Genomic DNA, 72,089 nt, shown 5'->3' with positions numbered 1-72,089 from the left:
AGAAATTGCATCCGAATTTAGTACAAAAGGCACAATGCCGTCATAAGTATAAGAGGACTGACACTCTAACTTTCTATGATTTGAACCGCTCCTGTGAGTCCAGTTTTAGATTCCGATGCTTCATTTCAAGTTTACTGTATACCTTGTACTTTCTTCTTGACGATGAAACACAGAAATTGCATCCGAATGTAATACAAAAGGCACAATGCCGACTTAAGTACAAGAGGACTGACACTCTAACTTTCAACGATTTCAACCTCTCCTGTGAGTCCAGTTTTAGATTCCGATGCCTAACTTCAGGTTTACTGTATCCCTTATACCTTCTTATTGACGATGAAACACAGAAATTGCATCCGAATTTAATACAAAAGGCACAATGCCGACTTAAGTACAAGTGGACTGACACTTTAACTTTCGGTGATTTGAACCCCTCCAGTGAGTCCAGTTTTGGATTCCGATGTTTCCCTTCAGGTTTACTGTATACCTTGGACCTTCATATTGACGATGAAACACAGAAATTGCATCCGAATTTAATATAAAAGGCACAATGCTGACTTAAGTACAAGAGGACTAACACTCTAACTCTCTATGATTTGATCCTCTAATGTGAGTCCAGTCTTAGATTCCGGTGCCTCACTTCAGGTTTACAGTATACCTTGGACCTTCTTATTGACGATGAAACGCAGAAATTGCATCCGAATTTAATACAAAAGGCACAATGCTGACTTAAGCACAAGAGGACTGACACTAAAACTTTCTATGATTTGAACCTCTGCTGTGGGTCCAGTCTTAGATTCCGATGCTTCACTTCAGGTTTACAGTATTCCTTGGACCTTCTTATTGACGATGAAACACAGAAATTGCATCCGAATTTAATACAAAAGGCACAATGCCGACTTAAGTACAAGAGGACTGACACTCTAGCTTTCTGTGATTGAACCTCTCCTGTGAGTCCAGTTTTATATTCCGATGCTTCACTTCAGGTTTACTGTATCCCTTGGGCCTTCTTATTGACGATGAAACACAAAAATTGCATCCGAATTTAATACAAAAGGCACAATGCCGACTTAAGTACAAGAGTACTGACACGCTAACTTTCTATGATTTGAACCTCTGCTGTGAGTCCTGTTTTAGATTCCGATGCTCTACTTCAGGTTTACTGTATCCCTTGGACCATCTTATTGACGACGAAACACAGAAATTGCATCCGAATTTAATACAAAAGGCACAATGCCGACTTAAGTACAAGAGGACTGACACTCTAGCTTTCTGTGATTTGAACCTCTCCTGTGAGTCCAGTTTTAGATTCCGATGTTTCCCTTCAGGCTTACTGTATACCTTGGACCTTCTTATTGACGATGAAACACAGAAATTGCAACCAAATTTAACACAAAAGGCACAAAGCCGACTTAAGCACAAGAGGACTGACACTCTAACTTTCTATGATTTGAACCTCTCCTGTGAGTCCAGTTTTAGATTCCGATGCTTCACTTCAGGTTTACTGTATCCCTTGGTACTTCTTATTGACGATGAAACACAGAAATTGCATCCGAATTTAATACAAAAGGCACAATGTCGACTTATGGACAAGAGGACTGACACTCTACCTTTCTATGATTTGAACCACTCCTGTGAGTCCAGTTTCAGATTACGATGCTTCACTTCAGGTTTACTGTATACCTTGGACCTTCTTATTGACGATGAAACACAGAAATTGGATCCGAATGTAATACAAAAGGCACAACGCCGACTTAAGTACAAGATGACTGACACTCTAACTTTCTGTGATTTGAACCTCTCCTGTGAGTTCAGTTTCAGATTCCGATGCTTCACTTCAGGTTTACTGTATCCCTTGGACCTTCTTATTGACGATGAAACATTAAAATTGCATCCGAAATTAATACAAAAGACACAATGCCAACTTAAGTACAAGAGGACAGACACTCTAACTTTCTATGATTTGAACCTCTGCTGTGAGTCCAGTTTTAAAATCCGATGCTTCACTTCAGGTCTACTGTATCCCTTGGACCTTCTTATTGACGATGAAACACAGAAATTGCGTCCGAATTTGATACAATTGGCACAATGCCGACTTAAGTACAAGAGGACTGACACACTAACATTCTATGATTTGAACCTCTCCTGTGAGTCCAGTCTTGGATTTCGATGCTTCACTCCAGGTTTACAGTATACCTTGGACCTTCTTATTGACGATGAAACACAGAAATTGCATCCGAATTAATACAAAAGGCAAAATGCCGACTTAAGTACAAGAGGACTGACACTCTCACTTTCTATGCTTTGAACCTCTCCTGTGAGTCCAGTTTTAGATTCAAATGCTTCACTTCAGGTTTACAGTATACCTTGGACCTTCGTATTGACGATGAAACACAATTACATTCGAATTTAATACAAAAGGCACAATGCCGACTTAAGTACAAGAGCACTAATAATATAACTTTCTATGATTTCAACCTCTCCTGTGACTCCAGTTTTAGATTCCGATGCTTCACTTCAGGCTTACTGTATCCCTTGGACCTTCTTATTGACGATGAAACATTAAAATTGCATCCGAAATTAATACAAAAGACACAATGCAAACTTAAGTACAAGAGGACTGACACTCTAACATTCTATGATTTGAACCTCTCCTGTGAGTCCAGTCTTGGATTTCGATGCTTCACTCCAGGTTTACAGTATACCTTGGACCTTCTTATTGACGATGAAACACAGAAATTGCATCCGAATTTAATACAAAAGGCACAATGCCGACTTAAGTACAAGAGGACTGACACTCTAGCTTTCTGTGATTGAACCTCTCCTGTGAGTCCAGTTTTATATTCCGATGGTTCACTTCAGGTTTACTGTATCCGTTGGACCTTCTTATTGACGATGAAACACAGGAATTGCATCCGAATTTAATACAAAAGATACAATGCCGACTTAAGTACAAGAGGATTGACACTCTAAATTTCTGTGATTTGAACCTTTCCTGTGAGTCCAGTCTTAGAGTCCGATGCTTCACTTCAGGTTTACAGTATATTTTGGACCTTCGTATTGACGATGAAACACAATTACATTCGAATTTAATACAAAAGGCACAATGCCGACTTAAGTACAAGAGGACTAATAATATAACTTTCTATGATTTCAACCTCTCCTGTGACTCCAGTTTTAGATTCCGATGTTTCCCTTCAGGTTTACTGTATACCTTGGACCTTCTTATTGACGATGAAACACAGAAATTGCAACCAAATTTAACACAAAAGGCACAAAGCCGACTTAAGCACAAGAGAACTGACACTCTACCTTTCTATGATTTGAACCACTCCTGTGAGTCCAGTTTCAGATTACGATGCTTCACTTCAGGTTTACTGTATACCTTGGACCTTCTTATTAACGATGAAACACAGAAATTGGATCCGAATGTAATACAAAAGGCACAATGCCGACTTAAGTACAAGAGGACTGACACTCTAACTCTCTATGATTTGAAGCTCTCCTGTGAGTCCAGTTTTAGATTCCGATGCTTCACTTCAGGTTTACTGTATCCCTTGGACCTTCTTATTGATGATGAAACACAGAAATTGCATCCGAATTTAATACAAAAGGCACAATGCCGACTTAAGTACAAGATGACCGACATTCTAACTTTCTATGATTTGAACCTCTCCTGTGAGTTCAGTTTCAGATTCCGATGCTTCACTTCAGGTTTACTGTATCCCTTGGACCTTCTTATTGACGATGAAACATTAAAATTGCATCCGAAATTAATACAAAAGACACAATGCCAACTTAAGTACAAGAGGACAGACACTCTAACTTTCTATGATTTGAACCTCTGCTGTGAGTCCAGTTTTAAATTCCGATGCTTCACTTCAGGTCTACTGTATCCCTCGGACCTTCTTATTGACGATGAAACACAGAAATTGCGTCCGAATTTAATACAATTGGCACAATGCCGAATTAAGTACAAGAGGACTGACACTCTAACATTCTATGATTGGAACCTCTCCTGTGAGTCCAGTCTTAGATTTCGATGCTCCACTCCAGGTTTACAGTATACCTTGGACCTTCTTACTGACGATGAAACACAGAAATTGCATCCGAATTAATACAAAAGGCAAAATGCCGACTTAAGTACAAGAGGACTGACACTCTCACTTTCTATGCTTTGAACCTCTCCTGTGAGTCCAGTTTTAGATTCAAATGCTTCACTTCAGGTTTACAGTATACCTTGGACCTTCGTATTGACGATGAAACACAATTACATTCGAATTTAATACAAAAGGCACAATGCCGACTTAAGTACAAGAGCACTAATAATATAACTTCCTATGATTTCAACCTCTCCTGTGACTCCAGTTTTAGATTCCGATGCTTCACTTCAGGTTTACTGTATCCCTTGGGCATTCTTATTGACGATGAAACACAAAAATTGCATCCGAATGTAATATAAAGCCACAATGCCGCCTTAAGTACAAGAGTACTGACACGCTAACTTTCTATGATTTGAACCTCTGCTGTGAGTCCTGTTTTAGATTCCGATGCTTCACTTCAGGTTTACTGTATCCCTTGGACCATCTTATTGACGACGAAACACAGAAATTGCATCCGAATTTAATACAAAAGGCACAATGCCGACTTAAGTAAAAGAGGACTGACACTCTAGCTTTCTGTGATTTGAACCTCTCCTGTGTGTCCAGTTTTAGATTCCGATGTTTCCCTTCAGGTTTACTGTATACCTTGGACCTTCTTATTGACGATGAAACACAGAAATTGCAACCAAATTTAACACAAAAGGCACAAAGCCGACTTAAGTACAAGAGGACTGACACTCTAACTTTCTATGATTTGAACCTCTCCTGTGAGTCCAGTTTTAGATTCCGATGCTTCACTTCAGGTTTACTGTATCCCTTGGACCTTCTTATTGACGATGAAACACAGAAATTGCATCCGAATTTAATACAAAAGGCACAATGTCGACTTATCGACAAGAGGACTGACACTCTAACTTTCTATGATTTGAACCACTCCTGTGAGTCCAGTTTTAGATTACGATGCTTCACTTCAGATTTACTGTATACCTTGGACCTTCTTATTGACGATGAAACACAGAAATTGCATCCGAATGTAATACAAAAGGCACAATGCCGACTTAAGTACAAGAGGACTGACACTCTAACGTTCTATGATTTGAACCTCTCCTGTGAATCCAGTTTTAGATTCCGATGCTTCACTTCAGGTTTACTGTATCCCTTGGACCTTCTTATTGACGATGAAACACAGAAATTGCATCCGAATTTAATACAAAAGGCACAATGCCGACTTAAGTACAAGATGACTGACACTCTAACTTTCTATGATCTGAACCTCTCCTGTGAGTTCAGTTTTAGATTCCGATGCTTCACTTCAGGTTTACTGTATCCCTTGGACCTTCTTATTGACGATGAAACACAGAAATTGCATCCGAATTTAATACAAAAGGCACAATGCCGACTTAAGTACAAGAGGACTGACACTCTCACTTTCTAAGCTTTGAACCTCTCCTGTGAGTCCAGTTTTAGATTCAGATGTTTCACTTCAGGTTTACTGTATCCCTTGGACCTTCTTATTGACGATGAAACACAGAAATTGCATCAGAATTTAATACAAAGGCACAATGCCGACCTAAGTACAAGACAACTGACACTCTAACTTTCTATGATTTGAACCTCTGCTGTGAGTCCAGTTTTAGACTCAGATGCTTCACTTCAGGTTTACTGTATCCCTTGGAATTCTTCTTGACGATGAAACACAGAAATTGAATCCGAATTTAATACAAAAGGCACAATGCCGACTTAAGTACAAGAGGACTGACACTCTAGCTTTCTGTGATTTGAACCTCTCCTGTGAGTCCAGTTTTAGATTCCGATGTTTCCCTTCAGGTTTACTGTATACCTTGGACCTTCATATTGACGATGAAACATTAAAATTGCATCCGAAATTAATACAAAAGACACAGTGCCAACTTAAGTACAAGAGGACAGACACTCTAACTTTCTATGATTTGAACCTCTCCTGTGAGTCCAGTTTTAAATTCCGATGCTTCACATCAGGTCTACTGTATCCATTGGACCTTCTTATTGACGATGAAACACAGAAATTGCGTCCGAATTTAATACAATAGGCACAATGCCGACTTAAGTACAAGAGGACTGACACTCTAACATTCTATGATTTGAACCTCTCCTGTGAGTCCAGTCTTAGATTTCGATGCTTCACTCCAGGTTTACAGTATACCTTGGACCTTCTTATTGACGATGAAACACAGAAATTGCATCCGAATTTAATACAAAAGGCAAAATGCCGACTTAAGTACAAGAGGACAGACACTCTCACTTTCTATGCTTTGAACCACTCCTGTGAGTCCAGTTTTAGATTCAAATGCTTCACTTCAGGTTTACAGTATACCTTGGACCTTCGTATTGACGATGAAACACAATTACATTCGAATTTAATACAAAAGGCACAAGGCCGACTTAAGTACAAGAGGACTAATAATATAACTTTCTATGATTTCAACCTCTCCTGTGACTCCAGTTTTAGATTCCGATGCTTCACTTCAGGTTTACTGTATCCCTTGGGCATTCTTATTGACGATGAAACACAAAAATTGCATCCGAATGTAATATAAAGGCACAATGCCGACTTAAGTACAAGAGTACTGACACGCTAACTTTCTATGATTTGAACCTCTGCTGTGAGTCCTGTTTTAGATTCCGATGCTTCACTTCAGGTTTACTGTATCCCTTGGACCATCTTATTGACGACGAAACACAGAAATTGCATCCGAATTTAATACAAAAGGCACAATGTCGACTTATGGACAAGAGGACTGACACTCTAACTTTCTATGATTTGAACCACTCCTGTGAGTCCAGTTTTAGATTACGATGCTTCACTTCAGGTTTACTGTATCCCTTGGACTATCTTATTGACGATGAAACACACATATAGTATCCGAATTTAATACAAAAGGCACAATGCCGACTTAAGTACAAGATAACTGACACTCTAACTTTCTATGATTTGAACCTCTCCTGTGAGTTCAGTTTTAAATTCCGATGTTTCACTTCAGGTTTACTGTATCCCTTGGACCTTCTTATTGACGATGAAACATTAAAATTGCATCCGAAATTAATACAAAAGACACAATGCCAACTTAAGTACAAGAGGACTGACACTCTAACTTTCTATGATTTGAGCCTCTGCTGTGAGTCCAGTTTTAAATTCCGATGCTTCACTTCAGGTCTACTGTATCCCTTGGACCTTCTTATTGACGATGAAACACAGAAATTGCATCCGAATTTAATACAATTGGCACAATGCCGACTTAAGTACAAGAGGATTGACACTCTAACATTCTATGATTTGAACCTCTCCTGTGAGTCCAGTCTTAGATTTCGATGCTTCACTCCAGGTTTACAGTATACCTTGGACCTTCTTATTGACGATGAAACACAGAAATTGCATCCGAATTTAATACAAAAGGCCCAATGCCGAATTAAGTACAAGAATACTGACACTCTAACTTTCTATGCTTTGAACCTCTCCTCTGAGTCCAGTTTTAGACTCAGATGCTTCACTTCAGGTTTACTGTATCCCTTGGAATTCTTCTTGACGATGAAACACAGAAATTGAATCCGAATTTAATACAAAAGGCACAATGCTGACTTAAGTACAAGAATACTGACACTCTAACTTTCTATGCTTTGAACCTCTCCTGTAAGTCCAGTTTTAGATTCAGTTGCTTCACTTCAGGTTTACTGTATCCCTTGGCCCTTCCTATTGACGATGAAACACAGAAATTGCATCCGAATTTAATACAAATGGCACAATGCCGACTTATGTACAAGATGACTGACACTCTAACTTTCTATGATTTGAACCTCTCCTGTGAGTTCAGTTTTATATTCCGATGCTTCACTTCAGGTTTACTGTATCCCTTGGACCATCTTATTGACGACGAAACACAGAAATTGCATCCGAATTTAATACAAAAGGCACAATGCCGACTTAAGTACAAGAGGACTGACACTCTAGCTTTCTGTGATTTGAACCTCTCCTGTGAGTCCAGTTTTAGATTCCGATGTTTCCCTTCAGGTTTACTGTATACCTTGGACCTTCTTATTGACGATGAAACACAGACATTGCATCCGAATGTAATACAAAAGGTACAATTTCGACTTAAGTACAAGAGGACTGACACTCTAACTTTCTATTTTTTGAACCTCTCCTGTGAGTCCAGTTTTAGATTCCGATGCTTCACTTCAGGTTTATTGTATCCCTTGGACCTTCTTATTGACGATGAAACATTGAAATTGCATCCGAATTTAATACAAAAGACACAATGCCAACTTAAGTAAAAGAGGACAGACACTCTAACTTTCTATGATTTGAACCTCTGCTGTGAGTCCAGTTTTAGATTCCGATGCTTCACTTCAGGTTTACTGTATCCCTTAGACCTTCTTATTGACGATGAAACACAGGAATTGCATCCGAATTGAATACAAAAGATACAATGCCGACTTAAGTACAAGAGGATTGACACTCATAATTTCTATGATTTGAACCTCTCCTGTGAGTCCAGTCTTAGAGTCCGATGCTTCACTTCAGGTTTACAGTATACCTTGGACCTTCGTATTGACGATGAAACACAATTACATTCGAATTTAATACAAAAGGCACAATGCCGACTTAAGTACAAGATGACTGACACTCTAACTTTCTCAGATTTGAACCTCTCCTGTGAGTTCAGTTTTGGATTCCGATGCTTCTCTTCAGGTTTACTGTATCCCTTGGACCTTCTTATTGACGATGCAACATTAAAATTGCATCCGAAATTAATACAAAAGACACAATGCCGACTTAAGAACAAGACAACTGACACTCTAACTTTCTATGATCTGAACCTCTGCTGTGAGTCCAGTTTTAGATTCCGATGCTTCACTTCAGGTTTACTGTATCCCTTGGACCTTCTTATTGACGATGAAACACATAAATTGCATCCGAAATTAATACAAAAGACACAATGCCGACTTATGTACAAGAGGACTGACACTTTAACTTTCTATGATTTGAACCGCTCCTGTGAGTCCAGTTTTGGATTCCGATGCTTCACTTCAGGTTTACTGTATCCCTTGGACCTTCTTATTGACAATGAAACACACATATTGCATCCGAATTTAATACAATTGGCACAATGCCGACTTAAGTACAAGAGGACTGACACTCTAACTTTCTATGATTTGAACCTCTCCTGTGAGTCCAGTCTTAGATTCCGATGCTTCACTCCAGGTTTACAGTACACCTTGGAACTTCTTATTGACGATGAAACACAGAAATTGCATCCGAATTTAATACAAAAGGCACAATGCCGACTTAAGTACAAGAATACTGAAACTCTTTCTATGTTTTGAACCTCTCCTGTGAGTCCAGTTTTAGACTCATATGCTTCACTTCAGGTTTACTGTATCCCTTGGGCCTTCTTATTGACGATGAAACACAGAAATTGAATCCGAATTTAATACAAAAGGCACAATGCCGACTTAAGTACAAGAATACTGACACTCTAACTTTCTATGCTTTGAACCTCTCCTGTAAGTCCAGTTTTAGATTCAGATGCTTCACTTCAGGTTTACTGTATCCCTTGGACCTTCTTGTTGACGATGAAACATTAAAATTGCATCCGAAATTAATACAAAAGACACAATGCCAACTTAAGTACAAGAGGACAGACACTAACTTTCTATGATTTGAACCTCTGCTGTGAGTCCACTTTTAAATTCCGATGCTTCATTTCAGGTTTACTGTATACCTTGGACCTTCTTAATGACGATGAATAACAGAAATTGCATCCGAATGTAATACAAATGGCACAATGGCGACTTAAGTACAAGAGGACTCACACTCTAACTGTCTATGATTTGAACCTCTCCTGTGAGTCCAGTTTTAGATTTCGATGCTTCACTTCAGGTTTACTGTATCCCTAGGACCTTCTTATTGACGATGAAACACAGAAATTGCATCCGAATTTAATACAAAAGGCACAATGCCGACTTAAGTACAAGAGGACTGACACTCTAACTTTCTATGATTTTAACCGCTCCAGTGAGTCCAGTTTTAGATTCCGATGCTTCACTTCAAGTTTACTGTTTACCTTGGACTTTCTTATTGACGATGAAACACAGAAATTGCATCCGAATGTAATACAAAGGGCACAATGCCGACTTAAGTACAAGAGGACTGACACTCTAACTTTCTAATATTTGAACCTCTCCTGTGAGTCCAGTTTTAGATTCCGATGCTTCACTTCAGGTTTACTGTATCCCTTGGACCTTCTTATTGACGATGAAACACAGAAATTGCATCCGAATTTAATACAAAAGGCACAATACCGACTACAGTACAAATGGACTGACACTCTAACTTTCTGTGATTTGAACCTCTCCTGTGAGTTCAGTTTTAGATTCCGATGCTTCACTTCAGGTTTACTGTATCCCTAGGACCTTCTTATTGACGATGAAACACAGAAATTGCATCCGAATTTAATACAAAAGGCACAATGCCGACATAAGTACAAGAGGACTGACACTCTAACTTTCTAATATTTGAAACTCTCCTGTGAGTCCAGTTTTGGATTCCGATGCTTCACTTCAGGTTTACAGTATACCTTGGACCTTCGTATTGACGATGAAACACAATTACATTCGAATTTAATACAAAAGGCACAATGCCGACTTAAGTACAAGAGGACTAATAATATAACTTTCTATGATTTCAACCTCTCCTGTGACTCCAGTTTTAGATTCCGATGCTTCACTTCAGGTTTACTGTATCCCTTGGGCCTTCTTATTGACGATGAAACACAAAAATTGCATTCGAATTTAATACAAAAGGCACAATGCCGACTTAAGTACAAGAGTACTGACACGCTAACTTTCTATGATTTGAACCTCTGCTGTGAGTCCTGTTTTAGATTCCGATGCTTCACTTCAGGTTTACTGTATCCCTTGGACCATCTTATTGACGACGAAACACAGAAATTGCATCCGAATTTAAAACAAAAGGCACAATGCGGACTTAAGTACAAGAGGACTGACACTTTAGCTTTCTGTGATTTGAACCTCTCCTGTGAGTCCAGTTTTAGATTCCGATGCTTCACTTCAGGTTTACTGTATCCCTTGGACCTTCTTATTGACGATGAAACACAGAAATTGCATCCGAATTTAATACAAAAGGCACAATGTCGACTTATGGACAAGAGGACTGACACTCTAACTTTCTTTGATTTGAACCACTCCTGTGAGTCCAGTTTTAGATTACGATGCTTCACTGCAGGTTTACTGTATACCTTGGACGTTCTTATTGACGATGAAACACAGAAATTGCATCCGAATGTAATACAAAAGGCACAATGCCGACTTAAGTACAAGAGGACTGACACTCTAACTTTCTATGATTTGAACCTCTCCTGTGAGTCCAGTTTTAGATTCCGATGCTTCACTTCAGGTTTACTGTATCCCTTGGACCTTCTTATTGACGATGAAACACAGAAATTGCATCCGAATTTAATACAAAAGGCACAATGCCGACTTAAGTACAAGATGACTGACACTCTAACTTTCTATGATTTGAACCTCTCCTGTGAGTACAGTTTTAGATTCCGATGTTTCCCTTCAGGTTTACTGTATACCTTGGACCTTCTTATTGACGATGAAACACAGAAATTGCAACCAAATTTAACACAAAAGGCACAAAGCCGACTTAAGTACAAGAGGACTGACACTCTAACCTTCTATGATTTGAACCTCTCCTGTGAGTCCAGTTTTAGATTCCGATGCTTCACTTCAGGTTTTCTGCATCCCTTGGACCTTCTTATTGACGATGAAACACAGAAATTGCATCCGAATTTAATACAAAAGGCACAATATCGACTTATGGACAAGAGGACTGACACTCTAACTTTCTATGATTTGAACCACTCCTGTGAGTCCAGTTTTAGATTACGATGATTCACTTAAGGTTTACTGTATACCTTGGACCTTCTTATTGACGATGAAACACAGAAATTGCATCCGAATGTAATACAAAAGGCACAATGCCGACTTAAGTACACGAGGACTGACACTCTAACTTTCTATGATTTGAACCTCTCCTGTGAGTCCAGTTTTAGATTCCGATGCTTCACTTCAGGTTTACTGTATCCCTTGGACCTTCTTATTGACGATGAAACACAGAAATTGCATCCGACTTTAATACAAAAGGCACAATGCCGACTTAAGTACAAGATGACTGACACTCTAACTTTCTATGATTTGAACCTCTCCTGTGAGTTCAGTTTTAGATTCCGATGCTTCACTTCAGGTTTACTGTATCCCTTGGACCATCTTATTGACGATGAAACATTAAATGTGCACCCGAAATTAATACAAAAGACACAATGCCAACTTAAGTACAAGAGGACAGACACTCTAACTTTCTATGATTTGAACCTCTGCTGTGAGTCCAGTTTTAAATTCCGATGCTTCACTTCAGGTCTACTGTATCCCTTGGACCTTCTTATTGACGATGAAACACAGAAATTGCATCCGAATTTAATACAATTTGCACAATGCCGACTTAAGTACAAGAGGACTGACACTCTAACATTCTATGATTTGAACCTCTACTGTGAGTCCAGTCTTAGATTTCGATGCTTCACTCCAGGTTTACAGTATACCTTGGACCTTCTTATTGACGATGAAGCACAGAAATTGCATCCGAATTTAATACAAAAGGCACAATGCCGACTTAAGTACAAGAGGACTGACACTCTCACTTTCTATGCTTTGAACCTCTCCTGTGAGTCCAGTTTTAGATTCAGATGCTTCACTTCAGGTTTACAGTATACCTTGGACCTTCGTATTGACGATGAAACACAATTACATTCGAATTTAATACAAAAGGCACAATGCCGACTTAAGTACAAGAGGACTAATAATATAACTTTCTATGATTTCAACCTCTCCTGTGACTCCAGTTTTAGATTCCGATGCTTCACTTCAGGTTTACTGTATCCCTTGGGCCTTCTTATTGACGATGAAACACAAAAATTGCATTCGAATTTAATACAAAAGGCACAATGCCGACTTAAGTACAAGAGTACTGACACGCTAACTTTCTATGATTTGAACCTCTGCTGTGAGTCCTGTTTTAGATTCCGATGCTTCACTTCAGGTTTACTGTATCCCTTGGACCATCTTATTGACGACGAAACACAGAAATTGCATCCGAATTTAAAACAAAAGGCACAATGCCGACTTAAGTACAAGAGGACTGACACTTTAGCTTTCTGTGATTTGAACCTCTCCTGTGAGTCCAGTTTTAGATTCCGATGTTTCCCTTCAGGTTTACTGTATACCTTGGACCTTCTTATTGACGATGAAACACAGAAATTGCAACCAAATTTAACACAAAAGGCACAAATCCGACTTAAGTACAAGAGGACTGACACTCTAACTTTCTATGATTTGAACCTCTCCTGTGAGTCCAGTTTTAGATTCCGATGCTTCACTTCAGGTTTACTGTATCCCTTGGACCTTCTTATTGACGATGAAACACAGAAATTGCATCCGAATTTAATACAAAAGGCACAATGTCGACTTATGGACAAGAGGACTGACACTCTAACTTTCTTTGATTTGAACCACTCCTGTGAGTCCAGTTTTAGATTACGATGCTTCACTGCAGGTTTACTGTATACCTTGGACCTTCTTATTGACGATGAAACACAGAAATTGCATCCGAATGTAATACAAAAGGCACAATGCCGACTTAAGTACAAGAGGACTGACACTCTAACTTTCTATGATTTGAACCTCTCCTGTGAGTCCAATTTTAGATTCCGATGCTTCACTTCAGGTTTACTGTATCCCTTGGACCTTCTTATTGACGATGAAACACAGAAATTGCATCCGAATTTAATACAAAAGGCACAATGCCGACTTAAGTACAAGATGACTGACACTCTAACTTTCTATGATGTGAACCTCTGCTGTGAGTCCAGTTTTAAATTCCGATGCTTCACTTCAGGTCTAATGTATCCCTTGGACCTTCTTATTGACAATGAAACACAGAAATTGCATCCGAATTTAATACAATTGGCGCAATGCCGACTTAAGTACAAGAGGACTGACACTCTAACATTCTATTATTTGAACCTCTCCTGTGAGTCCAGTCTTAGATTTCGATGCTTCACTCCAGGTTTACAGTATACCTTGGACCTTCTTATTGACGATGAAACACAGAAATTGCATCCGAATTTAATACAAAAGGCACAATGCCGACTTAAGTACAAGAATACTGACACTCTAACTCTCTATGCTTTGAACCTCTCCTGTGAGTCCAGTTTTAGACTCAGATGCTACCCTTCAGGTTTACTGTATCCCTTGGAATTCTTATTGACGATGAAACACAGAAATTGAATCCGAATTTAATACAAAAGGCACAATGCCGACTTAAGTACAAGAATACTGACACTCTAACTTTCTATGCTTTCAACCTCTCCTGTAAGTTCAGTTTTATATTCCGATGCTTCACTTCAGGTTTACTGTATCCCTTGGACCTTCTTATTGCCGATGAAACATTAAAATTGCATCCGAAATTAATACAAAAGACACAATGCCAACTTAAGTACAAGAGGACTGACACTCTAACTTTCTATGATTTGAACCTCTCCTGTGAGTCCAGTATTACATTCCGATGCTTCACTTCAGGTTTACTGTATCCCTTGGACCTTCTTATTGACGATAAAACACAGATATTGCATCCGAATTTAATGCAATTGGCACAATGCCGACTTAAGTACAAGAGCACTGACACTCTAACTTTCTATGATTTGAACCTCTCCTGTGAGTCCAGTCTTAGATTCCGATGCTTCACTCCAGGTTTACAGTATACCTTGGACCTTCTTATTGACGATGAAACACACAAATTGCATCCGAATTTAATACAAAAGGCACAATGCCGACTTAAGTACAAGAATACTGACACTCTAACTTTCTATGCTTTGAACCTCTCCTGTGAGTCCAGTTTTAGTCTCAGATGCTTCACTTCAGCTTTACTGTATCCCTTGGACCTTCTTATTGACGATGAAACACAGAAATTGAATCCGAATTTTATACAAAGGCACAATGCCGACTTAGGTACAAAACAACTGACGCTCTAACTTTCTATGATTTGAACTTCTGCTGCGAGTCCAGTTTTAGATTCCGATGCTTCACTTCAGGTTTACTGTATCCCTTGGCCCTTCTTATTGACGATGAAACACAGAAATTGCATCCGAATTTAATACAAAAGGCACAATGCCGACTTAAGTACAAGAGGACTGACACTCTAACTTTCTATGATTTTAACCGCTCCAGTGAGTCCAGTTTTAGATTCCGATGCTTCACTTCAAGTTTACTGTATACCTTGGACTTTCTTATTGACGATGAAACACAGAAATTGCATCCGAATGTAATACAAAGGGCACAATGCCGACTTAAGTACACGAGGACTGACACTCTAACTTTCTATGATTTGAACCTCTCCTGTGAGTCCAGTTTTAGATTCCGATGCTTCACTTCAGGTTTACTGTATCCCTTGGACCTTCTTATTGACGATGAAACACAGAAATTGCATCCGACTTTAATACAAAAGGCACAATGCCGACTTAAGTACAAGATGACTGACACTCTAACTTTCTATGATTTGAACCTCTCCTGTGAGTTCAGTTTTAGTTTCCGATGCTTCACTTCAGGTTTACTGTATCCCTTGGACCATCTTATTGACGATGAAACATTAAAAGTGCACCCGAAATTAATACAAAAGACACAATGCCAACTTAAGTACAAGAGGACAGACACTCTCACTTTCTATGATTTGAACCTCTGCTGTGAGTCCTGTTTTAGATTCCGATGCTTCACTTCAGGTTTACTGTATCCCTTGGACCTTCGTATTGACGATGAAACACAATTACATTCGAATTTAATACAAAAGGCACAATGCCGACTTAAGTACAAGAGGACTAATAATATAACTTTCTATGATTTCAACTTCTCCTGTGACTCCAGTTTTAGATTCCGATGCTTCACTTCAGGTTTACTGTATCCCTTGGGCCTTCTTATTGACGATGAAACACAAAAATTGCATTCGAATTTAATACAAAAGGCACAATGCCGACTTAAGTACAAGAGTACTGACACGCAAACTTTCTATGATTTGAACCTCTGCTGTGAGTCCTGTTTTAGATTCCGATGCTTCACTTCAGGTTTACTGTATCCCTTGGACCATCTTATTGACGATGAAACACAGAAATTGCATCCGAATTTAATACAAAAGGCACAATGCCGACTTAAGTACAAGATGACTGACACTCTAACTTTCTATGATTTGAACCTCTCCTGTGAGTTCAGTTTTAGATTCCGATGCTTCACTTCAGGTTTACTGTATCCCTTGGACCTTCTTATTGACGATGAAACATTAAAATTGCATCCGAAATTAATACAAAAGACACAATGCCAACTTAAGTACAAGAGGACAGACACTCTAACTTTCTATGATGTGAACCTCTGCTGTGAGTCCAGTTTTAAATTCCGATGCTTCACTTCAGGTCTACTGTATCCCTTGGACCTTCTTATTGACAATGAAACACAGAAATTGCATCCGAATTTAATACAATTGGCACAATGCCGACTTAAGTACAAGAGGACTGACACTCTAACATTCTATTATTTGAACCTCTCCTGTGAGTCCAGTCTTAGATTTCGATGCTTCACTCCAGGTTTACAGTATACCTCGGACCTTCTTATTGACGATGAAACACAGAAATTGCATCCGAATTTAATACAAAAGGCACAATGCCGACTTAAGTACAAGAATACTGACACTCTAACTCTCTATGCTTTGAACCTCTCCTGTGAGTCCAGTTTTAGACTCAGATGCTACCCTTCAGGTTTACTGTATCCCTTGGAATTCTTATTGACGATGAAACACAGAAATTGAATCCGAATTTAATACAAAAGGCACAATGCCGACTTAAGTACAAGAATACTGACACTCTAACTTTCTATGCTTTCAACCTCTCCTGTAAGTCCAGTTTTAGATTCAGATGCTTCACTTCAGGTTTACTGTATCCCTTGGACCTTCTTATTGACGATGAAACATTAAAATTGCAACCGAAATTAATACAAAAGACACAATGTCAACTTAAGTACACGAGGACAGACACTCCAACTTTCTATGATTTGAACCTCTCCTGTGAGTCCAGTATTACATTCCGATGCTTCACTTCAGGTTTACTGTATCCCTTGGACCTTCTTATTGACGATGAAACACAGATATTGCATCCGAATTTAATGCAATTGGCACAATGCCGACTTAAGTACAAGAGCACTGACACTCTAACTTTCTATGATTTGAACCTCTCCTGTGAGTCCAGTCTTAGATTCCGATGTTTCACTCCAGGTTTACAGTATACCTTGGACCTTCTTATTGACGATGAAACACAGAAATTGCATCCGAATTTAATACAAAAGGCACAATGCCGACTTAAGTACAAGAATACTGACACTCTAACTTTCTATGCTTTGAACCTCTCCTGTGAGTCCAGTTTTAGTCTCAGATGCTTCACTTCAGCTTTACTGTATCCCTTGGACCTTCTTATTGACGATGAAACACAGAAATTGAATCCGAATTTTATACAAAGACACAATGCCGACTTAGGTACAAGACAACTGACACTCTAACTTTCTATGATTTGAACTTCTGCTGCGAGTCCAGTTTTAGATTCCGATGCTTCACTTCAGGTTTACTGTATCCCTTGGCCCTTCTTATTGACGATGAAACACAGAAATTGCATCCGAATTTAATACAAAAGGCACAATGCCGACTTAAGTACAAAAATACTGACACTCTTACTCTCTATGCTTTGAACCTCTCCTGTGAGTCCAGTTTTAGACTCAGATGCTTCCCTTCAGGTTTACTGTATCCCTTGGAATTCTTATTGACGATGAAACACGGAAACTGAATCCGAATTTAATACAAAAGGCACAATGCCGACTTAAGTACAAGAATACTGACACTCTAACTTTCTATGCTTTCAACCTCTCCTGTAAGTCCAGTTTTAGATTCAGATGCTTCACTTCAGGTTTACTGTAACCCTTGGCCCTTCTTATTGACGATGAAACACAGAATTGCATCCAAATTTAATACAAATGGCACAATGCCGACTTATGTACAAGATGACTGACACTCTAACTTTCTATGATTTGAACCTCTCCTGTGAGTTCAGTTTTATATTCCGATGCTTCACTTCAGGTTTACTGTATCCCTTGGACCTTCTTATCGACGATGAAACACAGAAATTGCAACCGAATTTAATACAAAAGGCACAATCCCGACTTAAGTACAAGAGGACCGACACTATAACTTTCGATGATTTGAACCTCTCCTGTGAGTCCAGTTTCAGATTCCGATGCTTCACTTCAGGTTTACTGTAACCCTTGGACCTTCTTATTGATGATGAAACACAGAAATTGCATCCGAATTTAATACAAAAGGCACAATGCCGACTTAAGTACAAGAGGACTGACACTCTAACTTTCTATGATTTGAACCTCTCCTGAGAGTTCAGTTTTAGATTCCGATGGTTCACTTCAGGTTTACTGTATCCCTTGGACTGTCTTCTTGACGATAAAACATTAAAATTGCGTCCGAATTTAATACAAATGACACAATGCTAACGTAAGTACAAGAGGACAGACACTCTAACTTTCTGAAATTTGAACCTCTGCTGTGAGTCCAGTTTTAGATTCCGATGCTTCACTTCAGGTTTACTGTATCCGTTGGACCTTCTTATTGTCGATGAAACACAGAAATTGCATCCCAACTTAATACACTTGGCACAATGCCGACTCAAGTACAAGAGGACTCACACTCTAACTTTCTACGATTTGAACCTCTCTTGTGAGTCCAGTTTTAGATTCCGATGCTTCACTTCAGGTTTTCTGTATCCTTTGGACCTTCTAATTGACGATGAAACACAGAAATTGCATCCGAATTTAATACAAAAGGCACAATGCCGACTTAAGTACAAGAGGACCGACACTTTAACTTTCCATGATTTGAACCTCTCCTGTAAGTCCAGTTTTAGATTCCGATGCTTCACTGCAGGTTTACTGTATCCCTTGGACCTTCTTAATGACGATGAAACACAGAAATTGCATCCGAGTTTTATACAAAGGCGCAATGCCGACTTAAGTACAAGAGGACTGACACTCAAACTTTCTATGATTTGAACCTCTCCTGTGAGTCCAGTTTTAGATTCCGACGCTTCACTTCAGAGTTACTGTATCCCTTGGACCTTCTTATTGACGATGAAGCACAGATGTTGCATCGGAATTCTATTCAAAAGGCACAATGCCGACTTAAGTACAAGGGGACTGACACTCTAACTTTCTACGATTTGAACCTCTCCTGTGAGTCCAGTTTTAGATTCCGATGCTTCACTTCAGGTTTACTGTATCCCTTGGACCATCTTATTGGCGATGAAACACAGAAATTGCATCCGAATTTAATACAAAAGGCACAATGCCGACTTAAGTACAAGGGGACTGACACTCTAACTTTCTATGATTTGAACCTCTCCTGTGAGTCCAGTCATAGATTCCGGTGCTTCACTTCAGGTTTACTGTATTCTTTGGACCTTCTTATTGACGATGAAGCACAGTTATTGCATCGGAACTGAATTCAAAAGGCACAATGTCGACTTATGTACAAGAGGACTGACACTCTATCTTTCTATGATTTGAACCGCTCCTGTGAGTCCAGTTTTAGATTCTGATGCTTCACTTCAGGTTTACTGTATGCCTTGGACCTTCTTATTGTCGATGAAACACAGAAACTGCTTCCGAGTTTAATACAAAGGGCACAATGCCGACTTAAGTACAAGAGGACTGACACTCTAACTTCCTATGATTTGAACCTCGCCTGTGAGTACAGTTTTAGATTCCGATGCTTCATTTCAGGTTTACTGTTGTAGCGTTGCTCTTGGGGGACAAAAATAAAAAGAATTGTTACTTTTTTTTTTAATGTCGAAAAAGTGAATATTTTGGTGGGCCACTTGGCAACAGAATCAGGGATTTAATACGCTATTATAATAACATACGTTGACCATTAAATACCTGAATAAGAGCAGCATATTGATATATATATTTGAGATCGCTCGGAAGAAACATTGTCATTTCTGTGCATTTTTATAGTCGCGATGTAGTCATACCCGGATCAACACTAAGGGACCAGAAGATTTATAGACTTTAAAAGAAATGCAACACTACACAATTATAAAAAGTTGGTTCAGAAATAATAGGAAAACGATAATGTTCCTTCTGCCTCATGCTGCGTTCGGCCCATCAGCGTGATCGTAATTTCTGATGATGAAGTAACACAAAATAATTAACAGTTAAGTAAATAAGGAGATGGACTCATCAAGGTTAATTTACGAAAATAAGCACACTTATCTTTAACACACGTTTTTTTTTTAATGCTACGTACCTTTTCATATTAAATTACAATAGATGACCATTGTGGTTAAATACTTTATACATAACAGTCAAAACGTCCTCTTGACGCTGTCTGTTCGATATCAGTTACAAGAAACTACATGTTTTCTGATTGGAAAAAATAACAATTAGCATATTCACTAAATATTTTCACATAAAATATAAAGTACAGTTGCGGAACGCAGCAAGTCCGCGTCCGCCTCTCATGGAATACAATCAGTAAAAGGTGAGGCGCGAAAAGCCTCATTTGTCTTGAAACAACAGAATTCTTTTTTTATACCATTAATCGATACATGTACATAGAGATTTACTGGCACCGCGCAAGAAGGGCAAAGATAAAGAATAATAGATTCTGTCGCTGCTATGCGATGATTCATTTCTTTTACTTTACAATTTTTCGATAACTTTAGGCCATCAGGCGTTTACTATTGAGCGTATATTAATTTTTGTGAGGCGAAAATTACTAATATTACACTGCCTCCCATGAGGAGGGAAGGAATACCGAAGGTATTACTTTCATCCTCATGCCCATTGGAATATTTGTAATTTTCGGATGTAACATACAGGTTATTAAAAGTCTCATTTCATATTCATTCCATAATAAAAGAATTAACGTTTCAATTTGTAATTACTGACGGTGGATCATTGTGAATTTGTTCTGTGTTTCTATCTGTGTTTGTATGGATTCAGTCTATCTTGATGATTCTTAAAATTAAGGCTATAAGTACACATATTTACAAAATTTATAAGGAAATAGAGTCACACTTCATTTTTCATCGTTGCAAAAGTAATTTGACTATCACAACTGGTACACAACTTTCTGTTTTGACAGTATTCATTATATTGTCATCGTCTTGTCGATTGATTGCCTTGTCCGTCGTCGCATTTAATTATACATTTATTTTCGTCGCACATACACTATTTATGATAGACTTGGATTGTAGAGCGGCCACTGGTGATGGCTTCGAAAAGAAAGTCCATATCTTTCACTTTCAGGGCTCGAGTGTGGCTCTCCGAATTATTTCACATATGAAACAGATACAATGTCTTATATTAGAATAGCTTACAAAACTAATTTTATATACATGTGGGATGGGATATAGGAAGGATCGGATCCTTTGACGTATTTTCGTGTGCTTATTTTCATTCGTATCGTGACCTCTCGTCAAAGTTTACATTTCAACAGTGTTCAGAGGTGACCTTGTGACTTGTCTCTGTGTACAATCAGTCATTATAATAATTACGTTAACTTCTCTATTTTAGAGTCTCTCGGAAGGTTTATGATACATACAAAATGTTTTCAGTACTGGGTGTGAATGTTTTTGCTACAGAATGTAGCGCACAGCAACTGTGTTGTCGGTTGAACGTTTACATTATTTCGTCACGTGGTGGCTGTCCGCCTCCACTGTTGCGAGCAATCTTGAAATTCAGTCTGTGCGCGCGCACGTGACCGGAGCTTTCTTGCAGAGCGTTGATTTCGCGCTTGAGGTGCCGTGCGTCGCTTTTGTTCGGCGGATCGTGGCTTTGTGCTTTTTTAGATTGCTGGAGGGAGCTTCTGCCACCGAAACTGCCTCACATCACTTCCTGTCCACTATCCAGTTACGGATTCACAGGTAAGTGGTAGCTACCGCTGCAACTGCATGTGTGGAATGACACTGATTATTACACACTGCACACATCAACGAAATTTTCACACATATGGTGCAGTAGAATACTGCCACTGAAAATCGTCGAACTTTAAAACTTCACTTGCACTGTGGTGAGCGTCTGCGTGAACGGTGTATTAACAGAAATTCTCGCGTCATAACATCACACGGTGTTTACAAGTTGATTTACATACTAATATTTACAAGAGTTCATTTAAATCGATAAATAATCTAATTGACCACTTTGAATCAAAACAATTGTTTCTTAATTAGTCTTTTTTTTTTTATTTATGCCTACGGTCACAGGTAGGCTATTATAAGTACTTTTTCTTTGACCAAATCCATTCCAATCTCCTTTACAAATTAATTTCATTCATAGTAATCTTTATCACGCTTGCTTATTCATTTTGTAGGACCAATACTTTTTTTTTTTTAGTGCTCGTCTTGTTTAGTGTCAAAAGTTTTTCTCGTATGTGCTTGTCTTTAAAGAAAGTTCGAGGACAGATTTGAAAATAGCAATTCCGCCTCTGAGTTTCGTGTAGAAATACAAACAGTCGAAAAAAGAAAGGTGGGAAAAGCGGGTCTACTCGCTGATCGTCGACAGAATTTAAATTACTCCTCAACCAGGTCGAAAATTTAATTTACCTTGCGCATTACAAAAGCAATATGCGCGTCGCGAACCTACTCTTTTTTATAAGTAGTGCCTCACTTCCTAAGCACACGTGCATCTTTACAAGTTGATCCTGAGGAGTGGATAGGATCAAGGATCTTAAAGGATTTGCACTTAGGAAAGGGATTCAATAATCACATAATCACAGAGAAAACAATAAATATTGCAGTGCACACTTAAAATAAAATCTATCACTTCAAGCATGTATATCTAATATGTATCTTGCTGCAGCTTGCTTACTACTCTTTGCTCATTTCTTAGACTAAGTCAAGTTTATGCATTACGCATTTGGGTATTAATTATCATTTGTATATATAAGCCTCTCACTAGAGTGTTGTTTTTTTTTCTGCTGTCGCTACCTGTGAAGCTTGGGCGAGATCCTTATTATATGTGCTGCTAGCTTGTGAATTTGCAGTATCGCTAATGCTCAATAGTACCGTGAAGTTGGCATAATAAACCATGTTACTCATATGTTCTTTTACTCAGCTTGTTTATAGTCTGGACTCATCTTACTTTGCGTTATATAATAAACTTCCTTTTTATTCCATCACGCTTTTACTTAAGGTTAACGTCAGGCCTTTTTAGAACAATTGCACTGCGTTATCAATCTGTTCATGCTTAATCCTAGGTATCTGTTCACTTCAAAGAGATGTTATTTTATCGCTGGCACAGCACTGTGCTGGAATTTACAAGTTAAATCTACCGACTGTTTTTACGCTAACAGGTGGTGCCTTATTTACGTCACCTTTTTTGTCTGGACGTTTAAGTATTTCCTTTTAAAACAGGCCATTAATTTGTCCTCGATTAAATTTCACTTACTAATACTAAGCATATATAATCATCATTTTCATATTACTATTTTGGGAGAGAAGTGCATTATTCGCTCCTTCCTGCTCATTCTCAAATTACTATTTAGCGAGAGAAGTGCATTATTCGCTCCTTCCTCTTTCCTCATTTTAGTACCTCGGGGCTAATTAATACCTCTCGAGTACATCATTTTCCTTACATACTAACTTATAACTAAAATTGAAAATCGCCTCTAGGACATGTCCTCCTGTTTACATAAAGATTATTCATGTAAATACTTGTCTACAACTTATTCTGTATTTTATTTTCCAGACACGTTGTTTTGATACATAAGGTTTCCTTTTAGCACCGGCTAACGTCCGTAGTCAGTTCAGATCCGTTCTTGTTACTCATTGGTTAATCCTGATCTCCAATACCTTAGAATTTTCTTACAGCTTAAATTAACTTAATTCCTGGCGTTATAAAATTTTCTTAAATCATGATGGTGGAACAATCCTTTGATTTTATTCGTGGCAGGGTCAGATAACAAATAGCTACCAATGTGTGGTTTCCTCATTATCACAAAGGGACCTTCATAAATGTGTTGCCACTTACGATTCTTCTTTAACAACAGGGATGGTTTAAAGTGAGTCCTGACTAATACCTTTTCTCCTTCTTTGAAATCTATAACTCTGTTTACCTTCTTATCAAATGCCTTTTTTCGGAGGTTAGCATACGTTGTCAATGATATGAGAGCTTGCCTGATTTTTGCGTCTAGGTCCAATTCGTTGTCTTGTAACTTTGGAAGGGGGTCTATCCATTCATTCCTCTCTTTTGATCTTGACATTAACTCATGTGGCGTGAAGCCGGTCGACAGATGAGGAAGGTGGTTTACAATCTGTTCGAATGGTGTTACGAAGTCTACCCACTTAGACTGCTTATTCGGAATGTACGTCCTTATAAATCTGTTAAATTCTTTGAAGATTCTTTCTGTCGGATTCGATTGCGGTCGAAACAGGGATATCAAAATTTGTTTGATTCTATGGCGAGCAAGAAATGCACGCCACGGGCGTGATGTGAAATTTGAAGCATTATCAGACAAAATTGATTCTGGAACCCCGAATCGTGGGAAATAATCATTTTCAATGCGACGAATTATTGGATTTGCACAAGAAGATTTTACTGCGTACAGTCTTATGTGCTTAGAAAAATTGTCCAGGATTGCTACTAAGTATTTAGCGCCTCCCCTACCGGTGGGTAGTGGACCTGCTAAATCAATACTAAGAAGCTGGTTTGGCCTTTCAGTAACTATTGGATTTAGTGGAATTGAAGTGGAAATGTTTAAGGATTTTGCCTTTTGACAGATGACACAGTTTCTCAATAATTTATGAATTCTCTGGCGTAGATTCGGAACATAACAGTAAGTCGAGATTTTCCTTTTACATTTTTCTGGTCCGTAGTGACCCCATGAAATGTGAGTGTACCACAGAAGATGTTCAATGAAATTTCGAGGGATGCAAACACACCACCTCTCAGATGACTCAGACGTCTTATGAAATAGCACTTGGTTATGAACTTTATAAAACTTGGACAACTTGTGGGCTGGATTTTCGTGAAGAATTTGTATAACCTTTTTCCATTTTGGATCTGTATTTTGAAGAATCTGAATCTGCCTACATAACTGAAGAAAATACTTTCTGTGAATTGGATCTTTCATTAACAAAACTTTATAATTAGACATTTGTTCCACCAGTTCGCTGGTTTCTAGCAAGCCCTTAGGTGAGCGAGAAAGTGCGTCTGCTATAACATTATCTTTACCTTTTATATATACAATGTCAAAGTCATATTCCTGCAGGAATAAGCACCATCGAGTAAGACGAGGGTGTTGCAACTTGCATTTAAGGAGGAATGATAAGGCTTGATGGTCTGAATAGACTTTAATTTTTCTTCCATAGATATAATAGTTAAATCGCCTAAAAGCCCATATTACGGCAAGTGCCTCCAACTCCGTAACCGAATAAGACTTCTCACACTCTGATAACACTCGACTCGCAAAGCTAATCACTTGGATTTGCTCGTGTCCATTTACTAATTGAATCTGGAAAAGACAAGCGCCGATACCCACAAAGGAAGCGTCTGCAGTAATACAAAATTCCTTATCCATCTGAGGATGATGGAGAATGTTACTGTTAACCAGACTGTCCTTAATTTTCTTAAATCCGTCTTGGCATTCCGGCGTCCAATTCCAATGTGAATTCTTTTTTAAAAGGTTGTGAAGAGCGGGATTGTTCAATACCTGATTGGGAACAAAACGTCTGAAAAATGACGTAAGACCGATAAATCCTCTCAGTTGCCTTTTTGTAACAGGGGTTGGAAAGTTTTTTATAGCAGATAATTTTTCCGGGTCGGGTTTAATTCCTTCAGGGGTGATGATGTGTCCTAAAAATTTAATTTCACTTTTTCCAAACTTGGATTTCTTAAGATTTGCTGTAACACCATACTCTCTGAATCGTTGAAATATCTTTTGCAGAAGGGCCACATGATCTTCCCAATTTTTCGATGCTACAAGAACGTCATCCACATAGACTGTTACCTCATCTAAAAGTTCAGGACCTAGTACATAGTCAAGGGCAGAAATAAAAATTCCGGAACTCACATTTAGTCCAAACGGTACAACTTTGAAATGGTAAGATCTACCTGCAAATATAAACGCAGTGTACTTCCTAGACTCCTGCGCAAGTTTTACTTGCCAGTAACTGCTTTTCAAATCAAGGGTACTCAAATACTTAACTCCATGAAACTTCTGCAGATGCTCTTCAAGAGCCTCTGGTCTCGTTCTTATGGGTACTATAATTTTATTGATTAATCTTGCATCTAGGACTAGCCTTACGCTACCATCTGATTTTAGCACAGACAATAAAGGACTCGAATAAGGTGAATGAGATACTTCTATCACATTCCAGCGTAACATTTTCTTGATTTCACACTTGACAGCTTCGCGTCTCGCATATGGAATGGAATAGCTTGTTCTACAGTAGGTTGAATGGGGCAGGACATCCATTCGATATTCAAAGCCTTTTATTAGTCCAGGTTTCTTAGAAAATACTTGAACGTAATCTGTTAACAAATTGTAAAGCTCATTCTTCTGTTGTTTGGATAATTCAATGGACTCACTAGCTTTACCGTATAATTCATTCTGACCGGGAATTAGGTCTTTATACTCATCGTCATTAACACTTTCAAGATCTGTCATGTCTTCTGTCTGACTGTACTGTTGTCTTTTAGTCCATGGCCGTACTGCTGTTTGAAGCACCCCAAAGTTTGTCTTCACCTTACTTCTTAACAAATTTACAGTTACTTGTTGCTGGCTCGCTACTAGAGTACAGATTCCACACTCGATGTCAATTTTAGCTTTCGTCTGCCTCAAGAATTCCATACTCAGGATACATGGCACTGATAGGTTTTTAAGAATAAGAAAAATGCACGTTACTGAAATAGACTCTATCTGGATTTGAAGCTGAGTCTGAAGATTTACACGTTGTGTTAGTGGACCAATTGCTCCCGATATGGTGCAACCTTGAATTGGAAGTGATAAAACTTTGCATACAGAGGATATTTGCTTAAATAAACATAAAGATAAGACATTTATATTAGCTCCTGTATCTACAATAGCTGTTACAGGTATGTTGGCAATTGATACCCTTATGGAAGCTTGAACTTGTTCGTCCCATACGTCATCATTGTCTTTCGTCTCAGTGTCTGCTACTAGATCATCCCGTAAGTTTGTCTCTTTGTCATACCTAATTGCTTTAATTTCATGTGGACTAACGGACAGGGTGCCCCCATTCAAACCTGCAGCATCCTCTAGGAGGCTCAAAGGTGCTGCTTTTAATTTTCCGCTCGACGCTTACTTTCCTGCTGATTTATATTTCTTAATGTTTCTTCCGTCTGGAACTGGTGTTGGTTTTGTGGTACGAACTCGGTTGGAAACGGATCTTGTTGTCCTGGCGTATTCGCTTGCGCATAATAAATTTGCGTATTATGCGGGCGTTTAGGCTTCAGAGTTCCCGAAGGTCCGTTCGCTTGTTGCGTGAAGTGTATATTTTGTGGCTGAAAGGTATTTTGCTGTGGCTTGTGTTGATTGTAACCGTTACTGAAAGGTGTACATTGGTCTCCACCTTGATTATGCCATTTATTTCTTTTCCACTGACGATTTGAATCGTAAGACTGATCGTTTTGATAATTACCGTTGATCGGTTGCGTGTTTCCATATTGCTGGGGCTGTGTGCTATAATGTGTATTTTCGTACTGAGGTGGTGACGAATTATATATTGGATTGTATCTCTGGCCGTTATTGTACTTATTTTTGTATTTGCTGTTGGAGTACGTAGTGTGTTTATTTTTGAAACCGTTGTGGGGTTGGTACTGGCTGTCGCTGTGACGCGCTTTCGCTCGGCCACCATTGTTGCCTACGTATTCTGTATTGTGCTGGCCGCCTGCACTGAAGTGGGCGTTGCCAACATCAACTCTAGCGTCCTCGTAAATCAGATCTAACGAGTCTAACACAGATAGGAAAGTGTCCGTATCGTCCTCAGACACGTTTACTAACTTTTCTCTGATCGCAATCGGTAGCTTAGTTTTTAGAATCATAATAACGTCTTTGGCGGTGATCGGCGAATCCCAGAACTTGATTTTCGCTAAATACTTTTCAAAATATCTTCTCAAACTACCGCGCTTACTGTTAAACACTTCGGCGTTGTAAACCTCTTTTCTCAGGCGCTGCTGCACACCAGAACTCCAGAATTTAGCTAAAAACATCTGTTCAAACTCTTTGTAACTTTTACAAGAGTCGACCATTTCGGTTCCCCATAAGGCAGCATCGCCTACGATAAATCCACTAACAAATTGAATTCGCTGGCGGTCACTCCAGCTACTCGGGAAAATTCCTGAAAAATTTCGGAGGAACACTATAGGATGAATTTCTCTTTTCTGTGGGTGAAAGGTCGGAAAAATACGATGTTTGATCACGCTTTCCTCGTGCATCAAACTGACAAAAGTGGATGGGCTGGTAGTCTGGTTAACTTGTGCTTCTATAGAACTATGAGTTTGAGCGTTATCAAATGGTGAACGGTAATGTACCTGCTGTTGTTCATTACTTCGTGGTGAATTATTCCAGTTTCCTGACACGGGAGGTGGGGAATTTTCAACTTGACATTTTAGTGTACGAACTTCATCAACTATCTGTTGACGCCATTCAGGTAAATCTTGAGCTAACGTTCGTCTTATCTGGCCTAATTCTGACATCACCGTGTCTCCTGTTTTTCCAGGGGCTGCCAATATTTCAAAGGTCACGTTTTTGACAGTTTCCCTGAGTTCGTTCTTGACCTTGTCTTCTATGAATCCGTCTTTGTTTTTAATCCACTGTTGGTAGTGGTCGGACAATGCTTCAGCATGTGCCTTAACAGTATTCTTTATTTGGTCCTCTACATTAAGAGTCTCAATCTGTTTCGAAAGATCATCAACAACATTCTCGATCGTGTCTACTGCGGTTTTAACTCCTTTGACCTCATCAGAGATTGCAGTATAATCTTCTTTTAAGGTCGCAGCTTGTTTTTGATATTCTATCACTTTTGAATTTATCTCCCCCTTGGCTGCTTCGATTTTTTCATCTAACCGTTTTGAAATATCTTCTATTTTTTACTCTACTTGTGTGTCAATTTCTAGCCTCATGATCGTGATCTGACTGCTGATTTGGCTTTGGACATTACCCAACAGGGTATTTAAATCAGCTGTTATGTCTGCCTTTAGTTCGGCCTTTACCGAATTTAACCGTGTATTTAGGTCATTTATCTCCGTTTGCAGATCTGTTTTTACTGAATTTATGTCTGTTTTTACCGAATTTATTTCTGTTTTTACTGAATTTATGTCTTCTTTTACTGAGTTGCACAGATTTGTAAGGACCTGATTTTTATTATGCCGTCTTTCGGCCTTCTCTTTTTCTTCGCGGGCCTTTTCATCTAATTTTTCCTGCTTTTCACGTTCCTGTCTTTGCGCCTCTCTCTGTCTTTGACTTTCGAACTTGCGTTCCATTATTGCTTCGATCATTGCAGCCAAGTCATTTTTTTCAAAAGCGGGAATAGTTTGCACACTAGGACCAGCTTCTAAAACTTCGGTCGAGGCTGCTTCTGCCTCCGCTCGTGTACCTATCGCGCGTGATCGTAATGGATAGTGAGGTCCATTCGCATCACCGCTGTCGTCTGGTTTTGTTTGTGTCCGCTGTTTACCGTCAGCCATGTTCATGAATTATTTGTCAAACGTCAAAATGCTACAGATATTGTTTGTCACTGCCGTCAGTCGTTTGTCTGTGACGTAGTGCTATGGCTTACTGGGACCTAAGATAAAATTTTAACTCTGGGTAACAACTGACGTTCATTTACGCCAAGAAGACAAGATGGTTCCTACTAATTACAAACAAATGAAATATCACACGTTTTACCAGTTTTGAGCGTAGTTATCCGCCATATCGTAATTTTTTTATGCACTGACAACAATGTTACACTTTCACTGAATTTAACTACGTAAGAATGGACTATGGACAAATTGAAATAAAGCTGTTTCAAGGCAAGGAAAGACAGGTTTACGTTCTGATCAACTCGAAAGATGCTACGTCACTACGAAAGCTTGGCTACTGCGTATAAAAATTTGACTTACTATGGCTGTCTTGATAATGATACAGCTGGATACTCGCGTTTTTTGGTAATTTCATCAATCGTTCTTCTGAATTAATTAAAAGGTTTTCCCACTTCTCTTTCTCGGTTGAATTGCATCCACATGAAAAAATGAAACAGTTATTAGAACAAGCAAAGAAATTTTTTTAAACACATACATGAAATGATTTTTTGATCAGGTCCCTGTTCGGGCGCCAAGTGTAGCGTTGCTCTTGGGGGACAAAAATAAAAAGAATTGTTACTTTTTTTTTTAATGTCGAAAAAGTGAATATTTTGGTGGGCCACTTGGCAACAGAATCAGGGATTTAATACGCTATTATAATAACATACGTTGACCATTAAATACCTGAATAAGAGCAGCATATTGATATATATATTTGAGATCGCTCGGAAGAAACATTGTCATTTCTGTGCATTTTTATAGTCGCGATGTAGTCATACCCGGATCAACACTAAGGGACCAGAAGATTTATAGACTTTAAAAGAAATGCAACACTACACAATTATAAAAAGTTGGTTCAGAAATAATAGGAAAACGATAATGTTCCTTCTGCCTCATGCTGCGTTCGGCCCATCAGCGTGATCGTAATTTCTGATGATGAAGTAACACAAAATAATTAACAGTTAAGTAAATAAGGAGATGGACTCATCAAGGTTAATTTACGAAAATAAGCACACTTATCTTTAACACACGTTTTTTTTTTAATGCTACGTACCTTTTCATATTAAATTACAATAGATGACCATTGTGGTTAAATACTTTATACATAACAGTCAAAACGTCCTCTTGACGCTGTCTGTTCGATATCAGTTACAAGAAACTACATGTTTTCTGATTGGAAAAAATAACAATTAGCATATTCACTAAATATTTTCACATAAAATATAAAGTACAGTTGCGGAACGCAGCAAGTCCGCGTCCGCCTCTCATGGAATACAATCAGTAAAAGGTGAGGCGCGAAAAGCCTCATTTGTCTTGAAACAACAGAATTCTTTTTTTATACCATTAATCGATACATGTACATAGAGATTTACTGGCACCGCGCAAGAAGGGCAAAGATAAAGAATAATAGATTCTGTCGCTGCTATGCGATGATTCATTTCTTTTACTTTACAATTTTTCGATAACTTTAGGCCATCAGGCGTTTACTATTGAGCGTATATTAATTTTTGTGAGGCGAAAATTACTAATATTACACTGTATCCCTTGGACCTTCTAATTGTCGATGAAACACAGAAATTGCATCGAATTTAATATAAGAGTCCCAATGCCGACGTAAGTACAAGAGGACTGACACTCTAACTTTCTATGATTTGAACATCTCCTGTGAGGCCAGTTTTAGATTGAGATGCTTCACTTCAGGTTTACTGTATCCCTTGGACCTTCTTATTGACGAACAAACACAGAAATTGCAACCGAATTTAATACAAAAGGCACAATGCCGACTTAAGTACAAGAGGACCGACACTATAACTTTCGATGATTTGAACCTCTCCTGTGAGTCCAGTTTTAGATTCCGATGCTTCACTTCAGGTTTACTGTAACCCTTGGACCTTCTTATTGATGATGAAACACAGAAATTGCATCCGAATTTAATACATAAGGCACAATGCCGACTTAATTACAAGAGGACTGACACTCTAACTTTCTATGATTTGAACCACTCCTGAGAATTCAGTTTTAGATACCGATGGTTCACGTCAGGTTTACTGTATACCTTGGACCGTCTTAATGACGATAAAACATTAAAATTGCGTCCGAATTTAATACAAAAGACACTATGCTAACATAAGTACAAGAGGACAGACACTCTAACTTTCTACGATTTGAACCTCTCCTGTGAGTCCAGTTTTAGATTCCGATGCTTCACTTCAGGTTTACTGTATCCCTTGGACCTTCTAATTGACGATGAAACACAGAAATTGCATCCGAATTTAATACAAAAGGCACAATGCCGACTTAAGTACAAGAGGACCGACACTTTAACTTTCGATGATTTGAACCTCTCCTGTTAGTCCAGTTTTAGATTCCGATGCTTCACTGCAGGTTTACTGTATCCCTTGGACCTTCTTATTGGCGACGAAACACAGAAATTGCATCCGAGTTTAATACGAAAGGCGCAATGCCGACTTAAGTACAAGAATACTGACACTTAAACTTTCTATGATTTGAACCCCTCCTGTGAGTCCTGTTTCAGATTCCGATGCTTCACTTCAGGTTTACTGTATCCCTTGGACCTTCTTATTGACGATGAAGCACAGAAATTGCATCGGAATTAAATTCAAAAGGCACAATGCCGACTTATGTACACGAGGATTGACACTCTAACTTTCTATGATTTGAACCTCTGCTGTGAGTCCAGTTTTAGATTCCCATGCTTCACTTCAGGTCTACTGTATGCCTTGGACCTTCTTATTGACGATGAAACGCAGAAATTGCATCCGACTTTAATACAAAAGGCACAATGCCGACTTAAATACAACAGGACTGACACTCTAACTTTCTATGATTTGAACCTCTCCTGTGAGTACAGTTTTAGATTCCAATGCTTCATTTCAGGTTTACTGTATCCCTTGGACCTTCTTATTGACCATGAAACACAGAAATTGCATCGAATTTAATACAAAAGCTACAATGCCGACTTAAGTACAAGAGGACTGACACTCTAACATTCTATAATTTGAACCTCTCCTGTGAGTACAGTGTAGATTCCGATGCTTCACTTCAGATTTACTATATAGCTTGGACCATCTTATTGACGATGAAACACAGAAATTGCATCCGAAATTAACACAAAGGCACAATGCCGACTTAGGTACACGAGGACACACACTCTAACTTTCTACGATTTGAACCTCTCCTGTGAGTCCAGTTTTAGATTCCGATGCTTCACTTCAGGTTTACTGTATCCCTTGGACCTTCTAATTGACGATGAAACACAGAAATTGCATCCGAGTTTTATGCAAAGGCGCAATGCCGACTTAAGTACAAGAGGACAGACACCCTAATTCTCTATGATTTGAACCTCTGCTGTGATTCAAGTTTTAGATTCCGATGCTTCATTTCAGGTTTACTGTATCTTTTAGACCTTCTTATTGACGATGAAACACAGAAATTGCATCCGAATTTAATACAAAAGGCACAATGCCGACTTAAGTACAAGAGGACTGACACTCTAACTTTCTATGATTTGAACCTCTGCTGCGAGTCCAGTTTTAGATTCTGATGCTCCACTTCAGTTTTACTGTATCCCTTGGACCTTCTTATTGACGATGAAACACAGAAATTGCATCGGAATTAAATTCAAAAGGCACAATGCCGACTTATGTACACGAGGATTGACATTCTAACTTTCTATGATTTGAACCTCTGCTGTGAGTCCAGTTTTAGATTCCGATGCTTCACTTCAGGCCTACTGTAAGCCTTGGACCTTCTTATTGACGATGAAACGCAGAAATTGCATCCGACTTTAATACAAAAGGCACAATGCCGACTTAAATACAGGAGGACTGACACTCTAACTTTCTATAATTAGAACCTCTCCTGTGAGTCCAGTGTAGATTCTGATGCTTCACTTCAGATTTACTGCATAGCTTGGACCATCTTATTGACGATGAAACACAGAAGTTGCATCCGAAATTAACACAAAGGCACAATGCCGACTTAAATACAAGAGGACTCACACTCTAACTCTCTACGATTTGAACCTCTCCTGTGAGTCCAGTTTTAGATTCCGATGCTTCACTTCAGGTTTACTGTATCCCTTGGACCTTCTAATTGACGATGAAACACAGAAATTGCATCCGAATTTAATACAAAAGGCACAATGCCGACTTGACTACAAGAGGACCGACACTTTAACTTTCGATGATTTGAAACTCTCCTGTGAGTCCAGTTTTAGATTCCGATGCTTCACTACTGGTTTACTGTATCCCTTGGACCTTCTTATTGACGATGAAACACAGAAATTGCATCCGAGTTTTATACAAAGGCGCAATGCCGACTTAAGTACAAGAGGACTGACGCTCTAACTTTCTATGATTTGAACCTTTCCTGTGAGTCCAGTTCTAGGATCCGATGCTTCACTTCAGGTTAACTGTATCCCTTGGACCTTCTTATTGACGATGAAACACATAAATTGCATCCGAATTTAATACAAAAGACACAATGCCGACTTAACTACATGAGGACCGACACTATGACTTTCGATGATTTGAACCTCTCCTGTGAGACCAGTTTTAGATTCCGATGCTTCACTGCTGGTTTACTGTATCCCTTGGACCTTCTTATTGACGATGAAACACAGATATTGCATCCGAGTTTAATACGAAAGGCGCAATGCCGACTTAAGTACCAGAGGACTGACACTTAAACTTTCTTTGATTTGAACCCCTCCTGTGAGGCCAGTTTTAGATTCCGATGCTTCACTTCAGGTTTACTGTATCCCTTGGACCTTCTTATTAACGATGTAACACATAAAATTGCATCCGAATTTAATACAAAAGGCACAATGCCGACTTATGTACAAGAGGACTGACACTCTAACTTTCTATGATTTGAACCTCTCCTGAGTCCAGTTTTAGGTTCCGATGCTTCACTTCAAGTTTACTGTAAACCTAGGACCGTCTTATTGACGATGAAACACAGAAATTGCATCCGAATTTCATACAAAAGACACAATGCCGACTTAAGTACAACAGGACTGACGCTCTAACTTTCTATGATTTGAACCTTTCCTGTGAGTCCAGTTCTAGATTCCGATGCTTCACTTCAGGTTAACTGTATCCCTTGGACCTTCTTATTGACGATGAAACACAGAAATTGCATCCGAACATAATACAACAGACACAATGCCGACTTAAGTACATGAGGACCGACAGTATGACTTTCGATGAATTAAACCTCTCCTGTGAGTCCAGTTTTAGATTCCGATGTTTCACTGCTGGTTTACTGTATCCCTTGGACCTTCTTATTGACGATGAAACACAGAAATTGCATCCGAGTTTAATACGAAAGGCTCAATGCCGACTTAAGTACAAGAATACTGACATTCTAACTTTCTGTGATTTGAACCTCTCCTGTGAGTCCTGTTTCAGATTCCGAGGCTTCACTTCAGGTTTACTGTATCCCTTGGACCTTCTTATTGACGATGAAGCACTGAAATTGCATCCGAATTTATTACAAAAGACACAATGCCGACCTAACTACATGAGGACCGACACTATGACTATCGATGAGTTGAACCTCTCCTGTGAGTCCAGTTTTACATTCCGATGCTTCACTGCTGGTTTACCGTATCCCTTGGACCTTCTTATTGACGATGAAACACAGAAATTGTATCCGAGTTTAATACGAAAGGCGCAATGCCGACTTAAGTACAAGAGGACAGACACTCTAACTGTCTATGATTTGAACCTCTGCTGTGAGTCCTGTTTCAGATTCTGATGCTTCACTTCAGGTTTACTGTATCCCTTGGACCTTCTTATTAACGATGAAACACAGTAATTGCATAGGAATTTAATACAAAAGACACAATGCCGACTTAAGTACAAGAGGACTGACGCTCTAACTTTCTATGATTTGAACCTCTCCTGTGAGTCAAGTTTTAGATTCGGATGCCTCACTTCAGGTTTACTGTATCCCTTCGACCTTCTTAATGACGATGAATCACTGGAATTGCATCCGAATTTAATACAAAAGGCACAATGCCGACTTAAGTACAAGTGGACTGACACTCTAATTTTCTATGATTTGAACCTCTCCTGTGAGTCCTGTTTTAGATTCCGATGCCTCACTTCAGGTTTACTGTATCCCTTGGACCTTCTTGATGACGATGAATCACTGAAATTGCATCCGAATTTAATACAAAAGACACAATGCCGACTTAAGTACAAGAGGACAGACACCCTAATTCTCTATGATTTGAACCTCTGCTGTGATTCCAGTTTTAGATTCCGATGCTTCATTTCAGGTTTACTGTATCTTTTGGACCTTCTTATTGACGATGAAACACAGAAATTGCATCCGAATTTAATACAAAGGGCACTATGCCGACTTAAGTACAAGATGACTGACACTCTAACTTTCTATGATTTGAACCTCTCCTGTGAGTCGAGTTTTAGATTCCGATGCTTCACTTCAGGTTTACTGTATCCCTTAGACCTTCTTATTGACGATGAAACACAGAAATTGCATTCGAATTTAATACAAAAGGCACAATGCCGACTTAAGTACAAGAGGACTGACACTATAACTTTCTATGATTTGAACCTCTGCTGCGAGTCCAGTTTTAGATTCTGATGCTCCACTTCGGTTTTACTATATCCCTTGGACCTTCTTATTGACGATGAAGCACAGAAATTGCATCGGAATTAAATTCAAAAGGCACAATGCCGACTTATGTACACGAGGATTGACACTCTAACTTGCTATGATTTGAACCTCTGCTGTGAGTCCAGTTTTAGATTCCGATGCTTCACTTCAGGTCTACTGTATGCCTTGGACCTTCTTATTGACGATGAAACGCAGAAATTGCATCCGACTTTAATGCAAAAGGCACAATGCCGACTTAAATACAAGAGGACTGACACTCTAACTTTCTATGATTTGAACCTCTCCTGTGAGTACAGTTTTAGATTCCGATGCTTCACTTCAAGTTTACTGTAAACCTAGGACCATCTTATTGACGATGAAACACAGAAATTGCATCCGAATTTAATACAAAAGACACAATGCCGACTTAAGTACATGAGGACCGACACTATGACTTTCGATGATTTGAACCTCTCCTGTGAGTCCAGTTTTAGATTCCGATGCTTCACTGCTGGTTTACTGTATCCCTTGGACCTTCTTATTGACGGTGAAGCACTGAAATTGCATCCGAATTTATTACACAAGACACAATGCCGACTTAAGTACAAGAGGACAGACACTCTAACTCTCTATGAATTGAACCTCTGCTGTGAGCCTTGTTTCAGATTCTGATGCTTCACTTCAGGTTTACTGTATCCCTTGGACCTTCTTGTTGACGATGAAGCACTGAAATTGCATCCGAATTTAATACAAAAGACACAATGCCGACTTAATGAGAAGAGGACTTACACAACAACTTTCTATGATTTGAACCTCTCCTGTGAGTCCAGTTTCAGATTCCGATGTTTCACTTCAGGTTTACTGTATCCCTTGGAACTTCTTATTGACGTTGAAACACAGAAATTGCATCCGAATTTAATACAAAAGGCACAATGCCGACTTAAGTAAAAGAGGAGCGACACTATAACTTTCGATGATTTGAACCTCTCCTGTGAGTCCAGTGTTAGATTCCGATGCTTCACTTCAGGTTTACTGTATCACTTGGGCCTTCTTATTGACGGTGAAACACAGAAGTTGCATTCGAATTTAATACAAATTGCACAATGCCGACTTAAGAACAAGAGGACTGACACTTTAACTTACTATGATTTGAACCTCTGCTGTGAGTCCAGTTTTAGATTCCGATGCTTCACTTCAGGTTTACTGTATCCCTTGGACCTTCTTATTGTCGATGAAACACAGAAATTGCATCCGAATTTAATACAAATGGCACAATGCCGACTTAAGTACAGGCGGACTGACACTCTAACTTTCTATGATTTGAACCTATCCTGTGAGTCCAGTTTTAGATTCTGATGCTTCACTTCAGGTTTACTGTATCCCTTGGACTCTCTTACTGACAATGAAACACAGAAATTGCATCCGAATTTAATAAAAAAGGCACAATGCCGACGTAAAAACAAGAGGACTGACACTCTAACATTCTATGATTTGAACCTCTCCTGTGAGTCCAGTCTTAGATTCCGATGCTTCACTTCAGGTTTATAGTATACCTTGGACCTTCTTATTGATGATGAAACACAGAAATTGCATCCGAATTTAATACAAAAGGCACAATGCCGACTTAAGTACAAGGGGACTGACACTCTATTTCCCTTTGATTTGAACCTCTCCTGTGAGTCCGGTTTTAGATTCCGATGCTTCACTTCAAGTTTACTGTATACCTTGGAGCTTCTTGTTGACGATGAAACGCAGAAAATGCATCCGAATTTATAACAAAAGGCACAATGCCGACTTAAGTACCAGAGGACTGACACTTAAACTTTCTATGATTTGAACCCCTCCTGTGAGTCCAGTTTTAGATTCCGATGCTTCACTTCAGGTTTACTGTATCCCTTGGACCTTCTTATTAACGATGTAACACATAAAATTGCATCCGAATTTAATACAAAAGGCACAATGCCGTCTTATGTACAAGAGGACTGATACTCTAACTTTCTATGATTTGAACCTCTCCTGAGTCCAGTTTTAGGTTCCGATGCTTCACTTCAAGTTTACTGTAAACCTAGGACCGTCTTATTGACGATGAAACACAGAAATTGCATCCGAATTTAATACAAAAGACACAATGCCGACTTAAGTACATGAGGACCGACACTATGACTTTCGATGATTTGAACCTCTCCTGTGGGTCCAGTTTTAGAGTCCGATGCTTAACTGCTGGTTTACTGTATCCCTTGGACCTTCTTATTGACGGTGAAGCACTGAAATTGCATCCGAATTTATTACGCAAGACACAATGCCGACTTAAGTACAAGAGGACAGACACTCTAACTCTCTATGAATTGAACCTCTGCTGTGAGTCTTGTTTCAGATTCTGATGCTTCACTTCAGGTTTACTGTATCCCTTGGACCTTCTTGTTGACGATGAAGCACTGAAATTGCATTAGAATTTAATACAAAAGACACAATGCCGACTTAATGACAAGAGGACTTACACAACAACTTTCTATGATTTGAACCTCTCCTGTGAGTCCAGTTTCAGATTCCGATGTTTCACTTCAGGTTTACTGTATCCCTTGGGCCTTCTTATTGCCGATGAAACACAGAAATTGCATCCGAATTTAATACAAAAGGCACAATGCAGACTTAAGTACAAGAGGACTGACACTCTATTTTTCTATGATTTGAATCTCTCCTGTGAGTTCAGTTTTAGATTCCGATGCTTCACTTCTGGTTTACTGTATCCCTTGGACTCTCTTACTGACAATGAAACACAGAAATTGCATCCGAATTTAATACAAAAGGCACAATGCCGATGTAAAAACAAGAGGACTGACACTCTAACATTCTATGATTTGAACCTCTCCTGTGAGTCCAGTCTTAGATTCCGATGCTTCACTTCAGGTTTATAGTATACCTTGGACCTTCTTATTGACGATGAAACACAGAAATTGCATCCGAATTTAATACAAAAGGCACAATGCCGACTTAAGTACAAGGGGACTGACACACTATTTTCCTTTGATTTGCACCTCTCCTGTGAGTCCTGTTTTAGATTCCGATGCTTCACTTCAGGTGTACTGTATCCCTTGGACCTCCTTATTGTCGATGAAACACAGAAATTGCATCCGAATTTAATACAAAAGGCACAATGCCGACTTAAGTACAAGAGGACTGACGCTCTAACTCCCTATGATTTGAACCTCTCCTGTGAGTCCAGTTTTAGATTCCGATGCTTCACTTCAGGTTTACTGTATAATTTGGACCTTCTTATTGACGATGAAACACAGAAATTGCATCCGAATTTAATACAAAGGGCACAAAGCCGACTTAAGTACAAGAGGACTGATACTCTAACTTTCTGTGATTTGAACCTCTACTGTGAGTCCAGTTTTTGATTCCGATGCTTCACTTCACTTTTACTGTATACCTAGGACCGTCTTACTGACGATGAAACACAGAAATTGCATCCGAATTTAAAACAAAAGGCACAATGCCGACTTAAGTACAAGAGGACTGGCACTCTAACTTTCTATGATTTGAACCTCTCCTGTGAGTCCAGTTTTAGATTCCGATGCTTCACATCTGGTTTACTGTATCCCTTGGACCTTGTTATTGACGATGAAACTCAGATATTGCATCCGAATTTAATACAAAAGGCACAATGCCGAGGTAAGTACAAGAGGATTGATACTATAACTTTCTATGATTTGAACCTCTCCTGTGAGTCCAGTTTTAGAATCCGATGCTTCACTTCAGGTTTACTGTATCCCTTGGACCTTCTTATTGACGATGAAACACAGAACTTGCATCCGAATTTAATACAAAATGCACAATGCCGACTTAAGTACAAGAGGTTTGACACTCTAATTTTCTATGATTTGCACCTATCCTGTGAGTTCAGTTTTAGATTCCGATGCTTCACTTCAGGTTTACTGTATACCTTGGACCTTCTTGTTGACGATGAAACACAGAAATTGCATCCGAATTTAATACAAAAGGCACAATGCCGACTTAAGTACAAGGGGACTGACACTCTATTTTCCTATGATTTGAACCTCTCCTGTGAGTCCAGTTTTAGATTCCGATTCTTCACTTCAGGTTTACTGTATCCCTTGGGCCTTCTTATTGCCGATGAAACACAGAAATTGCATCCGAATTTAATACAAAAGGCACAATGCAGACTTAAGTACAAGAGGACTGACACTCTATTTTTCTATGATTTGAACCTCTCCTGTGAGTCCAGTTTTAAATTCCGATGCTTAACTTCTGGTTTACTGTATCCCTTGGACCTTCTTATTGACGATGAAGCACAGATTTTTCGTCGGAATTAAATTCAAAAGGCACAATGCCGTCTTAAGTACAAGAGGACTGACACTCTAACTCCCTATGATTTGAACCTCCCCTGTGAGTCCAGTTTTAGATTCCGATGCTTCACTTCAGGTTTACTGTATAATTTGTACCTTCTTATTGACGATGAAACACAGAAATTGCATCCGAATGTAATACAAAGGGCACAAAGCCGACTTAAGTACAAGAGGACTGACAGTCTAACTTTCTGTGATTTGAACCTCTTCTGAGAGTCCAGTTTTTGATTCCGATGCTTCACTTCAGGTTTACTGTATAATTTGTACCTTCTTATTGACGATGAAACACAGAAATTGCATCAGAATTTAAAACAAAAGGCACAATGCCGACTTAAGTACAAGAGGACTGACACTCTAACTTTCTATGATTTGAACCTCTCCTGTGAGTCTAGTTTTAGATTCCGATGCTTCACTTCTGGTTTACTGTATCCCTTGGACCTTCTTATTGACGATGAAACACAGATATTGCATCCGAATTTAATACAAAATTCACAATGCCGAGGTAAGTACAAGAGGACTGACACTACAACTTTCTATGATTTGAACCTCTCCTGTGAGTCCAGTTTTAGGTTCCGATGCTTCACTTCAGGTTTACTGTATCCCTTGGGCCTTCTTATTGACGATGAAACATAGAAATTGCATCCGAATTTAATACAAAAGGTACAATGCCGACTGAAGTACAAGAAGTCTGACACTCTAACTTTCTATGATTTGAACCTCTCCTGTGAGTCCAGTTTTAGATTCCGATGCTTCACTTCAGGTTTACTGTATCCCTTGGACCTTCTTATTGACGATGAAACACAGAAATTGCATCCGAATTTTAAAAAAAAAGCACAATGCCGACTTAAGTACAAGAGGACCGACACTATAACTTTCGGTGATTTGAACCTCTCCTGAGAGTCCAGTGTTAGATTCCGATGCTTCACTTCAGGTTTACTATATCACTTGGGCCTTCTTATTGACGGTGAAACACAGAAGTTGCATTCGAATTTAATACAAAGTGCACAATGCCGACTTAAGTACAAGAGGACTGACACTTTAACTTACTATGGTTTGAACCTCTGCTGTGAGTCCAGTTTTAGATTACGATGCTTCACTTCAGGTTTACTGTATCCTTCGGACCTTCTTATTGTCGATGAAACACACTTATTGCATCCGAATTTAATACAAAAGGCATAATGCCGACTTAAGTAAAAGAGGACCGACACTATAACTTTCGATGATTTGAACCTCTCCTGTGAGTCAAGTGTTAGATTCCGATGCTTCACTTCAGGTTTACTGTATCACTTGGGCCTTCTTATTGACGGTGAAACACAGAAGTTGCATTCGAATTTAATACAAAGTGCACAATGCCGACTTAATTACAAGAGGACTTACACTTTAACTTACTATGATTTGAACCTCTGCTGTGAGTCCAGTTTTAGATTCCGATGCTTCACTTCAGGTTTACTGTATTCCTTGGACCTTCTTATTGTCGATGAAACACAGAAATTGCATCCGAATTTAATACAAAAGGCACAATGCCGACGTAAAAACAAGAGGACAGACACTCTAACATTCTATGATTTGAACCTCTCCTGTGAGTCCAGTCTTAGATTCCGATGCTTCACTTCAGGTTTATAGTACACCTTGGACCTTCTTATTGACGATGAATCACAGAAATTGCATCCGAATTTAATACAAAAGGCACAATGCCGACTTAAGTACAAGGGGACTGACACTCTAATTTCCTTTGATTTGCACCTCTCCTGTGAGTCCAGTTTTAGATTCCGATGCTTCACTTCTGGTTTACTGTATCCCTTGTACATTGTTATTGACGATGAAACACAGATATTGCATCCGAATTTCATACAAAAGGCACAATGCCGAGGTAAGTTCAAGAGGACTGATACTATAACTTTCTATGATTTGAACCTCTCCTGTGGGTCCAGTTTTAGAATCCGATGCTTCACTTCAGGTTTACTGTATCCCTTGGACCTTCTTATTGGCGATGAAACACAGAACTTGCATCCGAATTTAATACAAAATGCACAATGCCGACTTAAGTACAAGAGGTTTGACACTCTAATTTTCTATGATTTGCACCTATCCTGTGAGTTCAGTTTTAGATTCCGATGCTTCACTTCAGGTTTACTGTATACCTTGGACCTTCTTGTTGACGATGAAACACAGAAATTGCATCCGATATTAATACAAAAGGCACAATGCCGACTTAAGTACAAGGGGACTGACACTCTATTTTCCTATGATTTGAACCTCTCCTGTGAGTCCTGTTTTAGATTCCGATGCTTCTCTTCAGATTTACTGTATACCTTGGACCGTCTTATTGACGATGTAACACAGACATTACATCCGAATTTAATACAAAAGGCACAATGCCGACCTAAGTACAAGAGGACTGACACTCTAACTTTCTATGATTTGAACCTCTCCTGTGAGTCCAGTTTTAGAATCCGATGTTTCATTTCAGTTTTCCTGTATCCCTTGGACCTCCTTATTGACGATGAAGCACAGATTTTGCGTCGGAATTAAATTCAAAAGGCACAATGCCGACTTAAGTACAAGAGGACTGACACACTAACTCCCTATGATTTGAACCTCCCCTGTGATTCCAGTTTTAGATTCCGATGCTTCACTTCAGGTTTACTGTATCCTTTGGACTCTCTTACTGACAGTGAAACACAGAAATTGCATCCGAATTTAATACGAAAGGCACAATGCCGACGTAAAAACAAGAGGACAGAAAATCTAACATTCTATGATTTGAACCCCTCCTGTGAGTCCAGTCTTAGATTCCGATGCTTTACTTCAGGTTTATAGTATACCTTGGACCTTCTAATTGTCGATGAAACACAGAAAATTCATCCGAATTTAATACAAATGGCACAATGCCGACTTAAGTACAAGCGGACTGACAATCTAACTTTCTATGATTTGCACCTATCCTGTGATTCCAGTTTTAGATTCCGATGCTTCACTTCAGGTTTACTGTATCCCTTGGACTCTCTTACTGACAATGAAACACAGAAATTGCATCCGAATTTAATACAAAAGGCACAATGCCGATGTAAAAACAAGAGGACTGACACTCTAACATTCTATGATTTGAACCTCTCCTGTGAGTCCAGTCTTAGATTCCGATGCTTCACTTCAGGTTTATACTATACCTTGGACCTTCTTATTGACGATGAAACACAGAAATTGCATCCGAATTTAATACAAAAGGCACAATGCCGACTTAAGTACAAGGGGACTGACACTCTATTTTCCTTTGATTTGCACCTCTCCTGTGAGTCCTGTTTTAGATTCCGATGCTTCTCTTCAGATTTACTGTATACCTTGGAGCGTCTTATTGACGATGTAACACAGAAATTACATCCGAATTTAATACAAAAGGCACAATGCCGACTTAAGTACAAGAGGACCGACACTTTAACTTTCTATGATTTGAAACTCTCCTGTGAGTCCAGTTTTAGAATCCGATGTTTCATTTCAGTTTTCCTGTATCCCTTGGACCTTCTTATTGACGATGAAGCACAGATTTTGCGTCGGAATTAAATTCAAAAGGCACAATGCCGTCTTAAGTACAAGAGGACTGACACTCTAACTTTCTGTGATTTGAACCTCTACTGTGAGTCCAGTTTTTGATTCCGATGCTTAACTTCTGGTTTACTGTATCCCTTGGACCTTCTTATTGACGATGAAACACAGATATTGCATCCGAATTTGATACAAAAGGCACAATGCCGAGGTAAGTACAAGAGGACTGACACTATAACTTTCTATTTTTTGAACCTCTCCTGTGAGTCCAGTTTTAGATTCGGATGCTTCACTTCAGGTCTACTGTATCCCTTGGGCCTTCTTATTGCCGATGAAACACAGAAATTGCATCCGAATTTAATACAAAAGGCACAATGCAGACTTAAGTACAAGAGGACTGACACTCTAACTTTCTATGATTTGAACCTCTCCTGTGAGTTCAGTTTTAGATTCCGATGCTTCACTTCTGGTTTACTGTATCCCTTGGACCTTCTTATTGACGATGAAACACAGATATTGCATCCGAATTTAATACAAAAGGCACAATGCCGAGGTAAGTACAAGAGGACTGACACTACAACTTTCTATGATTTGAACCTCTCCTGTGAGTCCAGTTTTAGATTCCGATGCTTCACTTCAGGTTTACTGTATCCCTTGGGCCTTCTTATTGACGATGAAACATAGAAATTGCATCCGAATATAATACAAAAGGCACAATGCCGACTGAAGTACAAGAAGTCTGACACTCTAACTTTTTATGATTTGAACCTCTCCTGTGAGTCCAGTTTTAGATTCCGATGCTTCACATCTGGTTTACTGTATCCCTTGGACCTTGTTATTGACGATGAAACTCAGATATTGCATCCGAATTTAATACAAAAGGCACAATGCCGAGGTAAGTACAAGAGGATTGATACTATAACTTTCTATGATTTGAACCTCTCCTGTGAGTCCAGTTTTAGAATCCGATGCTTCACTTCAGGTTTACTGTATCCCTTGGACCTTCTTATTGACGATGAAACACAGAACTTGCATCCGAATTTAATACAAAATGCACAATGCCGACTTAAGTACAAGAGGTTTGACACTCTAATTTTCTATGATTTGCACCTATCCTGTGAGTTCAGTTTTAGATTACGATGCTTCACTTCAGGTTTACTGTATCCCTTGGACCTTCTTATTGTCGATGAAACACAGAAATTGCATCCGAATTTAATACAAATGGCACAATGCCGACGTAAGTACAAGAGGACTGACACTCTAACATTCTTTGATTTGAACCTCTCCTGTGAGTCCAGTTTTAGATTCCGATGCTTCACTTCAGGTTTACTGTATCCCTTGGACTCTCTTACTGACAATGAAACACAGAAATTGCATCCGAATTTAATACAAAAGGCACAATGCCGACTTAAGTACAAGGGGACTGACACTCTATTTTCCTTTGATTTGAACCTCTCCTGTGAGTCCTGTTTTAGATTCCGATGCTTCACTTCAGGTGTACTGTATGCCTTGGACCTCCTTATTGTCGATGAAACACAGAAATTGCATCCAAATTTAATACAAAAGGCACAATGCCGACTTAAGTACGAGAGGACTGACACTCTAACTTTCTATGATTCGAACCTCTCCTGTGAGTCCAGTTTTAGATTCCGATGCTTCACTTCAGGTTTACTGTATCACTTGGGCCTTCTTATTGACGGTGACACACAGAAGTTGCATCCGAATTTAATACAAATGGCACAATACCGACTTAAGTACAAGAGGACTGACACTCTAACTTACTATGATTTGAACCTCTGCTGTGAGTCCAGTTTAAAATTCCGATGCTTCACTTCAGGTTTACTGTATCCTTCGGACCTTCTTATTGTCGATGAAACACAGTTATTGCATCCGAATTTAATACAAAAGGCACAATGCCGACTTAAGTACAAGAGGACTAACACTCTAACATTCTGTGATTTGAACCTCTGCTGTGAGTCCAGTTTTAGATTCCGATGCTTCACTTCAGGTTTACTGTATCCCTTGGACCTTCTTATTGTCGATGAAACACAGAAATTGCATCCGAATTTAATACAAAAGGCACAATGCCGACTTAAATAAAAGCGGACTGACACTCTAACTTTCTATGATATGAACCTCTCCTGTGAGTCCAGTTTTAGATTCCGATTCTTCACTTCAGGTTTACTGTATACCTTGGTCCTTCTTATTGACGATGTAACACAGAAATTGCATCCGAACTTAATACAAAAGGCACAATGCCGACTTAAGTACAAGAGGGCTGACACTCTAACTTTCTATGATTTGAACCTCTCCTATGTGTCCAGTTTTAGATTCCGATGCTTCACTTCTGGTTTACAGTATTCCTTGGACCTTCTTATTGACGATGAAACACAGATATTGCATCCGAATTTGATACAAAAGGCACAATGCCGAGGTAAGTACAAGAGGACTGACACTATAACTTTCTATGATTTGAACCTATCCTGTGAGTCCAGTTTTAGATTTCGGTGCTTCACTTCAGGTTTACTGTATCCCTTGGACCTTCTTATTGACGATGAAACACAGAGATTGCATTCCGAATTTAATACAAAAGGCACAATGCCGACTTAACTACAAGAGGACTGACTCTCTAACTTTCTTTGATTTGAACCTCTCCGCTGAGTCCAGTTATAGATTCCGATGCTTCACTTCACCATTACTGTATCCCTTGGACCTTCTTATTGACGATGAAACACAGTAATTGCATCCGAATTTAACACAAAAGGCACAATGCCGACTTAAGTACAAGAGGACTGACACTCTAATTTTCTATGATTTGAACCTCTCCTGTGAGTCCAGTTTTAGATTCCGATGCTTCACTTCAGGTTTACTGTATCCCTTCGACCTTCTTATTAACGATGAAACAGAGAAATTGCATCCGAATTTAATACAAAAGTCAAAATGACGACTTAAGTACAAGAGGACTGACACTCTAACTATCTATGATTTGAACCTCTCCTGTGAGTCCAGTTTTAGATTCCGATGCTTCACCTCAGGTTTACTGTATACCTTGGACCTTCGTATTGACGATGAAGCACAGAAATTGCATCGGAATTAAATTCTAAATGCACAATCCCGACTTCAGTACAAGAGGACTGACACTCTAACTTTCTTTGATTTGAACTTCTCCCGTGAGTCCAGTTTTAGATTCCGATGCTACACTTCAGGTTTACTGTATCCCATCGACCTGCTTATTGACGATGAAACACAGAAATAGCATCCGAATTTAAGACAAAAAGCACAATGCCGACTTAAGTACAAGAGGACTGACACTCTAACTCCCTATGATTTGAACTTCTCCTGTGAGTAAAGTTTTAGATTCCGATGCTTCACTTCAGGTTTACTGTATAATTTGGACCTTCTTATTGACGATGAAACACAGAAATTGCATCCGAATTTAATACAAAGGGCACAAAGCCGACTTAAGTACAAGAGGACTGACACACTAACTTTCTGTGATTTGAACCTCTACTGTGAGTCCAGTTTTTGATTCCAATGCTTCACTTCAGTTTTACTGTATACCTAGGACCGTCTTATTGACGATGAAACACAGAAATTGCATCCGAATTTAAATCAAAAGGCACAATGCCGACTTAAGTACAAGAGGACTGGCACTATAACTTTCTATGATTTGAACCTCTCCTGTGAGTCCAGTTTTAGATTCCGATGCTACACTTCAGGTTTACTGTATCCCATCGACCTGCTTATTGACGATGAAACACAGAAATAGCATCCGAATTCAATACAAGAAGCACAATGCCGGCTTAAGTACAAGAGGACTGACACTCTAATTTTCTATGATTTGAACCTCTCCTGTGAGTCCAGTTTTAGATTCCGATGCTTCACTTCAGGTTTACTGTATCCCTTCGACCTTCTTATTAACGATGAAACAGAGAAATTGCATCCGAATTTAATACAAAAGGCACAATGCCGTCTTATGTACAAGAGGACTGCCACTCTAACTTTCTATGATTTGAACCTCTCCTGTGAGTCCAGTTTTAGATTCCGATGCTTCACTTCAGGTTTACTATCTCCCTTCGACCTTCTTATTAACGATGAAACAGAGAAATTGCATCCGAATTTAATACAAAAGTCAAAATGACGACTTAAGTACAAGAGGACTGACACTCTAACTATCTATGATTTGAACCTCTCCTGTGAGTCCAGTTTTAGATTCCGATGCTTCACCTCAGGTTTACTGTATACCTTGGACCTTCGTATTGACGATGAAGCACAGAAATTGCATCGGAATTAAATTCTAAATGCACAATCCCGACTTCAGTACAAGAGGACTGACACTCTAACTTTGTATGATTTGAACTTCTCCCGTGAGTCCAGTTTTAGATTCCGATGCTACACTTCAGGTTTACTGTATCCCATCGACCTGCTTATTGACGATGAAACACAGAAATAGCATCCGAATTTAAGACAAAAAGCACAATGCCGACTTAAGTACAAGAGGACTGACACTCTAATTTTCTATGATTTGAACCACTCCTGTGAGTTCAGTTTCAGATCTCGATGCTTCACTTCAGGTTTACTGTATCCCTTGGTCCTTCTTATTGACGATCTAACACAGAAATTACATCCGAATTTAATACAAAAGGCACAATGCCGACTAAAGTACAAGAGGACAGATACTCTAACTTTCTATGATTTGAACCACTGCTGTGAGTCCAGTTTTAGATTCCGATGCTTCTCTTCAGATTTACTGTATACCTTGGACCGTCTTATTGACGATGTAACACAGAAATTACATCCGAATTTAATACAAAAGTCACAATGCCGACTTATGTACAAGAGGACTGACACAGGAGAGGTTCAAATCATAGAAAGTTAGAGTGAGTCCAGTTTTAGAATCCGATGCTTCATTTCAATTTTCCTGTATACCTTGGACCTTCTTATTGATGATGAAGCACAGATATTGCGTCGGAATTAAGTTCAAAAGGCACAATGCCGACTTAAGTACAAGAGGACTGGCACTCTAACGTTCTATGATTTGAACCTCTCCTGTGAGTCCAGTTTTAGATTCCGATGCTTCACTTCAGGTTTACTGCATAATTTGGACCTTCTTATTGACGATGAAACACAGAAATTGCATCCGAATTCAATACAAAGGGCACAAGGCCGACTTAAGTACAAGAGGGCTGACACTCTAACTTCCTGTGATTTGAACCTCTACTGTGAGTCCAGTTTTTGATTCCGATGCTTCACTTCAGTTTTACTGTATACCTAGGACCGTCTTATTGACGATGAAACACAGAAATTGCTTCCGAATTTAAATCAAAAGGCACAATGCCGACTTAAGTACAAGAGGACTGGCACTCTAACTTTCTATGATTTGAACCTCTCCTGTGAGTCCAGTTTTAGATTTCGGTGCTTCACTTCAGGTTTACTGTATCCCTTGGACCTTCTTATTGACGATAAAACACAGAGATTGCAATCCGAATTTAATACAAAAGGCACAATGCCGACTTAACTACAAGAGGACTGACTCTCTAACTTTCTTTGATTTGAACCTCTCCGCTGAGTCCAGTTTTAGATTCCGATGCTTCACTTCACCATTACTGTATCCCTTGGACCTTCTTATTGACGATGAGACACAGAAATTGCATCCGAATTTAATACAAAAAGCTTAATGCCGACATAAGTACAAGAGGACTGACACTCTAACTTTCTATGATTTGAACCTCTCCTGTGAGTCCAGTTTTAGATTCCGATGCTTCACTTCAGGTTTACCGTATCCCTTCGACCTTCTTATTAACGATGAAACAGAGAAATTGCATCCGAATTTAATACAAAAGTCAAAATGACGACTTAAGTACAAGAGGACTGACACTCTAATTCTCTATGATTATAACCTCTCCTGTGGTTCCAGTTTTGGATTTCGATGCTTCACTTCAGGTTTACTGTATCCATTGGACCTTCTTATTGACGATAAAACACAGAAATTGCATCCGAATTTAATACAAAAGGCACAATGCCGACTTAACTACAAGAAAACTGACTCTCTAACTTTCTTTGATTTGAACCTCTCCGGTGAGTCCACATTAAATTCCGATGCTTCACTTCAGGTTTACTGTATGCATTGGATCTTCTTACTGACGATGAAACACTGATATTGCATCCGAATTTAATACAAAAGGCTCAATGCCGACTGAAGTACAAGCGGACTGACACTCTAATTCTCGATGATTTGAACCTCTCCTGTGAGTCCAGTTTTAGATTTCGATGCTTCACTTCAGGTTTACTGTATCCCTTGGACCTTCTTATTGACGATGAAACACAGATATTGCATCCGAATTTAATACAAAAGGCACAATGCCGACTAAAGTACAAAAGGACAGACGCTCTAACTTTCTATGATTTGAACCTCTGCTGTGAGTCCAGTTTTAGATTCCGATGCTTCACTTCAGGTTTACTGTATCCCTGGGACCACCTTATTGACGATGAAGCACAGAAATTGCATCGGAATTAAATTCAAAAGGCATAATGCCGACTTATGTACAAGTAGTCTGACACTCTAACTTTCTATTATTTGAACGTCTCCTGTGAGTCCAGTTACAGCTTCCGATGCTTCACTTCAGGTTTACTGTATCCCTTGGACCTTCTTATTGACGATGAAACACAGAAATTGCATCCGAATTTAATACAAAAGGCACAATGCCGACTTAACTAGAAGAGAACTGACTCTCTAACTTTCTTTGATTTGAACCTCTCCGGTGAGTCCAGTTTCAGATTCCGATGCTTCACTTCAGGTTTACTTTACCCCTTGGACCCTCTTACTGACAATGAAAAACAGAAATTACATCTGACTTCAATATAAAAGGCACAATGCCGACTTAAGTACAAGAGGACTGACACTCTAATTCTCTATGATTATAACCTCTCCAGTGGTTCCAGTTTTATATTTCCATGCTTCACTTCAGGTTTACTGTATCCCTTGGACCTTCTTATTGACGATGAAACACAGAAATTGCATCCGAATTTAATACAAAAGGCACAATGCCGACTTAACTAGAAGAGAACTGACTCTCTAACTTTCTTTGATTTGAACCTCTCCGGTGAGTCCACATTAAATTCCGATGCTTCACTTCAGGTTTACTGTATGCATTGGATCTTCTTATTGACGATGAAACACTGACATTGCATCCGAATTTAATACAAAAGGCACAATGCCGACTGAAGTACAAGAGGACTGACACTCTAATTCTCTATGATTATAACCTCCCCTGTGGGTCCAGTTTTAGATTTCGATGCTTCACTTCAGGTTTACTGTATCCCTTGGACCTTCTTATTGACGATGAAACACAGAAATTGCGTCGGAAACAAATTCAAAAGGCACAATGCCGACTTAAGTACTAGAGGTCTGACACTCTAACATTCGATGTTTTGAACCACTCCTGTGAGTCCAGTTTTAGATTCCCATGCTTCACTTCAGGTTCACAGTATACCTTGGACCATCTTATTGACGATGAAACACTGAAATTGCATCTGAATTTAATACAAAAGGCACAATGCCGACTTAAGTACAAGAGGACTGACACTCTAACTTTCTATGATTTGAACCTCTCCTGTGAGTACGGTTTTAGATCCCGATGCTTCACTTCAGGTGTACTGTATCCCTTGGACCTCCTTATTGACGATGAAACACAGAAATTGCATCCGAATTTAATACAAAAGGCACAATGCCGACTTAAGTACAAGAGGACTGACACTCTAACTTCCAATGATTTGAACCTCTCCTGTGAGTCCAGTTTTAGATTCCGATCCTTAACTTCAGGTTTACTGTATCCTTTCGACCTTCTTAATGACGAAGAAACACAGAAATTGCATCAGAATTTAATACAAAAAGCACTATGCCGACTTAAATACAAGAGGACCGACACTCTAATTTTCTATGATTTGAACCTCTCCTGTGAGACCAGTTTTAGATTCCGATGCTTCACTTCAGGTTTACTGTATCCCTGGGACCACCTTATTGACGATGAAGCACAGAAATTGCATCGGAATTAAATTCAAAAGGCATAATGCCGACTTATGTACAAGTGGTCTGACACTCTAACTTTCTATTATTTGAACCTCTCCTGTGAGTCCACATTAAATTCCGATGCTTCACTTCAGGTTTACTGTATCCATTGGATCTTCTTACTGACGATGAAACACTGATATTGCATCCGAATTTAATACAAAAGGCACAATGCCGACTGAAGTACAAGCGGACTGACACTCTAATTCTCGATGATTTGAACCCCTGCTGTGAGTCCAGTTTTAGATTCCGATGCTTCACTTCAGGTTTACTTTATCCCTTGGACCCTCTTACTGACAGTGAAACACGGAAATTGCATCCGAATTTAATATAAAAGGCACAATGCCGACATAAGTACAAGAGGACTGACACTCTAATTCTCTATGATTATAACCTCTCCTGTGGGTCCAGTTTTAGATTACGATGCTTCACTTCAGGTTTACTTTATCCCTTGGACCCTCTTACTGACAATGAAACACGGAAATTGCATCCGAATTTAATACAAAAGGCACAATGCGGACTTAAGTACAAGAGGACTGACACTCTAACTTTATATGATTTGAACCTCTCCTGTGAGTCCAGTATTAGCTTCCGATGCTTCACTTCAGGTTCACTGTATCCCTTGGACTTTCTTATTGACGATGAAACACAGAAATTGCATCCGAATTTAATACAAAAAGCACAATGCCGACTTAAGTACAAGAAGACTGACACTCTAACTTTCTATGATTTGAACCTCTCCTGTGAGTCCAGTTTTAGATTCCGATGCTTCACTTCAGGTTTACTGTATCCGTTCGACCTTCTTATTAACGATGAAACACAGAAATTGCATCCGAATTTAATACAAAAAGCACAATGCCGACTTCAGTACAAGAGGACTGACACTCTAATTTTCTATGATTTGAAGCTCTCCTGTGAGTCCAGTTTTAGATTCCGATGCTTCACTTCAGGTTAACTGTATCCCTTGGACCTTCTTATTGACGATGAATCACAGAAATTGCATCCGAATTCAATACAAAATGCACAATGCCGACATACGTACAAGAGGACTGACACTCTAACTTTCTATGATTTGAAACTCTCCTGTGAGTTCAGTTTTAGATTCTGATGCTTCACTTCAGGTTTACTGCATTCCTTGGACCTTCTTATTGACGATGAAACACAGAAATTGCATCCGAATTTAATACAAAAGGCACAATGACGACTTAAGTACAAGTGGCCTGACACTCTAACTTTCTATGATGTGAACCTCTCCTGTGAGTCCACATTTAGATTCCGATGCATCACCTCTGGTTTACTGTATACCTTGGAGCTTCGTATTGACGATGAAGCACAGGAATTGCACCGGAATTAAATTCAAAAGGCGCAATGCCTACTTAAGTACAAGAGGACTGACACTCTAACTTTCTATGATTTGAACATCTCCGATGAGTCAAGTTTTAGATTCCGATGCTTCACTTCAGGTTTACTGTATCCCATGGACCTTCTTATTGACGGTGAAACACAGAAATTGCATCCGAATTTAATACAAAAGGCACAGTGCCGACTTAAGTACAAGAGGACTGCCAGTCTAACTTCCTATGATTTGAACCTCTCCTGTGAGTCCAGTTATAGATTCCGATGCTTCCCTTCAGGTTTACTGTATCCCTTGGACCTTCTTATTGACGATGAAACACAGAAATTGCATCCGAATTTAATACAAAAGTCACAATGGCGATTTAAGTACAAAAGGACTGACACTCTTACTTTCTATGATTTGAACCTCTCCAAGGAGCCCAGTTTTGGATTACGATGCTTTACTTCAGGTTTACTGTATACCTTGGACCTCCTTATTAACCATGAAACAAAGAAATTGCATCGGAATTAAACACAAAAAGCACAATGCCTACTTAAGTACAAGATTACTGACACTCTAACTTTCTATGATTTGACCGTCCCCTGTGAGTCCAGTTATGGATTCCGATGCTTCACCACAGGTTTACTGTATACCTTGAACCTTCTTGTAGACGCTGAAGTACAGAAATTGCATCGGAATTAAATTCAAAAGGCACAATACCTACTTAAGTACAAGAGGACTGACACTCTAGCATTCTATGATTTGAACCTCACCTGTGAGTCCAGTTTCAGATTCCGATGCTTCACATCAGGTTTACTGTAACCATTGGACCTTCTTATTGACGATGAATCACAGAAATTGCATCCGAATTTAATAGAAAAGGCATAATGCCGACATAATTACAAGAGGACTGACACCCTAACATTCTACGATTTGAACCTCTGCTGTGAGCCCAGTTTTAGATTCCGATGCTTCACTTCAGGTTTACTGTATCCTTTGGACCTTCTTATTGACGATGAAACACAGAAATTGCATCCGAATTTAATACAAAAGGCAGAATGCCGACTTAAGTACAAGCGGACTGACACTCTAACTTTCTATGATTTGAACCTTTGCTGTGAGTCCAGTTTTAGATTCCGATGCTTTACTTCAGGTTTACTGTATCCCTTGGACCCTCTTACTGACAATGAAACACAGAAATTGCATCCGAATTTAATACAAAAGGCACAATGCCGACTTAAGTACAAGAGGACTGACACTCTAACTTTCTATGATTTGAACCTCTCCTGTGAGTCCACTCTTACATTCCGATGCTTCACTTGCGGTTTACAGTATACCTTGGACCATCGTCTTGACGATGAAACACAGATATTGCATCCGAATTTAGTACAAAAGGCACAATGCTGACTTAAGTACAAGTGGACTGACACTCTAACTTACTATGATTTGAACCTCTCCTGTGAGTCCTGTTTTAGATTCCGATGCTTCACTTGAGGTGTACTGTATCCCTTGGACCTCCTTATTGACGATGGAACACAGAAATTGCATCCGAATTTAATACAAAAGGCACAATGCCGACTTAAGTATAAGAGGACGGACACTCTAACTTTCTATGAATTGAACCTCTCCTGTGAGTCCAGTTTTAGATTCCGATGCTTCACTTCAGGTTTATTGTATCCCTTCGACCTTCTTATTAACGATGAAACACAGAAATTGCATCCGAATTTAATACAAAAAGCACAATGTCGACTTCAGTACAAGAGGACTGACACTCTAATTTTCTATGATTTGAACCCCTCCAGTGAGTCCAGTTATACATTCCGATGCTTCACTACAGGTTTACTGTATCCCTTGGTTCTTCTTATTGACGATGAAACACAGAAATCGCATCCGAATTCAATACAAAATGCACAATGCAGACTTACGTACAAGAGGACTGACACTCTAACCTTCTATGATTTGAACCTCTCCTGTGAGGTCTGTTTTAGATTCTGATGCTTCACTTCAGGTTTACTGTATTCCATGGACCTTCTTATTGACGATGAACCACAGAAATTGCATCGGAATTAAATTCAAAAGGCACAATACCTACTTAAGTACAAGAGGACTGCCACTCTAACTTCCTATGATTTGAACCTCTCCTGTGACTCCAATTTTAGAATCAGATGCTTCACTTCAGATTTAGTGCATCCCTTGGTCCTTCGTATTGACGATGAAACACAGATATTGCATAAGAATTTAGTACAAAAGTCACAGTGCCGACTTAAGTACAAGCGGACTGACACTCTTACTTTCTAAGATATGAATCTCACCTAGGAGTCTAGTTTTAGATTCCGATACTTTACTTCAGGTTTACTGTATACCTTGGACCCCCTTATTGACGATGAAACACAGAAATTGCATCGGAATTAAATTCAAAAGTCACAATGCCGACTTAAGTACAAGAGGACTTACACTCTAACTTTCAATGATTCGAACCTCTCCTGTGAGTCCAGTTTTAGATTCCGATGCTTCACTTCGGGTTTCCTGTATCCTTCTACCTTCTTATTGACGATGAAACACAGATATTGCATCCGAATTTAATACAAAAGGCACAATGCCGAATTAAGTACAAGAGGACTGACACTCTAACTTTCAATGAATTGAACCTCTCCTGTGAGTCCAGTTTTAGATTCCTATGCTTCACTTCAGGTTTCCTGTACGCCTTGGACCGTCTTATTGACGATGAAGCACAGATATTGCATCCGAATTTAATACAAAAGGCACAATGCCGAGTTATGTACAAGAGGATCGACACTCTAAATTTCTATGATTTGAACCTCTCCTGTGAGTCCAGTTTTAGATTCCGATGCTTCACTTCAGGTGTACTGTATATCTTGGAACTTCTTATTGACGATGAAGCACAGAAATTGCGCCGGAATTAAATTAAAAAGGCACAATGCCGACTAAATTACGATAGGACTGCCACTCTAACCTTCTATGATTTGAACCCCTCTTGTGAATCCAGTTTTAGATTCTGATGCTTCACTTCAGTTTTACTGTATACCGTGGACCTTCTTATTGACGATGAAACACAGAAATTGCATCCGAATTTAATACAAAAGGCACAATGCCGACGTAAGTACAAGAGGACTGACACTCTAACTTTCTATGATTTGAACCTCCCCTGTGAGTCCAGTTATAGATTCCTATGCTTCACTTCAGGTTTACTGTATCCCTTGGACCTTCCTATTGACCATGAAACACAGAAATTCCATCCGAATTTAATACAAAAGGCACAATGCCGACTTAAGTACAAATGGACTGACACTCTAAATTTCTATGATTTGAACCTCTGCTGTGAGTCCAGTTTAAGATTCCAATTCTTCACCTCAGGTTTACTGTATACCTTGGACCTTCTTATTGACGATGAAACATAGATATTGCATTAGAATTTAATACAAAAGTCACAATGCCGACTTAAGTACAGGCGGACTGACACTCTTACTTTCTAAGATTTGAATCTCTCCTAGGAGTCCAGTTTTAGATTCCGATGCTTTACTTCAGGTTTACTGTATTCCTTGGACCTCCTTATTGACGATGAAACACAGATATTGCATCGGAATTAAATACAAAAGGCACAATGCCGACTTATGTACAAGAGTACTGACACTCTAAGTTTCTATGAATTGAACCTCTCCTGTGAGTCCCGTTATAGATTCCGATGCATCACTTCAGGTTTACTGTATCCCTTGGACCTTCTTATTGACGATGAAACATAGAAATTGCATCCGAACTTAATTCAAAGTCACAATGCCGACTTAAGTACAAGTGGACTGACACTCGAACTTTCTATGATCTGAAAATCTCCTGTGAGTCCAGTTTTAGAATCCGATGCTTCACTTCAGGTTTACTGTATCCCTTGGACCTTCTTATTGACGATGAAACACAGATATTGCATCCGATTTTTATACAAAAGGCACAATGCCGACTTAAGTACAAGAGGACTGACACTCTAAATTTCTATGATTTGAACCTTTCCTGTGAGTCCAGTTTTAGATTCCGATGCTTCACTTCAGGTGTACTGTATATCTTGGAACTTCATACTGACGATGAAGCACAGAAATTGCGCCGGAATTAAATTAAAAAGGCACAATGCCGACTTAAGTACGAGAGGACTGACACTCTAACTTTCTATGATTTGAACCTCTCCTGTGAATCCAATTTTAGATTCCGATGCTTCACTTCAGGTTTACTGTATACCTTGGACCTTTTTATTGACGATGAAACACAGAAATTGCATCGAATTAAATTCAAACGGTACAAAGACGACTTAAGTACAAGAGGACTGACACTCTAACTTTCTATGATATGAACCTCTAATGTGAGTCCGGTTTTAGATTCCGATGCTTCACTTCAGGTTTACTGTATACCTTGGACCTTTTTATTGACGATGAAACACAGAAATTGCATCGAATTAAATTCAAACGGTACAAAGACGACTTAAGTACAAGAGGACTGACACTCTAACTTTCTATGATTTGAACCTCTCCTGTGAGTCCAATTTTAGAATCCGATGCTTCACTTCAGGTTTAGTGTATCCCTTGGTCCTTCTTATTGACGATGAAACACAGGTATTGCATTAGAATGTGATACAAAAGTCACAATGATGACTTAAGTACAAGAGGACTGACACTCTAACTTTCTATGATTTGAACCTCTGCTGTGAGTCCAGTTTAAGATTCCAAAGCTTCGCCTCAGGTTTACTGTATACCTTGGACCTTCTTATTGACGATGAATCACAGAAATTGCATCGGAATGAAATTCAAAAGGCACAATGCCGACTTAACTACAAGAGGACTGACGCTCTAATTTTCTTTGATTTGAACCTCTCCTGTGAGTCCAGTTTTAGATTCCGATGCTTCACTTCAGGTTTACTGTATCCCTTGGACCATATTATTGACGATGAAACACAGAAATTGCATCCGAATTTAATACAAAAGGCACGATGACGACTTAAGTACAAGAGGACTGACACTCTAGCTTTCTATGATTTGAACCTCTGCTGTGAGTCCAGTTTAAGATTCCAATGCTTCACCTCAGGTTTACTGTATACCTTGGACCTTCTTATTGACGATGAAGCACAGAAATTGCATCGGAAGTAAATTCAAAAGGCACAATGCCGACTTAAGTACAAGAGGACTGACACTGTAACTTTCTATGAATAGAACCTCTCCTGTGAGTCCAGTTTTAGATTTCGATGCTGCACTTCAGGTTTACAGTATACCTTGAACCTTCTTATTGACGATGAAGCACAGAAATTGCGAGGGAATTAAATTAAAAAGGCACAATGCCGACTTAAGTACGAGAGGACTGTCACTCTAACATTCAATGTTTTGAACCTCTCCTGTGAGTCCAGTTTTAGATTCCGATGCTTCACTTCAGGTTAACTGTATCCCTTGGACCTTCTTATTGACGATGAAGCACAGAAATTGCATCGGATTTAAATTCAAATACACAATTCCGACTTATGTACAAGGGACTGACACTCTAACTTTCTATGATTTGAACCTCTCCTGTGAGTCCAATTTTAGAATCCAATGCTTCACTTCAGGTTTAGTGTATCCCTTGGTCCTTCTTATTGACGATGAAACATAGATATTGCATTAGAATTTAATACAAAAGTCACAATGCCGACTTAAGTACAGGCGGACTGACACTCTTACTTTCTAAGATTTGAATCTCTCCTAGGAGTCCAGTTTTAGATTCCGATGCTTTACTTCAGGTTTACTGTATCCCTTGGACCTTCTTATTGACGATGAAACACAGAAATTGCATCCGAATTTAATACAAAAGGCACAATGCCGACTTAAGTACAAGAGGACTGACACTCTAAATTTCTATGATTTGAACCTCTCCTGTGAGTCCAGTTTTAGATTCCGATGCTTCACTTCAGGTTTACTGTATCCCTTACACCTTCATATTGACGATGAAACACAGATATTGCATCCGATTTTTATACAAAAGGCACAATGCCGATCTAAGTACAAGAGGACTGACACTCTAACTTTCAATGACTCGAGCCTCTCCTGTGAGTCCAGTTTTAGATTCCGATGCTTCACTTCGGGTTTACTGTATCCCTTGGACCTTCTTAATGACGATGAAACACAGATATTGCATCCGAATTTAATATAAAAATTCCAATGCCGAATTAAGTACAAGATGACTGACACTCTAACTTTCAATGAATTGAACCTCTCCTGTGAGTCCACTTTTAAATTCCGATGCTTCACTTCAGGTTTACTGTATACCTTGGACCTTCTTATTGACGATGAAGCACAGAAATTGCGTCGGAATTAAATACAAAAGGCACAGTGCTAACTTAAGAACAAGAGGACGGACACTCTAACTTTCTATGATTTGAACTTCTCCTGTGAGTCAGGTTTTAGACTCCGATGCTTTACGTCAGGTTTACTGTATCCCTCTCACCTTCTTATTGACGATGAAACACAGAAATTGCATCGGAATGAAATTCAAAAGGCACAATGCCGACTTAAGTACAGGAGGACTGACACTCTAACTTTCTATGATTTGAACCTCTCCTGTGAGTCCAGTTTTAGATTCCGATGCTTTACTACAGGTTTACTGTATCGCTTGGACCTTCCTATTGACGATGAAACACAGTAATTGCATCCGAATTTAATACAAAAGGCACAATGCCGAATTACGTACAAGAGGATTGACACTCTAACTTTCTATGATTTGAACCTCTCCTGTGAGTCCAGTTTTAGATTCCGATGCTTTACTTCAGGTTTACTCTATCGCTTGCACCTTCCTATTGACGATGAAACACAGTAACTGCATCCGAATTTAATACAAAAGTCACAATGCCGACTTAAGTACAAGCGGACTGACACTCTTACTTTCTAAGATTTGAATCTCTCCTAGGAGCCCAGTTTTAGATTCCGATGCTTCACTACGGGTTTACTCTATCCCTTGGACCTTGTTATTGACGATGAAACACAGAAATTGCATCCGAATTTAATTCAAAATCACAATGCCGACTTAAGTACAAGAGGACTGACACTCGAAGTTTCTATGATCTGAAAATCTCCTGTGAGTCCAGTTTTAGAATCGGATGCTTCACTTCAGGTTAATTGTATCCCTTGGACCTTCTTATTGACGATGAAACACAGATATTGCATCCGATTTTTATACAAAAGGCACAATGCCGACTTAAGTACAAGAGGACTGACACTAACTTTCTATGAATTGAACCTCTCCTGTGAGTCCCGTTTTAGATTCCGATGCTTCACTTCAGGTTTACTGTATCACTTGGACCTTCTTATTGACGATGAAACACAGAAATTGCACCCGAATTTAATACAAAAGGCACAATGCCGACTTAAGTACAAGAGGACTGACACTCTAAATTTCTATGATTTGAACCTCTCCTGTGAGTCCAGTTTTAGATTCCGATGCTTCACTTCAGGTGTACTGTATATCTTGGAACTTCTTATTGACGATGATGCACAGAAATTGCGCCGGAATTAAATTAAAAAGGCACAATGCCGACTTATGTAAAAGGGGACCGACACTCTAAATTTCTATGGTTTGAACCTCTCCTGTGAATCCCGTTTTAGATTCCGATGCTTCACTTCAGGTTTACTGTATCCCTTGGACCTTCTTATTGACGATGAAACACAGAAATTGCATCCGAATTTAATACAAAAGGCACAATGCCGACTTAAGTACAAATGGACTGACACTCTAAATTTCTATGATTTGAACCTCTCCTGTGAGTCCAATTTTAGAATCCGATGCTTCACTTCTGGTTTAGTGTATCCCTTGGACCTTCTTATTGACGATGAAACATAGAAATAGCATCCGAACTTAATTCAAAGTCACAATGCCGACTTAAGTACAAGTATACTGACACTCGAACTTTCTATGATCTGAAAATCTCCTGTGAGTCCAGTTTTAGAATCCGATGCTTCACTTCAGGTTTACTGTATCCCTTGGACCTTCTTATTGACGATGAAACACAGATATTGCATCCGATTTTTATACAAAAGGCACAATGCCGACTTAAGTACAAGAGGACTGACACTCTAAATTTCTATGATTTGAACCTCTCCTGTGAGTCTTGTTTTAGATTCCGATGCTTCACTTCAGGTGTACTGTATATCTTGGAACTTCATACTGACGATGAAGCACAGAAATTGCGCCGGAATTAAATTAAAAAGGCACAATGCCGACTTAAGTACGAGAGGACTGACACTCTAACTTTCTATGATTTGAACCTCTCCTGTGAATCCAATTTTAGATTCCGATGCTTCACTTCAGGTTTACTGTATACCTTGGACCTTTTTATTGACGATGAAACACAGAAATTGCATCGAATTAAATTCAAACGGTACAAAGACGACTTAAGTACAAGAGGACTGACACTCTAACTTTCTATGATATGAACCTCTAATGTGAGTCCGGTTTTAGATTCCGATGCTTCACTTCAGGTTTACTGTATACCTTGGACCTTTTTATTGACGATGAAACACAGAAATTGCATCGAATTAAATTCAAACGGTACAAAGACGACTTAAGTACAAGTGGACTGACACTCTAACTTTCTATGATATGAACCTCTCCTGTGAGTCCCGTTTTAGATTCCGATATTTCACTTCAGGTTTTCTGTATCCCTTGGACCATATTACTGACGATGAAACACAGAAATTGCATCCGAATTTAATACAACAGGCACAATGACGACTTAAGTACAAGGGGACTGACACTCTAACTTTCTATGAATTGAACCTCTCCTGTGAGTCCCGTTTTAGATTCCGATGCTTCACTTCAGGTTTACTGTATCCCTTGGACCTCCTTTTTGACGATTAAACACAGAAATTGCATCGGAATTAAATACAAAAGGAACAATGATGACTTAAGTACAAGAGTACTGACACTGTAACTTTCTATGAATAGAACCTCTCCTGTGAGTCCAGTTTTAGATTTCGATGCTGCACTTCAGGTTTACAGTATACCTTGAACCTTCTTATTGACGATGAAGCACAGAAATTGCGAGGGAATTAAATTAAAAAGGCACAATGCCGACTTAAGTACGAGAGGACTGACACTCTAACTTTCTATGATTTGAACCTCTCCTGTGAAGCCAATTTTAGATTCCGATGCTTCACTTCAGGTTTACTGTATACCTTGGACCTTTTTATTGACGATGAAACACAGAAATTGCATCGAATTAAATTCAAACGGTACAAAGACGATTTAAGTACAAGAGGACTGACACTCTAACTTTCTATGATATGAACCTCTCCTGTGAGTCCGGTTTTAGATTCCGATGCTTCACTTCAGGTTTACTGTATACCTTGGCCTTCTTATTGACGGCGAAACACAGAAATTGCATCGGAATTAAATTCAAAAATCACAATGCCGACTTAAGTACAAGAGGACTGACACTCTAACTTTCAATGACTCGAGCCTCTCCTGTGAATCCAGTTTTAGATTCCGATGCTTCACTTCGGGTTTAATGTATCCCTTGGACCTTCTTAATGACGATGAAACACAGATATTGCATCCGAATTTAATATAAAAATTCCAATGCCGAATTAAGTACAAGATGACTGACACTCTAACTTTCAACGATTTGAACCTCTCCTGTGAGTCCAGTTTTAGATTCCGGAACTTCACTTCAGGTTTACTGTATACCTTGGACCTTCTTATTCACGATGAAACACAGAAATTGCATTGAATTAAGTTCAAAAGGCACAATGCCGACTTGAGTACAAGAGGACTGACACTCTCACCTCCTATGATTTGAACCACTCCTGTGAGTCCAGTTTTAGTTTCCGATGCTTTACTTCAGGTTTACTCTATCGCTTGCACCTTCCTATTGACGATGAAACACAGTAACTGCATCCGAATTTAATACAAAAGTCACAATGCCGACTTAAGTACAAGCGGACTGACACTCTTACTTTCTAAGATTTGAATCTCTCCTAGGAGCCCAGTTTTAGATTCCGATGCTTCACTACGGGTTTACTCTATCCCTTGGACCTTGTTATTGACGATGAAACACAGAAATTGCATCCGAATTTAATTCAAAATCACAATGCCGACTTAAGTACAAGAGGACTGACACTCGAAGTTTCTATGTTCTGAAAATCTCCTGTGAGTCCAGTTTTAGAATCGGATGCTTCACTTCAGGTTAATTGTATCCCTTGGACCTTCTTATTGACGATGAAACACAGATATTGCATCCGATTTTTATACAAAAGTCACAATGCCGACTTAAGTACAAGAGGACTGACACTCTAACTTTCTATGAATTGAACCTCTCCTGTGAGTCCCGTTTTAGATTCCGATGCTTCACTTCAGGTTTACTGTATCACTTGGACCTTCTTATTGACGATGAAACACAGAAATTGCACCCGAATTTAATACAAAAGGCACAATGCCGACTTAAGTACGAGAGGAATGACACTCTAACTTTCTATGATTTGAACCTCTCCTGTGAGTCCAGTTTTGGAATCCGATGCTTCACTTCTCGTTTACTGTATACCTTGGACCTTCTTATTGACGATGAAGCACAGAAATTGCGTCGGAATTAGATACAAAAGGCACAATGCTAACTTAAGAACAAGAGGATGGACACTCTAACTTCCTATGATTTGAACTTCTCCTGTGAGTCCAGTTTTAGATTCCGATGCTTTACTTCAGGTTTACTGTATCCCTCTCACCTTCTTATTGACGATGAAACACAGAAATTGCACCCGAATTTAATACAAAAGGCACAATGCAGATTTAAGTACAAGAGGACTGACACTCTAACTTTCTATGATTTGAACCTCTCCTGTGAGTCAAGTTTTCGATTCCGATGCTTCACTTCAGGTGTACTGTATACCTTGGACCTTCTTATTGACGATGAAGCACAGACTTTGCGTCGGAATTAATTTCAAAAGTCACAATGCCGACTTCAGTACAAGAGGACTGACACTCTAACTTTCTATGATTTGAACCTCACCTATGAGTCCAGTATTAGATTACGATGCTTCACTTCAGGTTTACTGTATACCTTGGACCTTCTTATTGACGATGAAACACAGAAATTGCATCCGAGTTTAATACAAAAGGCACAATGCCGACTTCAGTACAAGAGGACTGACACTCTAACTTTCTATGATTGAACCCTCTCCTGTGAGTCCAGTTTTGGATTCCGATGCTTCAATTTAGGTTTACTGTATCCCTTGGACATTCCTCTTGACAATGAAACACAGAAATTGCATCCGAATTTACTACAAATGGCACAATGCCGACGTAAGTACAAGAGGACTGACACTCTAACTTTCTATGAATTGAACCTCTCCTGTGAGTCCAGTTTTAGATTCCGATGCTTTACTTCAGGTTTACTGTATCGCTTGGACCTTCCTATTGACGATGAAACACAGTAATTGCATCCAAATTTAATACAAAAGGCACAATGCCAAATTAAGTACAAGAGGATTGACACTCTAACTTTCTATGATTTCAACCTCTCCTGTGAGCCGAGTTTTAGATTCCGATGCTTCACTTCAGGTTTGCTGTATACCTTGGACCTTCTTATTGACGGCGAAACACAGAAATTGCATCGGAATTAAATTCAAAAGTCACAATGCCGACTTAAGTACAAGAGGACTGACACTCTCGCCTCCTATGATTTGAACCACTCCTGTGAGTCCAGTTTTAGTTTCCGATGCTTCACTTCAGGTTTACTGTATCCCTTGGTCCTTCTTATTGACGATGTAACACAGAAATTGCATCCGAATTTAATACAAAAGGTACAATGCCGAATTAAGTACAAGAGGACTCACACTCTAACTTTCAATGATTTGAACCTCTCCTGTGAGTCCACTTTTAGATTCCGATGCTTCACTTCAGGTTTACTGTATACCTTGGACCTTCTTATTCACAATGAAACACAGAAATTGCATCGAATTAAATTCAAAAGGCACAATGCCGACTTGAGTACAAGAGGACTGACACTCCCACCTCCTATGATTTGAACCACTCCTGTGAGTCCAGTTTTAGTTTCCGATGCTTCACTTCAGGTTTACTGTATCCCTTGGTCCTTCTTATTGACGATGAAAAACAGAAATAGCATCCGAATTTAATACAAAAGGCAAAATGCCGACTTAAGGACAAGCGGACTGACACTCTAACTTCCTGTGATTTGAACCTCTCCTGTGAGTCCAGTATTAGATTACGATGCTTCACTTCAGGTTCACTGTATACCTTGGACCTTCTTATAGACGATGAAACACAGAAATTGCATCCCAATTTAATACAAATGCCTCGATGCCGACTTAAGTACAAGAGGACTCACACTCGAACTTTCTATGATCTGAAAATCTCCTGTGAGTCCAGTTTTAGATTCCAATGCTTCACTTCAGGTGTACTGTATACCTTGGACCTTCTTATTGACGATGAAGCACAGAATTTGCGTCGGAATTAATTTCAAAAGCACAATGCCGACTTAAGTACGAGAGGAATGAAACTCTACCTTTCTATGATGTGAACCTCTCCTCTGAGTCCAGTTTTAGATTCCGATGCTTCACTTCTCGTTTACTGTATTCCTTGGACCTTCTTATTGACGATGATTCACAGAAATTGCATCCGAATTTAATTCAAAATCACAATGCCGACTTAAGTACAAGAGGACTGACACTCGAACTTTCTATGATCTGAAAATCTCCTGTGAGTCCAGTTTTAGATTCCGATGCTTCACTTGAAGTGTACTGTATACTTAGGACCTTCTTATTGACGATGAAACACAGAAATTGCATCCGAACTTATTACAAAAGGCTCAATGCCGACTTAAGTACAAGAGGACTGACACTCTAACTTTCTATGATTGAACCTCTAATGTGAGTCCAGTTTTCGTTTCCGATGCTTCAATTCAGGTTTACTGTATACCTTGGACCTTCCTCTTGACCATGAAACACAGAACTTGCATCCGAATTTAATACAAAAGTCACAATGCCGACTTAAGTACAAGCGGACTGACACTCTTACTTTCTAAGATTTGAATCTCTCCTAGGAGTCCAGTTCTAGATTCCGATGCTTCACTACGGGTTTACTGTATCCCTTGGACCTTCTTATTGACGATGAAACACAGAAATTGCATCCGAATTTAATTCAAAATCACAATGCCGACTTAAGTACAAGAGGACTGATACTCGAACTTTCTATGATATGAAAATCTCCTGTGAGTAAAGTTTTAGAATCCGATGCTTCACTTCAGGTTTACTGTATCCCTTGGACCTTCTTATTGACGATGAAACACAGATATTGCATCCGATTTTTATACAAAAGGCACAATGCCGACTTAAGTACAAGAGGACTGACACTCTAAATTTCTATGATTTGAACCTCTCCTGTGAGTCCAGCTTTAGATTCCGATGCTTTACTTCAAATTTTACTGTATACCTTGGACCATCTTATTGACGATGAAACACAGTAATTGCATTCGAATTTAATGGAAAAGGCACAATGCAGATTTAAGTACAAGAGGACTGACACTCTAACTTTCTATGATTGAACCTCTCCTGTGAGGCCAGTTTTGGTTTCCGATGCTTCAATTCAGGTTTACTGTATCCCTTGGACCTTCTTATTGACGATGAAGCACAGAATTTGCGTCGGAATTAATTTCAAAAGGCACAATGCCGACTTAAGTACGAGAGGAATGACACTCTAACTTTCTATGATTTGAACCTCTCCTCTGAGTCCAGTTTTAGATTTCGATGCTTCACTTCTAGTTTACTGTATACCTTGGACCTTCTTATTGACGATGAATCACAGAAATTGCATCGAATTAAATTCAAAAAGCACAATGCCGACTTTAGTACGAGGGGACTGACACTCTAACATTCTATGATTTGAACCTCTCCTGTAAGTCCAGTTTTAGATTCCGATGCTTCACTTCAAGTGTACTGTATTCCTTGAACCTTCTTATTGACGATGAAGCACAGAAATTGCGTCGGAATTAAATACAAAGGGCACAATGCTAACTTAAGAACAAGAGGACGGACACTCTAACTTTCTATGATTTGAACTTCTCCTGTGAGTCCAGTTTTAGATTCCGATGCTTTACGTCAGGTTTACTGTATCCCTTTCACCTTCTTATTGACGATGAAACACAGATATTGCATCCGACAATTATACAAAAGGCACAATGCCGACTTAAGTACAAGAGGACTGACACTCTAACTTTCTATGATTGAACCTCTCCTGTGAGGCCAGTTTTGGTTTCCGATGCTTCAATTCAGGTTTACTGTATCCCTTGGACCTTCCTCTTGACCATGAAACACAGAAATTGCATCCGAATTTAATACAAATGGCACAATGCCGACGTAAGTACAAGAGGACTGACACTCTAACTTTCTATGATTTGAACCTCTCCTGTGAGTCCAGTTTTAGATTCCGATGCTTCACTACGGGTTTACTGTATCCCTTGGACCTTCGTATTGACGATGAAACACAGAAATAGCATCCGAATTTAATACAAAAGGTACAATGCCGAATTAAGTACAAGAGGACTCACACTCTAACTTTCAATGATTTGAACCTCTCCTGTGAGTCCAGTTTTAGATTCCGATGGTTCACTTCTCGTTTAATGTATACCTTGGACCTTCTTATTGACGATGAATCACAGAAATTGCATCGAATTAAATTCAAAAGGCACGATGGCGACTTAAGTACGAGAGGACTGACACTCTAACATTCTATGATTTGAACCTCTCCTGTAAGTCCAGTTTTAGATTCCGATGCTTCACTTCAAGTGTACTGTATACCTTGGACCTTCTTAGTGACGATGAAGCACAGAAATTGCGTCGGAATTAAGTACAAGAGGCACAATGCCGACTTAAGTACAAGAGGACTCACACTCTAACTTTCAATGAATTGAACCTCTCCTGTGAGTCCAGTTTTAGATTAAGATGCTTCACTTCAGGTTTACTGTATACCTTGGACCTTCTTATTCACGATGAAACACCGAAATTGCATTGAATTAAATTCAAAAGGCACAGTGCCGAGTTCAGTACAAGAGGACTGACACCGTAACTCTCTATGATTTGAACCGCTCCTGTGAGTCTAGTTTTAGTTTCCGATGCTTCACTTCAGATTTACTGTATCCCTTGGACCTTCTTATTGACGATGAAACACAGAAATTGAATCCTAATTTAATACAAATGGCTCAATGCCGGCTTAAGTACAAAAGGACTGACACACTAACTTTCTATGATTGAACCTCTCCTGTGAGTCCAGTTTTGGTTTCCGATGCTTCAATTCTAGTTTACTGTATCCCATGGACCTTCCTCTTGACCATGAAACACAGAAATTGCATCCGAATTTAATACAAATGGCTCAATGCCGGCTTAAGTACAAGAGGACTGACACTCTCACCTCCTATGATTTGAACCACTCCTGTGAGTCCAGTTTTAGTTTCCGATGCTTCACTTCAGGTTTACTGTATCCCTTGGACCTTCTTATTGACGATGAAACACAGAAATTGCATCCGAATTTAATACAAAAGGCAAAATGCCGACTTAAGTACAAGAGGACTGACACTCTAACTTCCTATGATTTGAACCTCTCCTGTGAGTCCAGTATTAGATAACGATGCTTCACTTCAGGTTCACTGTGTACCTTGGACCTTCTTATTGACGATGAAACACAGAAATTGCATCCGAATTTAATACAAATGCCTCAATGCCGACTTAAGTACAAGAGGACTGACACTCTAACTTCCTATGAGTTGAACCTCTCCTGTGAGTCCAGTATTAGATTACGATGCTTCACTTCAGGTTCACTGTATACCCAGGACCTTCTTATTGACGATGAAACACAGAAATTGCATCCGAATTTAATACAAATGCCTCAATGCCGACTTAAGTACAAGAGGACTGACACTCTAACTTTCTATGATTGAACCTCTCCTGTGAGTCCAGTTTTGGTTTCCGATGTTTCAATTCAGGTTTTCTGTATCCCTTGGACCTTCCTCTTGACCATGAAACACAGAAATTGCATCCGAATTTAATACAAATGGCACAATGCCGACGTAAGTACAAGAGGACTGACACTCTAACTCTCTATGATTTGAACCTCTCCTGTGAGTCCAGTTTTAGATTCCGATACTTTACTTCAGGTTTACTGTATCGCTTGGACCTTCCTATTGACGATGAAACACAGTAATTGCATCCGAAATTAATACAAAAGGCACATTGCCGAATTAAGTACAAGAGGATTGACACTCTAACTTTCTATGATTTGAACCACTCCTGTGAGTTTAGTTTGTTTCCGATGCTTCACTTCAGGTTTACTGTATCCCTTGGACCTTCTTAGTGACGATGAAGCACAGAAATTGCGTCGGAATTAAATTCAAAAATCACAACGTCAAATGACGTACAAGAGGACTGACACTCTAACTTTCTATGATTTGAAACTCTCCTGTAAGTCCAGTTATAGATTCCGATGCTTCACGTCAAGTGTACTGTATACCTTGGACCTTCTTATTGACGATGAAGCACAGAAATTGCGTCGGAATTAAATACAAAGGCACAATGCCGACTTAAGTACAAGAGGACGGACACTAACTTTCTATGATTTGAACCTCTCCTGTGAGTCCAGTATTATATTACGATGCTTCACTTCGGGTTTACTGTATACCTTGGACCTTCTTATTGCCGATGAAACACAGAAATTGCATCCGAATTTGATACAAAAGGCTCAATGCCGACTTAAGTACAAGAGGACTGACACTCTAACTTTCTATGATTTGAACCTCCCCTGTGAGTCCTGTTTTAGATTCCGATGCTTTACTTCAGGTTTACTGTATCGCTTGGACCTTCCTATTGACGATGAAACACAGTAATTGCATCCGAATTTAATACAAAAGGCACAATGCCGAATTAAGTACAAGAGGATTGACACACTAACTTTCTATGATTTGAACCTCTTCTGCGAGTCCAGTTTTAGATTCCGATGGTTCACTTCTCGTTTACTGTATACCTTGGACCTTCTCATTGACGAAGAAACACAGAAATTGCATCGAATAAAATTCAAAAGGCACAATGCCGACTTAAGAATAAGAGGACTGACACTCTAACTTTCTATGATTTGAACCTCTCCTGTGCGTCCAGTTATAGAATCCCATGCTTCACTTCAGGTTTACTGTATCCCTTGGACCTTCTTATTGACGATGAAACACAGAAATTGCATCCGAACTCATTACAAAAGGCACTATGCCGACTTAAGTACAAGAAGGCTGACACTGTAACTTTCTATGATTTGAACCTCTCCTGTGAGTCCAGTTTTAGATTCCGATGCTTTACTTCAGGCTTACTGTATCGCTTGGACCTTCCTATTGACGATGAAACACAGTAATTGCATCCGAATTTAATACAAAAGCCACAATGCCGAATTAAGTACAAGAGGATTGCCACTCTAACTCTCTATGATTTCAACCTCTCCTGTGAGACCAGTTTTAGATTCCGATGCTTCACCTCAGGTTTACTGTATACCTTGGACCTTCTTATTGACGATGAAACACAGAAATTGCATCCGAATGTAATACAAAAGGCACAATGCCGACTTAAGTACAAGAGGACTGACCCTGCAACTTTCTATGATTTAAATCTCCCCTGTGTGATCCAGTTTTTGATTCCGATGCTTCACTTCAGGTTTACTGTATCCCTTGGACCTTCTTATTGACGACGAAACACAGAAATTGCATCGGAGTGAAATTCAAAAGGCACAATGCCGACTTATGTACAAGAGGACTGACCCTGTAATTTTCTGTGATTTAAATCTCCCCTGTGTGATCCAGTTTTTGATTCCGATGCTTCACTTCAGGTTTACTGTATACCTTGGACCTTCTTATTCACGATGAAACACAGAAATTGCATTGAATTAAATTCAAAAGGCACAATGCCGACTTTAGTACAAGAGGACTGACACTATAACTTTCTATGATTTGAACC

This window comes from Schistocerca americana, chromosome 5 (assembly GCF_021461395.2).
Source record: "Schistocerca americana isolate TAMUIC-IGC-003095 chromosome 5, iqSchAmer2.1, whole genome shotgun sequence".
NCBI lineage: Eukaryota > Metazoa > Arthropoda > Insecta > Orthoptera > Acrididae > Schistocerca > Schistocerca americana.
Note: the sequence above shows the minus strand (reverse complement) of the source record.